Here is a 62,791-nt window from a genome sequence, read left to right as displayed (position 1 = left end):
GCACCGCTTGTCCAGCCATGCTGAGGCCACGTCCCACATACAGCAACCAGAAGGATGTGCAACTATGACATACAACTACCTACTGGGGCTTTGGGGAGAAAAAGGGAAAAAAGGAGGAGGATTGGCAATAGATGTTAGCTCAGGGCCGGTCTTCCTCAGCAAAAAGAGGAGGATTAGAATGGATGTTAGCTCAGGGCTGATATTCCTCACAAAAAAAAAAAGAAAAGAAAGAAAGAAAAGGAAGACAATTTCCCTAAAACAAGAGACATACAGAAGTTGCATAATTGTGTCCACTAATAACTTAGTTATGTACATTATCCAGGTGCAAATGGAGTCCACTATTGTGTGGTCATAGGATTAAGGACATTGTTTTTTCTACAAAACCAATACTATTATGCAATTAATAAAAAGTAACAATAATTCCCTAATGTCATCTAAAATGAAGTATATATTCACATTTTACCAAATTTCTTGTACAGCTGTTTATTTGCACCAAAATTTGTTTTAATTCATCCATAAATACTTGGTAGAATATTCCCGTGAAACCATCAGTGTCTCGAGAATTCTTTTTCATGAATTTTCAAATTATGAATTCATTTTCCTTAATAGTTTAGGGCTAGTCAAATTATTCATTTCATATTGAGGGAATTGTGGTAGGTTGTGCGTTTTGAGGAATTTGGTCCCTTTTCTCTAAGTTGTCCTATCTGCCTGTAGGGTTTTTCACAATCTCCCCTTATTACCCTTCTGAAATCTGCAGAGTCTGTAGTGATGTCCCCTCTTTCATTCCTGATATTGGAAATGTGTCATTTCACCTTTTTTCTTTATCAGTCTTGCTAGAAGTTTTTCATTGTTATTGATCTTTTCAAAGAAACTGCTTTTTGTTTTAGGGATTTTCTCTATTGTTTCTCTGTTTTCAATTTCATTGATTTTTCTGCTCTTTTCTTTACTATTTCCTTCCTTCTGCTGTGGGTTTATTTTGCTCCTCCTTTTCTCATTTCTTGAGGCAGGAAATTAGATGACTGATGTTACACTTCTCTTTTCTCTAATGCCATCCTGGTCTCCTCCTGTGCTGGGCAGTCAGGAGAGTGGAATCTTGACCCCTGGCCACTGTGTTCTCCCTCCAGTCCTCAGGGCCCAGCCAGTCTGCTTCCTCGTCCTCCTGTCAGAGTCTTCCTGTGCTTGTACCTTGTGTTGTTTCTAGACATCAGACTGTACTGAACAGAGAGAGCAGGGAGAGATGGGTCTATGCCAGCCTGTCTGGACCAGCCTGGGTTTGCTCCTTAGTCTCCATCTCCCACAGGGCTCAGACCAGGGCTGTTATTTCTGGGTGCTCTCAGTGTGCCTGATTGAGCAGGCTCACTAGTGTCCTGAGGCTGGAAATGGTTTTTGTGTTGTCCATGTTGGCGAGCTGGAGCAAACTGCAAGGTGCCTTTGAGACCTTGCTTCAGTGGGATGTCCAGCCTGACCCAGGCATCTGAGGGCTCCGGCCACTGCAGTCCTGGGTGCAATGGGTCTGGTGTGAGGATGCACATTTTGTGTTCATTTTTATGGTATTGGGATGTTTTACAATATTTCTAGCTTAATGGTCATTTCTTCTCTCAGTACAGCATAATCCAGGTATGTTAACAGAGGTTGCTTTTGACAGTAGGAGAAAGGTTCTGAGGCCTCTGAGTTTTTTGATTCTCTTTGTCTTTCTGGACCTTAAATTTCCCTCCCCCCAATTTCCTTTTTCTCTTTACCACGATATGACCAAACAGTGCTTCCTCCTTCTTTTTTGTCTTTTCGCCCCAGAAGTTATGCACTTTATTTTTTTTTATTTAATTTTATTTATTTTTCCCCCAAAGCCCCAGTAGATAGTTGTATGTCATAGTTGCACATCCTTCTAGTTGCTGTATGTGGGACGCGGCCCCAGCATGGCCGGAGAAGCGGTGCGTCGGTGCGCACCCGAGATCCGAACCGGGCCGCCAGCAGCGGAGCACGCGCACTTAACCGCTAAGCCACGGGGCTGGCCCGTGAAGTTATGCACTTTAATTGAGCCTTCCCTTTAATCATATCTGTCCTTTTAAATGTCCCAGCTGCCTAGGTTCCTATTGCCATTGTAAAAAATTACCACACTTTTAGTGGCTTTAAATAACACAAATTTATGATCTTACAGCTCTAGAGGTCAGAGGTCCACAGTGGGTGGCAGGGCTGCACTCCTTCTGGAGCCTCTAGGGGAGAATCCGAGTCCTTGCCTTTCCCAGCTCCTAGAGGCTAGCTACATTCCTTGGCTAAGGGCCCCACCTCACTCTGACCTCTGACCCTGTCATCACATCTCCTTCTTTGACTCTCCTGCCTCCCTCTTTCACTTATAAGGACCTTTGTGATTACACAGGCTCCACACAGATAACCCAAAATAATGTCCCCGTGTCGAGATCCTTAACTTCATCACCAAGGCAAGTGCCTTTTGCCATGTAAGTAACATGTTCACAGATTCTGAGGAGTCTGTGCCAACCCTTTTCAACCAGGCTTACTTTGAAACTCCTTCCTATGATCCGTGCTCTGCTCTGCAGGACACTTTTCCAACATTTTCAATTTAGTGTGGATTTACTATTGGTGGTGAGATTTCCAGATAACTCTCAGGCTCCTCTGATAGCTGCCCTCGTCACTTTTCATCACTTTTCTTGGTGGCTGGGCGAGGCTGGGATGGCAGCCTGGTGACAGATTGTGCATAGAGTTTGGTGATTTTACTCTTTAGACTCACAGTTATTTTGACGTTTTAGCATCTTCTCTCCTCACACAAAGATGCAGGTTTGTGTAGAATTTATTTTCCCCTCTTTGTGTTTTCTTATGGTTGGAGAGGCCATTTTTGGAGACAAGGAGTGTGCTGCTGCCATTGTCCTCGGCACCCAGAAGTCACTGAAGATTCTTGAGTGCTTTGGCCCTTGTGTCCCTGTCCCACATCTCAGGGCCCATACGTCCCCATCAGGGCCCTATTCTGGCAGACAGGCCCACTGAAGTTGAGAATTCAGCTCCTCTGTAGCTCTGCTAATATAATCGTGTGCTGGGCCCATCCTCAGTTCTTCTGCCCCTGGTTCTAGGAGATGAGACTGGGCAATGCTGCCTGGAAGTCCTCTGGCTCTCACAATTGACCTTTTACTTGTGATTAGTCTCTCTTACTTTTCATTGTCTTTCTCCAAAGGATTGATGCCCCAGCAATAGCCATCCAATTCTAGTCCTTAGAATTACTATTTTCCAACTCAATTTCAAATGCCTGATGCCAAAGTATTCTCTCCCTCTTGGTTCACCACTGGTGAAGTTTGAACACTTGCACCACTAGCGGGAGCCAGGGCCTCCCCTGCTCCACCTCCTGCCAGTGCTGGGGTCCTCTTGGTCAGCCAGCCCAGTGATCCAGTTCAAACTTGCATCTAGAGTTTGCTTTCCAGATCCCTCCCAGATGAACTTCCCAGTTATGCTGGGAAGCAGACTCTGAAATGGACATGAGAATGTGGAAGCGTATTGTGGAGTGTGGCCAGGGTCAACATGCCAGTGGGAGTGAAGGGACAGGACTGGGACAGGGAGCTGGTGACCTACAATCCAGGCACAACACAGACTCGTGCTCTCACAGAGCTGTGGAGCAGGGTGGTCTTTCAGAGCTGTTTTCAGTGGAGGGGAGAGGGCTGAGCCTCTATACTCCGGTTCACCTGGTCCTCAGACGTGAGCTGCCCTCCAAAAGAGGTGCAAGCTTGGGCAACACAGCTTCCTCACCTGACAGAAAGTCCCAGAGAGCTGCTCAGTGACTACTGTCATCTTCCAGCACCCCAGGAGCAAAAGAGGGTGAGGTGTCCTCTTCTACCTTAAGGATAATTTTATTTACAAAAAATTATTCTAATATTTTTATTTATTTAATTTTAAAAGCAATAACTGCTCATTGTAAAAATGCAAAGAACCCAAACATTGCTTCCGAAGATAAAACTTTCAGGCTCTAACAGAAAGATTTCAGCTGACATCGGCACTGGCATCAAGATGGGCTGCATGGTTTCGGGAACCCCTCCCAAGCATGAGACCCCATTTCCTAGACTCACCAGGCTGTTCTCCAGGCAGCAGGTCTCATGAGGTCAGGCCACCTGGAGGGCTCCCTCAGCTCCTGAGAACATGGGGTCATCCAGCCTCACTTCTGGTACAAATGAGGGCAGCCTTACAACTCTCTTACCTACCGTGAAACCTGTCCTCTCTCCACTCGCATGCTGTGTGGACGTTCATTCCTATGACCCTGAGAGACTAGACTTGGCTTAGTCCAAAAGGCAAGTTCTTTGGGTCATTCTACAGGACAACAATGATGGATTTCCCTAGGTTTGAATCCCACTAATCTTGTGACCCTCCCTAAACTCTCTGAGCCTCAGTTTCCCCATCAGAATGAGGATAACAATACCTGCACCATAGAGGTATGAGGATCAAGTAACTAAAGCAGGCACCACACTTACAGGTCGTTGAGGACACATTTTCCACCCTTCCCTCAAGGGGGACAACCCTAGCAGCCTGAGAAGGGGGTGAGGGAGAATGAGCAACCTCTGAATCCTGATTTCTCCCTTGAGCCTGAGCGCAGGGCAGGATGCAGGTTCAAAAGCTTCAGAATGTTGATGGGCCAGGTAGCCTCAGATGGGGTAAGTAGAGGCCCTGGGAATGGCTCCTGTGTGGCCCCTCTAATGGCTCCTCCTATCCCTTGATTTCCAGGCCCAAAGCTGTCTACTCCACATCTGCTAGCTGTCCTCCTAGGCCCAAAGCTGCTGCTGGCCATCAGTGTCTCTGCCATCTATGTCCTCAGGAAGTGGAGGGCCTGACTGTAAGTTGTGGGGCAGGGAGGGCAGGACAACATCTGTCCCATAAAGGGCAAATCAGCAAGAGGGGCCAACCCACAGGTCACACAGGTCAGGACCCGCATGGAGTAAGGAGAAGGGCACACATCTCTCTCAATACCCTCAAGAGTTTTGTGGATCCCTCTAAGATGTTTCAACTCCCAGGAACTGTGTGGGGTCCTGTAGGAGATGGGCTGGATTAAGGGTCTTCAAAGGGTGTCCACGGAGTCCCAGGGCTCCTATGGAGGAAGTGGGCAGAGGGAGGCTGAATGAGGGGCAGCTAAGCGGATGGTCCCTTGAAGAACATTTCTAGATTATTTGAACACTGGGGCTCCATGGGGCAAAAGGAATCCACATATTAGAGTAATGCTGAGAAGTCCTGGATCTGCTGCTAGATGGCTTTGGCCACTCTGAGTGACAGAGTGGAAGGGATGGGGAAGGGGAACCAGGACTTAGGGAGGAAGGCTGAGGTGGCAGAGTCCTGTCACATGGGCTGCCCATCCTCTCGCTACAGGCATCCCAGGAGGAGAACAGCACCAGGGACATAGGAGGCACGCAGGAAACATTTCTGTAATGATGAGCAGATAACTAAATGTGCACATGTTTCCCACAGCTCCTTCCTTCCTTCCCTGCTGTGTGCCACCCTCAATCTGTGTTGCCTCCTTCCTTCCCTGAGGGCAAAGCTCAGACAAGGATCCTATAGGAAGCCTTCACAACTCTGCTCCAAATGCCTCCCCTCCCTGAAGAACTGCCTGCTCACACACACCTGCTGCTCCTTCTCACAGTCCTTGATGCCCCCAGAGCTAGGTATTCATACATGGTCCTGAGCAGGGGCCATGGGAACTTGCTCTGGGGACTGACTCAAGACATCTCCCGGAATGTGAGAAACAAGTCAAATCTACACATATCAGGATATCTCTCATCCATCACCTGGTTACTTGGCCATGAACTACACACTCATCTTCATGCATCAAGAGTTATTCTGTCTTCTGGATTCCTGTCTACCCCCGACTCCCCAGCCCTGGTGAGTTGCTCTATTGCCTCTTGAGTACAAATGAGCCCCCATTCTGATTTTAAGAAGAAAAATTATTCTCCTTCCTCTTTGCCTAAATGTCCTACTCTTCCAACCCAGAAAGAAGTTTTCCCTCCTCTCTCTATGATGAAAACACTAATTCTTCTATCAGGTTCATGCTTCCCAACCCTGTTGCTCCTGGTACACATGCTGTCAGTCCAAAAGCCTTGGGTCATCTTTCTCTTATATCTCATAATCAGTTCTGCCTTCAACCTGCTTATGTCCAATGGTGAGATGGCAAGTGTTTAACAATTGATTCTCCAAAAGTAATTTTAAAAGACTGATTTGTAGTGCTTGCCAACTTCCATGGTATAAATTCTCCCAACGGGGCCAATTTCAAGCTACCAACATTTTAACAACCAGCTTGCAAAAATTCCTGAACACGTAACAATCAGCTCCCCCGAGCCTGTCCAAGCCTTCCCCAGCACAGCACTGAGTTATCTCCATAATCTGCACACTTCTCACCCCGACCACTACTCCCTGGTCCCAGCCACCATCGTCTCTCCCTGGACCATTGCTAGAGTCTCTAACTGGCTTTCCTGCTTCAACCACAGGTCTTTGGAAATGTGAGTCAAATCCTATCACTCCTCTGCTTCTTCCTCAACATATCTGCATGCTTCACTCTCTCCCTTCTTGCAAGTCTTTGCTGAAATGTCACTCTATTAAAGGCACCTTCCATAAACCACCTTATATGAAATATCAATTCCTCTCTCTGCTGGCATTCCAATTCCTCTTGACCTCATTAATTCATTTCATTAGCACTTATTAGCATCTAACATAAATATAGGAAGTGCTCACCTTGCATGGTAGTGCAGGACCGTAAAAGTGACCGTGCAAACTGAAACTGTGGCAAGTGATCTCAGTAATCAATGAGATTAATAATGATTGTGCTATGACCTTTAAAAATTTTTTTCAAAACATTAGAAACTCTCTTACTGTCAGTTTTAAATGTAGAGGGAAACGAAAAGATAGAAAAAGTAATATTTATTTAGTATACTGTCCTCTGAAACACAAGAAACATTGAGAATTAAAGTGTTTTATTACTTTGTAAAAACTTTTCAAGAGATGTTTGAACAGTGTGTGCCATCTTCTTGTATAATTTACGATATAGATCAAGCATCTTTTCTATGCCTTGGTGAATCATCATACTCCTTCCTAAGTTTGGGTCAGCTTCCAGCATTTTTATCCCTTGTGCTCTCAATGTTGTGAAATCTTTACAGAAGTTCCTTTAATTTGAAATGTTTGCTGGTGTCACTGCCTCTGTGACATTTTCACCCTTTTCCTCACCACCACTTTCTTCATTTATGTGGTAAGTTTGCCATCACCAAGTTCCTCTGGCTGCACATCTGGAATCTTTCTAACAGTATCAATGTCAACATTCCCACGGTCAGCTGTTTCTTCTATGACTCCACTTACATCTATTTGACTTTCACTTCCAGCTTTATCACTTTTCATTTCTCCATTGCACTTTCATCTTTATTGCCATTCCCTTTTCCAATAATTGGTTTTGTAAAATGACATGTAGCTTCATCACTGGGAGACCACGAAACAACACAACTTCATGCTTTGCTGTCTGTGCATAAACTGAGTAACAGAGTCACGGTGATTGATCACTACAGACTTTGAAAGAAGTCACATGATTGGTTACTGATCATGATGAGCATCTGTTAGTTACCTGGTGATTTGTGGACTGAAGCAGAGCTAGTAGCAAAGTTTGTACTTCTGCAATTTCTCACAGTAAATTTACTGTGGTAACTGAAATTTGAACCATGTAATGGGGACTAATGTTATTTAACTGAGCTGTGGTAACTGAAATTTATGCATATCAGCACCACGCAAAGTGAGACCTGCCTGTGTGTGTGTGCCTCTTCCTCAAATAGGATGTCAGTTCTATCAGAGAAGGGACTATCTGTATTCTCAGATGCCAGAACAGTGACTGCTGTATAGTAGATCATCACATTTTTAAAAAAATAAATGAATGAATACTTCATTGAGAACATTAGTTTCTAATAGATGATGGGTTTCAAAATAAAATTTTCCTTCATTCACTCACCTGACTCTTGTATTCTAAAGTCCTTTTATTAAAGACTACTCTCTCTTCTTTGCACTTATAAAATCCCATCTAAACTTCAACACCTCTAGAAAATAAGAGACAAAAAAAAAAAAACACAAGAAAAAACTCTGACATTGATTGGAGTACGTCAAAGGGATGCAGAAACCAACTGAAAGAGCTCCCGAAGGCCAAAGCTGGAACAATTTGAGAACAAAATAAAATTGGATTATGCTACCATCTGAATGTGTGTGTCCCCCTGAATTCACATGTTAGAATCCTAAAGCCCAATGTGATGGTGTTAAAAGGGATGAGGCCTTGGAAGGCGATTAGATCATGAGGGCTCCATCCTCATCAATGGGATTAGTGCTCTTATAAAAGAGACTCCACAGAAATTCCTAGCCCCTTCCTCATGTAAGGATACAATGAGAAGTCTGCGACCAGAGGAGGGCCCTCACTTAACAATGCTGGCAACTTGATCTCAGACTTCCAGCCTCCAGAACTGTGATAAATAAATTTCTGTTGTTTATAGCCACCCAGTCTACGGTATTTTGTTATAGCAGCCACAGCTAAGACAAAATCTAAATAAATTATGGGCTTTTGTTAATAATAGTGTACCAATGTCCGTTCATTAATTGTAACAAATATACCACACTAATATAAGATATTAATAATAGGGGAGGGGCTGGCCCAGTGGCGTAAGCAGTTAAGTGCGCACGCTCTGCTGCAGCGGCCCAGGGTTCCCGGTTCAGACCCAGTTCGGATCCCCGGTGAGCACCGACGCACCGCGTGGCAAGCCATGCTGTGGCGGCGTCTCATATAAAGTGGAGGAAGATGGGCACAGATGATAGCCCAGGGCCAGTCTTCCTCAGCAAACAAAAAGGATTGGCAGATGCTGGCACAGGGCTGATCTTCCTCACAAAAAAAAACAAAACAAAACAAAAAATAGGGGAAACTGTGTGCAGTGGTATATGGGAACTCTCTGTATTATTGTCTCATTTTTTCTGTAAATCTAAAACTGTTAAATAAACATATTAAAAAAAAAATTCAACATCTCCTCAGCTGGATCTCTGCTTCTTGCACCCTCTAGGGGAACAACACAAGCAAATGTGTGGCTAGGAAACTTCTGTGTTAATATACCTAAGTTTTATCTCACTTCCCAGGTCTGAGGTTTCCTTCTCTTCCTTCCTTTGTCCTCTGCTGGAGCTCACCCCAGACCCAGGCAATCAGAGATCCAAGAGGAAACTGCTTCTCAGTCCCCCATGATACTCATCCTAAACTTCTCCAATTAGTAAAGCCCAGGTCAGACCAAGTGCGGTCAGAGACCTTTGGGTTACCTGGGTGAGGTGAGGTAGTTTGAGGATCTAACTAGGGGGAGTTAATACCTGTCCTGAGTCCAAGGGTTCCCAGGTGGAAGACGTTCTGAAGAGCCTGGTGAATGCTGTGATGCACCAGGCTGGAGAAGATGGCCCTCAGCTGTCAGCCCTCTTTGGAATTGCCTCAGCTGAGGAGAGCCTCCTTGCCCAAGGTCATGCCTGGTAACACGCCACATCCAGTGACTCATCAACATGGTGATATAAAGGCCCAGTCCTCTCACTCCAGCTCAGGACACTCTGAAGGAACATCCTAGCACCAGAACTCCATGGGAGGTCGGCTGAGGTCTTCACTGAGACTTCTTTGCAGCTCAACTTCTCCTTCTATCCAATCCTGCTTCCTTCTCCTACCTCCCATAGATATTGATCCTAAATGACTCCCTGAAAAATGATATGCTTGTTTATCTTCATCTCAGAGTCTGTTTCCCAGGTAACCCAACCTCGGACAAAGAGGCTGTGTTGAGTACCAGAAAAAGTGGGTATTCCTTTGTCTCTAGGGGCCAAGCAGTCATGGAAGAATGGTTTGTTCAAACTACCATATATCACACACCATATAGTCTATACCAAGAGCAATGAGAATCCACAAAAGTGTTTATACATGAGAGCGGTGAAATCAGATCTGTGTTGTAAAAGAGCACTTGGGTGGAGTAGGAGGAAGAGATGACAGGGGGCAAAAGAAGATGGGGCTAGCTTAGTTAAGAGGGTATTTTTTTCATTCAGGCAAGATGTGATGACAGAGACGGAGAAATAGATTCAAGAGGTATTTGGAAGTTAAAACTAACAGGGTCTGGTAGGAGACAGATATGGGTGGAAGAGTGAGGGTGTAGAACATGGGTCCCTTCTTGGTTTCACCCAATGGGTACATGATGTGCCACATACTGAATAGGGTGGGGTGTGAGAAGAGAATGTCTGAGTGCAGATTATGAACTCAGTTTTGAATATTTGAGGCATCAAAATGAAGATTTCAAGGTCAAAGGATATGTTGGTCTGGATGACGGGCTCAAAGTTACTCAGCAAGTAGGAAGTGGATTCAGGATTTGAACCTAGATTGTTTCTGGTTCCAAAGCCAGTGCTCTTAAACATCAAGGCACTAAAAATCCTACCCTCTGAAGACGTTAGAGTCTGATGGAAGGTGTGAAGATTACCAAAGATTCCTGACTCTGAACATCAGTCACAGACCCTTGCAGCCACGTCTTAGTGTCTGGATTCGGGATGGAATCTCAACATGGGTGGAGTTTGCCCCTGAATGCCCAATATCTCCTGAGCCAAAACAAGGGATCCTCAGGCAGGCAGAATCTCTACTAGCCTGCATGATTTCACTCACTCATTTCCAACTGGCATGTGACTGGGGCCTGGTGGCAGGTACCTGAGGGGTCAGCATAATCCAGTCAGGGACATCATTCCCCACACAGGAAGTCAATGAGTGAGTTTGCTCTCCTACCATGGCCAGGAGTCGCTTCTGGGGAATCATGAGACCAGAAGGAGGGGTCCTGTGTGTCACTCACTCCCAAGTCTTGTTTGGAAAAGCCCTCTTGGAGGAAATGAGTCACTCTCCCGACACTTGAGCTTTTCCTGGTCTGCCCTGAGAGTTCTACTCCCAGCTCTGCTGTCTGTTATTCTCTGAGGACAACCAGTGTTTCCTTCTCCTTGCCACTCCCTGAATTAATTTCATGAAATACAGTGAGATTAGGGCATCCCTCTATTCTTCCAGAAAAACTAGTCTTCCCCAGAAATGTTTTCCTCAAGTCCAGCCACATTCCATGGCGTCCAACTGGCCATGGAGAATTCACACATTTCTCTGAAGCTGAAAAATGTGAGCGTAGGCAGCTTACCTGCCATTCTCTCCTGGCCTCACAAGCCAAGAGTTCCCTTGTCTCCTTAACCTGCATCTTAGGCCATCTGTGGTTTTTATGGTTTTCCAACCTGAAAGGAGAGATTGTTACACCTGACACAGTGTGCGGTAGTGATGTTGGTGGTAGTGGGGATTGGGGATCAATGGTGGACCTTCCAAAATGGATCAGTCCCTTGAAGCTCTACTCTCATTTTATTTAGAGAATAAACTGTCCCTCTCTTCCCTCTTGAAGAGATAAGCAGAGTAGTCATATCTGCCTTCATGGATATAGTAGTCCCATATGCACACTTGACTCTTTAGGTTTCCTATCTCTTGATTTCTCCTTTCTCCACATCTCTCAGCACTAATCTTTTCACAAATTCAGTAGCTGATCACCCTTCAGAGGAAAGACGAAGGCCAATCCCAAACTCCCTGGAGGTGTGGGGTGGGAAGAGGGGTTTGGGCCCATCTCCAAATGTATTGAGTTATTTTTGGCATTTAAATGAAAGAATGACTAGTCCCTTTTTATGAACACTGCCCATTCATAATTTCATCCCTCTCCCTCCGTGTCCTCTTTCCTTAGCTGGGTCTGAGAAGTAGAACTGGGGGGTGATGCATCCTCTGGACTGACTCCCCTCTGACAGCATTCAGAGTGGGAGTCGCCTCCACTTGCAGAGGCCTCTTGAAACTCAATGTGTGGGTGCTCATACATGTCATTAAAAGAATTAATGAATGAAGATCAACCATGATCTGGATCAAAGTTCCTCAGTCCTGCCAAGAGCATGGAAAATAGGAGATGATTTTGAGTTTCTTTCCAGGAACCACAGATGACATGTTCTACGTGCAATAAGCTAAGATGTCACAGACTGTGTCAACTGGGGAGACAATCACCTTGAGTTGCAGTGTACCAGATTCACTCCCAAGTGGGCCCACCTTATGGTTCAAGGGGACTGGGTCAAGCCAGGAATTAATCTACAATTTCAAAAGAGGTCTTTTTCCCAGAGTAAAAGAAATTGGATACAACACCAAATCGGACAACACAGACTTATTTCCATCAGCATCAGTGAAATCTGTCTTGCAGATGCCAGCACCTACTACTGCGTGAAGTTCGAGGAGGGGAAACCTGACAGGGAGTACCAGTCAGGTTAGGGCACCCAGGTCCCTGTTATTGGTGAGGATGTCTCATCTACCCCTCGGTGTATATCATCTCAGTAATAATAGCCTCCACTCATTGAACAATTGCAATATGCCAAATATTATTAAGACTACTATATACATTTGGTCTTGTTTCATTCTCTCAGCAACCTGTGAATTAAATATTTTACAGGAAGGGAAACTGAGACTCAGAAAAGTTAATGGAGTGAGGAAAAATATTTTTATCAAATTCTTAACATTCAACCTACCCCCAATAGCTAGACTAAACCAATTAAAGTAATTTCATGTCCCCTACCATTAGTTGACTCAAATATGGGACGAGCTTAAGCCAATTTGGTTCCAGAAAAGAAAAGGACAGCCCTGCAGAGAAATATGGGAAACTAATGAATTCTCTTTCCCATTGGATGGGAACAAGTAGTTGTGTTGCCCATATGTACTGGGTATGCCCAGATGATGCCCAGGCAGACAGCATCTCATCATGAAAGGAATCAGTTGAAAAATCTGCTCTAGATGAAAGCAGAGATGTAAAGAATGTGGGTTGACAACATGGTATGGCCATATTGCCCTGGTTCGAACTCCACCTCCAGACTCCCACTTATGGGAGACAAAACATTTTGTTAAGCCAGGTTGCTTAATGTCAGCACTGCCCCAAAGGATGCCAGGCAATAATGGTCCCACATTCACAGAGTGTTGAAATACAACTGCAAATTAACTTTTTTTGCTCCCAAAGCCTTAATTTTTCTTAGTTTTGCTACTTGTGATGCCCTCTGAATTCTGAGCAATACCAGCCTGAGAAATGATGAAATTGGTAATACTTAACACTGCCATTTATTGGGCATCTACTATATCCCAAACACTTTTCCCATATTATTGTATTTACTTGCCTAGCAAAGTGAGTTTAAGAATGTTTGTCCTCATTGTACAGATAGGGAAACTGAGACTCAAGGAGATTCAGGAATGCAGATAGTAGGGGAAAGAGGTGAGGTTGGTCTGGCCTCTGTCCAGTATGCTCCATGTTAGTGAAGAACCTTTTCTCACAAGGGATAAGAACCCAACACATTAGTTTAAACCAAAAATAGGAGTTGAGTGATCTTGTAGCTGAGGAGGATTCTAGCTTCCTCACAGCACCCTAGTCAGAGCTTTAGGAATCAAGGACTAAGGGTCTGGACTTAGGGCTCAGTGCCTCCAAGATTCTTATTCTTATTCTTATTCTCTTATTCTCTGAAATTCTCTCATCTCTATTCATCTCTGCCTGGCTTTATTTTCACCTGGTACTCATGGATCTTCTCCATATGATGGAGAAGATAAATGAAGAAAATGTTAACATTCATTCCCCCAGCTTAGCAACCAGGATAGAAAGAGCTTCTTCCTCCCAGCCTCCACAATTGAGTCCCAGGGAACTATTCAAATTAGCCTTTCCTGCGTCATTTGCCCAACATAGCGTTTAATCACTATTGCCAGAGAGGAAGTCCCATGGTAAGGAACCCACCAACCCAAAGAAACAAACACTAAAGAGACTGAAAACAACATATGTCCACTGCAAATTCCAAACCCTTCATTTAACATATGAGGAAGTTGAGAATCAGAGATTGGACTTGCCTAAAGTTACACAGGCTATGAATACTAGACCCAGATTTCCTGCTCTCAGAATCCTTTGGGTTTATGGCTTTGTTTCCTTCCTAATAACATTCTAGTTAGAGTGGAAGGTGAAAGTTTATGAAAGTTGTTTAGAGTGGGAATATTATGAGTGAATTCAATGCCATTTCTATATAACAAATAAAAAAATACATATTTTTTTTTAAGATACTGAGCTATGTATTAGTATATCCAGTGGTTGGCATAACTAACTGACAAAAAACAAAGTTGGAGGACTGATACTATCCAACTTCAAGACTTGCTATAAAGCACAATAATTAAGACAGTGTGGTATTGGCAAAAGAATAAACAGATCAATGGAACAGAATAGAGAGCTCAGAAATAGACCCTCATAAATATAGTCAACTGATCTTTGACAAGGGAGCGAAGGAAATAAAATGGAGCAAATATAGTCTCTTCAACAAATGGTGCTGGAACAACTGGACATCCACAGGCGAAAAAAAAACGAATCTAGATACATATCTTACACTCTTCACAAAAATTAACTCAAAATGAGTTATAAACCTAAATGTAAGACACAAAACTATAAAACTCCTAGAAGATAATACATAGGAGAAAACCTAGATGACCTTGGGTATAGTGATGCCTTTTTGGATACAATACCAAAGGCATGATCTATGAAAAAATAAGCTGGACTTCATTAAAATTTAAAAATTCTGCTCTGTGAAACAAAATGTCAAGACATTGAGAAGACAAGCCACAGACTAGGAGAAATATTTGTAAAAGACATATCTGATAAAGGTTTTTTAGGATGAAAAAAGTGCAATAACAAAAATTAAGAACTTAATCAGGGCTGGCCCCGTGGCTTAGCGGTTAAGTGCGTGCGCTCCGCTACTGTTGGCCCGGGTTTGGATCCTGGCTGTGCACTGATGCACCGCTTCTCCAGCCATGCTGAGGCTGCGTCCCACATCCAGCAACTAGAAGGATGTGCAACTATGACATACAACTATCTACTGGGGCTTTGGGGAAAAAAAGGAGGAAGATTGGCAATAGATGTTAGCTCAGAGCCAGTCTTCCTCAGCAAAAAGAGGAGGATTAGCATGGATGTAAGCTCAGGGCTCATCTTCCTCACAAAAAAAAAAAAAAGAACTTAATCAATGTGTTTAAAAGCAGATTGGAAACAGCTAAAAAGAGCATTAATGAACTGGGTGAGAGATCAGAAGAAGATACTAAACTGAAGCACAGACAGAGAAAAGGATAGATACTAGAGAAAAAAAATGTAAGACATTTAGGACATAATAAAAGTGTAACAAAATGGAACTCAAGTCCCCAAATAGTAGGAGAAAAAAAAGAAAGCAGAAGCAATAACTTAAAAAAGAATGGCTGAGTTTTCCAAAACTGAACAAAACTGTGGAAACCAAAGATAAACAGAAAATTCTCAAAAACTGTTAAAGGATAAAGATACTACTTAAAAAATAGCAACAATAAACCCTGATGTTTGGCTCTTCAACAGAAAAATGAAAGCCAGAAAACAATGAAATGGTATTTTTCAAGTGCAGAAAGGAGATGCCTCTATGATTCCATAAACAACATAAATAACTTTCAAAAATAAAGATGAAATTACAGTGTTTTCATTCAGCAAAAAAAAAAAAAACAGATAATTTAGGTTTGATGACTTTCAATAAAAGAAATATTCAAGAAAGCTCTTCAGACAAAAGAAAAATAATCCCAAGCAGAAATACAGAAATGTGAAAAGGAACAAAGAACAAGTAAAAGAGTAAATATTGGGTAAATATAAATAATTATTATAACAAATAACTATAAAAAAATGATAATATCATTTGTGAGGATTAAAATATTTATAGAATTAAAGTACACAACAATAGTAGTATGTAATTGAGGGAGATAAATGGAGCCAAAGTATCCTATGATCCTTGTCTTGTCTAGAAACATACAGATACTAATTTAAATTATTCTTTAATAAGTTAAAGTTCATTTTGTAATCACTAGGTAATCACTAAATAAATGCATAACTACAAGCCAATAGAGAGAGAAAGAAATGAAGTACTACCATATGATCCAGCTATTCCACTGCTGGGTGTTTATCCAAAGAACTTGAAAACAACAATGCATAAAGATACATGCACCCCTGTGTTCACTGCAGCGTTATTCACAATAGCCAAGACTTGGAAGCAACCTAAGTGCCCATCAAGGGACAAATGGATAAAGAAGATGTGGTATATATACACAATGGAATACTACTCAGCCACAAGAAACGATGAAATCCAGCCATTTGTGACAACATGGATGGACATTGAGGGTATTATGCAAAATGAAATAAGTCAGAGGGAGAAGGTCAAATACCGTATGATTTCCTTCATTAAGTAGTAGATAATAACAACAATGAACAAACACATAGAGACAGAGATTGGATTGGTGGTTACCAGAGGGGAAGGGGGGAGGGAGAAGGGCGAAAGGGATAATTCGGCACATGTATGTGGTGATGGGTTGTAATTGGTATTTGAGTGGTGAACATGATGTAATCTATGCAGAAATAGAAGTATAACGATGTACCCCTGAAATGTATACAATGTTATAAACCAATGTTACTGCAATAAACAAACAAACAAAAAAGAACGCAAAAAATAAAAAATAAAAATAATCAGATGGCAAGAAAGGAGAGAAAGAGAGACAAAGAATAGTCTGTATAAATAGAAACCAAATACAAATATAACAGGCTTAAACCTAAATGTCTTTGTATTTATATTAAATATAAGTGAGAAGAATGCTCTAATTAAAAGATGCCAACTGTCAGGTGAGATAAAATGAAAACACAATCCAACTATGCACAATCCAACTACTTCCAAGAAATATATTAATACAGTAATACAGACAGACTGACCAGAAAATAATGGGGAAAAGTATATCCCACAAATCAAAAGAAACCTCATTTGTTATATTAACACCAGACAACATGGACTTTAAGGCAAAAATTATTATACAAATTTAAAATGTGACATTTCATAATGATAAAAGATTCAACTCACCAGGAAGCTGTCACCACCCTAAATGTGTATCCATTTAATAAGGTAGCCTCAAAATAGGGAAAATGACAAGAATAAAAGAATAAAGAAATCCACAATCATAGTAGGAGGATTTTAACAAATCTGTGTTAGTATCTATGCTGCATAACAAATTACCCCAAAACTTAGTGGTTTAAAGCAACACACAGTTACTGTCTCACAGTATCTGTGGGTCAGGAATCTGGGCACTGCTTAGTGGGGTGACTTTGGCATAGGGTCTCTCACAAGGCTGCAGTCAAGGTGTTAGCCAAGAATGCAGTCATCCAAGGGCTCAACTAGAAAAGAATTCATTTCTGAGCAAACTCCCACAGCTGTTGTCAGGCCTCAGGCCTTTGCTGGATATTGACTGAAGACATCAGTTACCTTCCATGTGGCCACAGGGCAGCTCACAACATGGCAGCTAGGTTTTCTCAAGGAGCAAGAGAGAGAGGGTGAGAAAGAGAGAAGTCACAGTCTCTTTATAACCTAATCTCAGAAGTGGCATCCCGTTATTTCTCCTGTTCTATTCATTAAAAACGAGTCACCAGATTCGGGGAGGGGATTACACGATGGTGTGATGACAAGGAGGTGTGGATCTTCAGGGACCATCTTAAAGGCTGCCTACCACAATAGCTTTCTCAGTAACTATAGCCACTGTAGCTGAGCCCAAACATGAGTGAAAGGGCTACCACCTAGCTGAGGCTGGCAAAGCATTTGGGTCAGATCAGTCAGGCACATAAGAAGAATCTTTTAACTCAAGAGCAGTGAAGAGCCACTTAAAGAGAGTGACATGATCAGATTTCTCCTGTAAAAGTACCACTCTGGTTATAGCGTGAGGAAAAGACTGAAATAGGGAGAGTGAGTGAGGCAAATTGACAGGCTGTCCCAGCCAGAGATGCGAGTGGAGAGAGAGACAAAGGAGGATTAAGATGTATTTAGATGAAAGGATGTGGGGGAGTGAAGGGAGCGATCAAAAATGACAACAAGGTTTTCCGGCTTGACTAACTGGGTAGATGCAGGTGTCAGACGCTGAGATGGGGACACAGGACCAAGAGCTCGATGGGGCAGGTGAGTGATGAGAAGAGTTTGTAGATGCTAAGTAGACAGTAAGATTAGACATGTAGGTGACTTGCCCACGGTCATGCACAGACCAGGCAGGTCCAGTTCCAACCAAGGCCCTCTGGGCCGCAAAGCCTGTCTCCTAAGGCCATGTTCAGTGGTCCCTGCCAGTGAGGAGAACCAAGCCCAGTGAAGGAGAGAGACTCTAGTGAGTGGGGATAGGGAACAAAGTTACCAAGGGTGGTGTTCTAGTTACGACTGCTGCGTAAAAAAACACCCCAAAAATTAGGGGCAATCAACAACCATTTTATTATGATCAGTGATGCTGTGGATCAGGAATGCAGACAGGTCACAAGAATGGCTTGTCTGTGCTGTATGTTGTCTGGGCCCTCAGCTGGGAAGACTCAGGCAGAGGTGACAACTTCTGGGGGCTGGAATCATCTAGAAGCTTCTTCATTTATATGTCTAATGATTGATGCTATTAGCTGACATCTTAGTTGGACTTTCAGCTAGAACTCCTATATATGTCCTTGCCGTACAGTGTCTGTGTGTGTGCTAGCGTGGGCTTCCTCATAGCATGGTGGAAAGATTCCAAAAATGAGCATCCCAAGAGAGCAAAGAGGAAGTACAGAGAATTTTTATGGTCTAGCCTCAGAAGTCACATCACATCACCTGTGTTGTACTCATAAGCCTGCCCAGATTCAGGGAAGAGGGAAGATCTACCCATTTCTCCACGAGAGGAGTGTCAAAGAGCATAAGGGAATGTTGCTGCACTCAGGTCTGGAAAATACAATCTGTCACCGTTGAAAAAGGGAGTGGGTTGGGATGATGGAAGCTAAAGGGAGCACTGTGGCCAGTTCCTCCTTAAGGGCCCCAGGTGGAATCACAAGGAAAGAGAGAACTTGTCATATGACAGAACAATCTAATCCTGTCTCTCACTTCCTTTGTGGTTCTGCCCCTTCTCATCACCAACATACAGTCAGCAGCTGGGAATGAGGCAAGAGTCAGGAGCACAAGGGAAACCGAGTCACAGAAGACAGTGTCTGGCATGGGGCCCACAGAAGGAAAGAGCTCACAGCTGAGACGCTCTGGACACAATCTTGTGTGCTGGCTGTTGCTGCTCAGAAGAAAAGAGGAGGAGAATTCTTGATGTGGGAGTTTCTCCTGCTCATCCACTCCCCTCTGCCCAGAGGTGGACCCAGACTGGGGTACACAGAAGAAACCACCCCTCCTTCCGGCTATGACTCAGGGTGTGTTACTCTCCCTGCAGGATGAACATGCTAAGGCCCCCCAACACACACACACAGGCCTCCTCCATTGTCTAAAGCAGAAACTACCCTCCCCCACCAAAGACCTAACTCCTTGCTCACCCAAAGCCACTTCCCCCACAGGTGTACTCTCAAAGCCAGGGGCGAATATCAGTCACAGCTCATTTTACCAGTGACACGTCTGGAGTGGGGAGAACAGGACCCCATTCCCCTGAGGCCCCATTCACAGGAGCCCTCCTCCTGAACAGCTGTGCAGTTCATCAGAGCCCAGTTGTTGGACAGTTACAGAAGACTGAACATGCCCTCCAGCATGGCAAACTATGTCCCTGGGGCTCCTGGATGAGGCAGGGCCACCAACGCCCTTGAGATGGAGTGGGGGGCCCAGAGGACAGACCCTAGGCAGTAAGAGAGTCTGCCAGGGCCTCTCCAAGAATTTTGGAACCTTCTATCAGTAATTTCTTAGCTTGTGTCTTATTCCTATTTCATAATCTAGAAGCAGAAACTGTCAAAATCCCACAGCCATTTCCTCCCATCATAGTCACTTCCTCTTACATCAGGGAGAAAGGCTTCCCCTCTCATCACAGAGCACAGAGTCCCAGGACTCTCCAGAACAACATTCAGACAGAGCAGCCTCCAGGGGCCACCACGATGCCCATCCGTGCCTCCTCGTGCCCCCTGCCTCTGCCATCCCTGCTGCTGCCTCTCCTGCTGGGACTCACAGGTGAGCACCATGTCCTCGGGTACCACTGTGCATGGATGCTCACCTGAGTTTGGCTGTGGTACCATTTCTCCACTGGCAGTGAGGTGGGTGGATCTCTGTTCCAGGGCCTCTTTCTTCACTGCCTTTCCCCTTTAAGACATTTCTCTGAATGGTTTCTTTTACAACAAGGATCTCCCAAAAAAATCCCCCCAGAATTCTTATTATTTGGAGGGGTCCTTTCCTCTCCCATCCAGTTCTAGATAGGATTTACCCCATCCAAGCATTTCTCAGTGACAGGGGTTCCCAGCCTCTCCTCACCCCCACACCCCTGACACCCTGTGAAGACCCCAGGACCTAGGGCTTGACCTGCAGGACCTGGTGCCATCCTGAGGGAGGAGGTGGAGGTGCAGCATCTGACCCCTTCCTCCTACTGAAGACCACAGACCAGGGAGGCAGGGCCGCCTTAATCAAATGGAGATGAATAGATAGATAAATCACAAGTACTACACATGCAATATAGCACTAGTAGAAAAAAAATTTTAACTGGTGCTTTTTAGGCAATTAAGTCTCCAGAATCTCAGCATCCTAGGATTATATTCTTGATGTGGGAGTTTCTCCTGCCTGTCCGCTCTCCTCCCCCAGAACTGACTTCAGACTCAGGCAGACAGGTGAGGTACCCCTCCTCCTCCTCCTCACAGAATTGTTAAGATCTCAGCTGAGAGGTCATCTAGTGAAGTGGATAAAAGCACAGGCATTTCTAGAAACAAACCTGCCAGGGTTCACATCCAAATTTCATCACAAACAGCCTGTTTGACTTTGGACAAGATACTAAACTTCTCTGTGCCTCCATTTTCTTGTCTGTAAAATGGGGATAAATAATAATGCCTTCTAATAGGATTGTAGTGAAATTTAATTGAGTTGTTAATATATTTAACTGTTTAGAGTGTTGTGTGTTACACAGAAGCATCTATGGAAACTCTGCCTGTTGAATCCTTCCAGGGTTTATTAGATGCAAATATGAATATATAAAATGGTCTCACTGATTCTGGCCATTACAGTACTCACTCTGTGGCTTTAAAAAGCCCGTGCATTCATTTAAAACTTACAGCACTCATGGAAAAAGGGGAATGATCCATCATGCCTGACAAAAGAGGAAACTGAAAGCAGAGGAAGGGACGGCCTTCCCAGAATCACCAGGTTTGTCAGTGCTGGAGCTGGGCCTGACCCCACGTCAGCCTGATGCCCAGGACAGCATGATTCCACTGGACTTAGAAGGAAGGAGGTCCTTCAGGCACAGTTCTAGATGTTTTTCAAAGGTTTTTCAGCTTCAATCTCACAACAAAACCGTAAGAGAAGTCCCCTGGGCCAGGCAGGAGACTTGGAGCTGACTTGTATTTCCCTCCAGGAGTCGCACGTGAGGAGGAGCTGCGGGTGATTCAGCCTATGAAATCAGTGACCACCTCAGACAGGGGAACGGTCACTCTGCGCTGCACCCTGACCTCCCTGCTCCCCGTGGGGAACGTCCAGTGGTTCAGGGGGACAGGGCCAGGCCGTGAGTTAATCTACAATTTCAAAGGAGGCCACTTCCCCCGAGTAACAAATGTAGGAGACGCCACAAAGAGAAACAACACGGACTTTTCCATCCGCATCAGTAATACCACCCCAGCAGACGCCGATATCTACTACTGTGTGAAGTTCCAGAAAGGGAGCCCTGATGACGTGGAGTTTAAGTCTGGACCAGGCACCAAGTTGTTTGTGCGTGGTAAGTCCAGATCCCTGAAAATCCAGCTCTCTTTTCTAAGACAAATCACAAGCCTCAAGCCCTCAGCTCAAGGTTCCCCCTTTGTTAGCTCTTGTGTCAAGAGTGAGAATAGAAGGTGTGGGTAGTGAGAAGTCATAGTGAAGGAGCAGAGTGAAATGTAACCCCAGGGCCATATATCAATAGAATCCTAACCCTCTAGAATTTTACAATTTTCAAAGACTGCCAAATGGGCTGGACAGCAGAATGGGTGAAAGTACAGACTCCAGGGCCAAAAGGCCTGAGTTCAACTTCTAACTCTGCCATTTACAAGCTGTGTGACATTAGGGAGTTTCTTAAGCTCTCTTGGCTCAGTTTCCTCTTCTATAAGATAGGGATAATACTGGTACTCACATCATGGATTTATTCTGTGGATTAAAAATGTAAATAAATTTAAAATGTAAAACATTTAGAAGAGTGCCTGGAACATAATTATTATTATTATAATTGTGCATATTGTCAGTATTCAGGATATTAAAACCAATCAGAATTAAAAACATAATCCAAAAAGCATGTAACCATGGATTCACAGAAAAAAATAATGATAGAATTATTGAGGCAGAAAATCAGAAAAATCACATTTTTGATGTGCAATATGTAATCCTTATATTTCCTAAATTTTGTCCATGATTTCTTTAAGTACTTTGTATTCTTGGATGTGGTCCTGGCTGATAGAATAATAGCTGAAGACAAAGCCTGCAAGACTCCATAAACAGCATCTATAAAGGAAGGCCTGGGAAGCAGAGCAGTTAGCTCAGGACTGTTTTTATTGATGAAGTAATGATTATAATGTTTTTTCTGTAAAAAATGAGCATGATAATTTACTCTAAGAGAACCATTGAAACATACATAAATAGTATTTTTGAATCTTTTCAAAAATTTTAGAATTTCAGGGCAGTGGAGAAACAAAGAGAATGACAGGCAGTTAGTGGGGACAAAGAGAAGGTCATATGATTATCAAGAACTGAAAATAAAAGACAAGTTGTATGTGAACCATTTGAATGTGATCAGTATGAGATGACTAAGGGCAACACTGGGCTCTAGAAGGCAAGTAGTGCCTTCAAAATTCTTAGAGAAAATGATGTACAACCTAAAATTCTATACTCAGACAATTTGCCAAGTTTGCAAGATCACCAAGAACTACCTTTCACGCACACTTTTTGCTTTACCAAAATAGGGGTTAAACAAAGAAAAAGTAAGACTGGGAACCAGGAATAGGGGATTGGAGACCCCAAGATAACAGCTATGCAGAAAGCATCAGAATGGCCACTTGGCCATTCCAGAATAGGAGGACTGAGCACTTTCAGAGGGACGTCTCAAAAGGATAGAATTGCTAGAATATTAAACAGTCTTCAAACTCATGCTCACCATTTCTAACACTATTTAACATTCTATTGAAGTATTAGCCAATGCTTTTAGAAAGGAGAAAGCAATAAAAAGCATAAGAATTACAAAGGAGATGGGAAAACTACTTCTCTTTTGTAGATTATATGGCATCTAGAAAACTTAATATAATCAACATTAACCTTTACAAACAATAAGATAATTTAGCAATGTAGCATGTTATAAAATCAGCAAACAGAAATCGATAATCTTCATATATACAAACAAAAATCAGTTAGAAGATATAACAGAAAGGATGAGCACATTACAATAGAAAATTTAAATTAAATTAAATATTTAGGCCAATTTCTACCAAAACAGTGATAGGGACTGGATTTACTTGCCCACTAAAAGTCTGGGCAAACTATACAAAACGATGGTTGACAAGACATTGTATATGAGGCAACAAATGACAGTGACCTCTGAGAGATGAGAAACAAGTGAGGTGAGACTCAAGATTGCCTCCAGCTTACTCTCTGAGAAAGATTCCAGGCCACCATGCAGGAAGAGTGAACTCAGGTGGAGACTGGAGGTCTCTCTCAGTTGATAAGAAGGAGCTAGATGTCTAAGGAGGGCATGATGGCTACAGTTTTCCAAGAAGGATTCCAAAGAGGACAGAGCTTCACAGAGAGAGAACTCCAAAGATCCTGAGTATTTACCTGAGTACTGAATAGTGTATGTACGTATGGAAATACATATACATGAGTGTATGTACATGTGGAAATACATAGACATGAGTGTATGTACATGTGGAAATAGATACACATGAGTGTCTTTATATGTGGAAATACATACAAATGAGTGTAGGTACATGGTCCCAGGGGAAGAATCCCTGGAGCTCACACAAGGCCAAGAAGACAGCCTGCTCCCACCAACCTAGGTGAAAACCTCATAACTCATGGTGTATCTGGTAGAGTATGCAGAAGGGTTCTGCCGCAGTAAAGATGAAATAACTAGTCCTAGGCCAAGTGATGCTGTGGACCTGCCTCACAAAGCGTAAATACAACACATGAAAACATCAGACTGCTTGGTAATTTAACCATGTCCCAAAAAGAGCTCAAGCATATTCACAGGAATACAAACTATCCAACACCCAACAAAGTGAAATTCACAACATCTGACATGCAATATAAAATTACCAAGCATGAAGGAAACAGAAAAATACAATTTATAATGAGAAAAATCAATCATCTGAAATCTAACCAGAAAAGACAGATGATAGAATTAGTACACAAGAACACTTAAGTTACTATAAATACACTCTATATGTTCAAGAAGCTACAGGGAAGATAGAATATGTGAAGTAGAGGCATGGAAAATATTTTTTAAAGATTCATATTGAACTTTTAGAGATCAAACTGCCATGTCTAGGATGAAAAACAGACTGGATAGGATCAATGGCAGATAAGACATTAAAGAAAAAAGATTAGTGAACTTAAAGACACAGCAACAAAAACTATCCAAGATTACACAGAAAGATAAAAGACTGAGAAGAGATAAACAGAGCATCAGTCAGCTATGAAAAAACCTCAAGTCGCCTAATAAATATGTACTGAAGACTCCAAAGGAAGAAAGGGACAGAAAGAATATTTGAAGAAGTAACGTTGTATATAACCCGATACGATGAAAACTGTGAACACCTGGATCCAAAAAGCTCAATGAACCCCAGCACAAGAAACATGAAGAAAACTACACAAAGGTGCATTGTAATCAAATTGCATAAAATCAATAACAAAGAAAAGATCTTTAAAGCAGACAGGGGAAAAAGTAAATATTAGATGCAAAGGAACTAAGATAAATATGAGAGCAGATTTCTCACTGAAAATGATACAAGACAGTAGATAGTGGAGAAACATCTTTAAAGCACTAAAAAAATAAGAAAGTAAAACTATCCTAAATATTTATGTACCTAATAAAAGATCTTTGAAATACATGACACAAAAACTCATACAAATGCAAGGATAAATAGATAAATCCACAATTATAGTCTGAGATTTCAACATTCCTCTTTCAATAATTGGCAAAACACATAGGCAGAAAATCAAAAAGGATCTAGAAGACCTGATCAGCACTATCAACATATTTGAGCTAACTGACATTTATAGCACACTCCACTCCTAAACAGCTGAATATACATACTTTTCAAGTGCAAAGGGAACTTTTACCAAGATGCATCGTATTACGGGGCATAAATTAAGTCTCAGTAAGTTTAAAATGAGTCAAGTCATACAAAATGTGTTCTTTGACCCCTGGAATTGGATTAATAATAATAAAAAGATTTCTGGAAAATCCTGAAACATTTAGAAATGAAATTATACACTTCTGAATAACATGTTATCAAAAAAGAAAATTAGTGAGTATTTTAAACTGAAAGCACATGAAAGCACAACATACCAAATTTGTGGGATGCAGCCAAAACTATACTTAGTGGGAATTTATAGCACTAAATGCCTACATTAGCACAGAAGAAAAGGTTCAACTCAGTGATATTAAAAATTAGAAAAAGAAGAACGAGTAAAACCCAAAGTAAGCAGAAGAAAGGAAATAATAAAGAAAAGAACAGAAATAGAAAATAGGAAATGGAAAAGTACAGAGAAAAATCAATGAAAACTGTTTCTTTGAGAAAATTAGTAAAATCTATAAACTCCTAGCCTCACAGTCAATCAGGAAAATAGAGAGAGGGTACCCAATTACCAATATCCGAAGGAAAGAGGTGACATCACTGCAGGCTCCACAAACATTAAAAAGATTATATTCATACGGTATTTGACCTTCTCCCTCTGACTTATTTCACTTTGCATAATATCCTCAATTAAGTAGTAGATAATAACAACAAACAAACACATAGAGACAGAGATTGGATTGGTGGTTACCAGAAGGGAAGGGGGGAGGGAGGAGGGTGAAAGGGATAATTTGGCACATGTGTGTGGTGATGGGTTGTAATTAGTATTTGGGTGGCGAACATGATGTAATCTGTGCAGAAATAGAAGTATAATGATGTACACCTGAAATTTATACAATGTTATAAACCAGTTACTGCAATAAACAAAAAATTTTTTAAAAAATTATATTCAAACTCTTTGAAAGACACAGACTACCAAAGCTCACTCCAGAAGAAATAAATAGCCTGATTATCTCTATGTTTATTAAAGAAATGGAATTCATGGTTTTAAAAGCCCCCACAAACAATAGTCCAGGCCCAGATGACTTCACTGAGGAATTCTACCAAACATTTAAGGAAGAAATAATAACAATTCTACACAAACTCTACCAGAAAATTGAAGCGGAGGTAATGTTTCCAAACACTCTTTAAGGCCAGCACTACTCTGATAATAAAACCAGATGAAGAAAACTGGAGACCAATATCCTTCATGAACAGAGAATTAAGATGCAATAATCATACAGCATTTAGAGAAGTAGATCAATGGAACAGAAGAGAGATCCCAGAAATCAACCCATATGTACGGTCAATTGATTTCTAAAAAGAAAAAAAAAAGTGTAAAGATAATTCGGTTGAGAAAGGAGAGTCTTTTCAATGGTGATGCCAGATCAACCGGCGCATTAATAGGCAGACCAATGGAACAGAATAAAAATTCTGGAAATGTATGCAGTTCCTCCTACCATACACCAAAATAAATTCCACATGCATCAGAGATTTAAATAAAATCTATAAAGAGTGAAACTGTGAAAGTAGTATAAGAAACTATGTGTGACTGTTCTTATAATCTCAAAATGAGGAAAACCTTCCCAAGTATAATTCATGATGCAGAAACAAAAAGAGAAAAAAATGATAATTTGGCCACATTGTACAAAAAGAAACTAGTGTACAGATATGTGTGTATAATATTTTTCAAAATATAATACAAAGAATCACCCCTTATATATAGAGAGCTTCTAAATTTTTAGAAGAAAAAGATAAGCAACTTTATAGAATTATGGGCAATAAATAGGAAAAGACAATTCATAGAAAATGAAATACAAATGTCTCAAACATATAAAAATATGTTCAACCACCTTCATATAAAAAGAAATGCAAATTAAAATTACATTGGGACTACAATTTCTCGCCTATCTGCTTGGCCAAAAATCCACAAGGTTAACAGCATAGTCTTTTGGGGCAGCTATGGGGAAACTGACACTTCCTATTTTGTAGGTAGAAATGCAAAATCATATAACTCATAAGGTAGAAAATTTGGCAATATCTAGCAAAATTACATAGTACATATACATATTACATAATTACACCTTCCCTCGTAACCCAACAATCCCACTTCTTGAAATTTACCCCAAAGATATACTAACAAGTGCAAGATGACTTATGCTTAGGCTCTTCATTACAACACCACTTGTAAGAACAAAAGATGAGCTGCTAAATAAATTATGGTATAGTGACATGATGGTGTACTATGTAACTTTAAAAGGAAGTTTAAGGGGAGAACTTAGCACACTGCTTTAGAGAGACCCATGGATATTATCAAACAAGAAAGCAACACACAGAATGGTGCGTGGTGCTCCCTAGCTTTTGTTGTAAGAAGAGTGCGAACAAGTATATTCATATTTGCTTATATTTTTTAAAAAAGAGGAATAAACCAAAATCTAATTTTAAACATTGACCTACAGGGGAGAGAAGAAAGAAAATACAAGAGACAGAAATGAGACCTAGACTTTTCTGACTGTACTTTTACTTAGGTTTTGACTTTGTAAACACATGATCATTTTAAATAATCAATAAACAAAATTCAAAATGAAAAAAAATTCCTAAATATCTAAATTACTAAATCAACAATGAAACTAATTAAGCTACCTATAAATTGATGGCTTCACTGGACAAAGATAAATTATTTCAAGGGACTTTAAAAAAAAAGAGCTTTAACTTGGATTCACCAAGAAACAGACCCCAAGACAAGGATTTGAGTGAAGGACCACCAATAGGAAAGTAGTGAAGTCAGACAGTCAACAGAGGGTGTCATCAAGCCCACTACTGCTCTGGGTGACTGGAGCTTAATCCAGTTGGGAAACCATGGGAATGATACAGATACGGAACACAAGTCTCAGATTTATCCCTCTCGAGAGGAAAGGAGTTTGGGATAACTATATACCGACTCCCTCTCGCTCACTGATTGACAGCTGCTCCCAGAGTGTGTTAGATGCCCTACGCATCCAGTGTTCCATGTGCACAAGCAACCTTCCATAAAAGTAACCTTCTGAAAAGCTTGCAGGTAAAAACATGTATATACCGGCATTTGGAAGTAGTCCTGAGTGCACTGGAGTTGTAAAACTCAAGGAATTTGAGTGGGCCTTGGAGATTGTATGCTACACATAATAATGTGCGTCTATATGGCCAGTGAAACAAACCTAAGTAACAAAAGACCACAAAGAAACTCCAAACTGTATTCAATATTTATACTGTTTGGAAATAATTTTGCCATGGTGTTTATAAGTACTATATATGTATTGTAGTATAAAGCAAATAAGTTATTGTCCTTGGGAACTGGAATATTCAGTATGAGAGACAGATAAAGAACAGAATCAAAGAGGTTAGGTCAAACAGCTGCATTAAATTTGAATTTGAGCTATCAGTATTGACCCACTTAATTGTTTTCTCCTTAAAAAATACTTACTTCATAGCCCTGTCCACCAAAAACACCTGGAAGCAATGACAACCCAGTAGTAATCAGCACTGCCATGACACAGATTATGGTCTCTAAATAGCAGGTCTCTAAAAAGAACCAGAGCTCCTTAGGGAAATGACTCATTTCAGATCTTGAAGAGGAAATGTGCAAAATGAGCTTACAATATCTTGTTGCACCAGAAAGCAAGGAAGCTACCAATGTCTACTGAAGTTACATCAAAAAGACTCAGGGAGTAATTTACAGGAGAATCCCACCAAGACGGGTCAAGGCGAGCATTAAAAAGGATAAAGATTACAGTAGATTGACATTCACCAAATATGTTAAAATCCATGATTTCATAATAATATGAAAACAGAAGCAATTTCATTGGTCACATTAGGAGGTACTGAAGTACCAACTCATTGTTCTGAAACCCAAAAGACAGTAAGCAGAGGCATTTTCCTGCCTTTCCCCTATGAACTGTATGTCAGAGTAACTAAAAATAGTTGATGAGGGAAAGAATAATCCCAACTAACGAAGACAGAAGGAACAGTAGCATTAGGCTATCACCAGTGTGAAACCCCTAATGAAATGATGGATCGAAACAATAATTATTTACACTTGTAAAAGACATTGAGCTAAAGACTGAATGGGGAACTTTATAACACATGGATCAAGCTGACTGCACCCAAAGTCACTAATCAATCTGAACAGCATAAAAAGAGAGACACCCAGATATTAGTCTCCTGATGTATGCAATAAAAAGTTGTCAGCACCACCTATGAAGTATTCTTTTTTTTTTTTTTTTGGAAGATCGGCCCTGAGTTAACATCTGCCAATCCTCCTCTTTTTGCTGAGGAAGACTGGCCGTGGGCTAACATCCATGCCCATCTTCCTCCACTTTATATGGGACGCCACCACAGCGTGGCCTGCCAAGCGGTGCATCGGTGCGCGCCCGGGATCCGAACTGGCGAACCCCGGGCCACGGCAGCGGAGCGCATGCACTTAACTGATTGTGCCACCGGGCCAGCCATGAAGTATTGTCTTTTTTTTATTTTTTTTTAATTTTTTGTTTATTGCAGTAAAATTGGTTTATAACATTATATAAATTTCAGGTGTACATCATTATACTTCTATTCCTGCATAGATTACATCATGTTCACCACCCAGATACTAATTACAACCCATCACCACACACGTGCCGAATTATCCCTTTCGCCCTCCTCCCTCCCCACTTCCCCTCTGGTAACCACCATTCCAATCTCTGTCTCTATGTGTTTGTTTGTTGTTGTTATTATCTACTACTTAATGAGGGAAATCATAAAGTATTTGACCTTCTCCCTCTGACTTATTTCACTTTACATAATACCCTCAATGTCCATCCATGTTGTCACAAATGGCTGGATTTCATCGTTTCGTATGACTGAGTAGTATTCCATTGTGTATATATACCACATCTTCTTTATCCATTCGTCCCTTGATGGGCACTTAGGTTGCTTCCAAGTCTTGGCTATTGTGAATAAGGCTGCAATGAACACAGGGATGCATGTATCTTCCATGGTGTTTTCAAGTTCTTTGGATAAATACCCAACAGTGGAATAGCTGGATCATATGGTAGTTCTATCCTTAATTTTTTGAGGAATCTCCATACTGTTTTCCATAGTGGCTGCACCAGTTTGCACTCCCAGCATACACAGCATACACATACACAGCAGTGTATGAGAGTTCCCTTCTCTCCACACCCTCTCCAACACTTGAGGTTTCCTGTCTTGTTAATTATAGCCATTCTGACGGGCGTGAGGTGATATTTCATTGTAGTTTTGATTTGCATTTCCCTGATAGTTAATGATTTTGAACATCTTTTCATGTGTCTGTTGGCCATCTGTATATCTTCTTTGGAGAAATGTCTGTTCAGGTCTTTTGCCCATTTTTTAATTGGGTTGGTAGTTTTTTTGTTGTTGAGATGCATGTGTTCTTTATATATTTTAGAGATTAACCCCTTATCAGATATATGGTTTGCAAATATCTTCTCTCAATTGTTAGGTTGTCTTTTCATTTTGTTGATGGTTTCCTTTGCTGTGCAGAAGCTTTTTAGTTTGATGTAGTCCCATTTGTTTATTTTTTCTATTGTTTCTCTTGCCTGGTCAGACATTGTGCTTGAAAATATGTTGCTGAGACCAATGTCGAATAGCGTACTGCCTATGTTTCCTTCTAGAAGTTTCATAGTTTCAGATCTTACATTCAAGTCTTTAATCCATTTGGAGTTAATTTTTGTGTATGGTGTAAGGTAAGGGTCTACTTTCATTTTTTTGCATGTGGCTGTCCAGTTTTCCCAACACCATTTGTTGAAGAGACTTTCTTTTCTCCATTGTATGTTCTTGGCTCCTTTGTCGAAGATTAGCTGTCCATAGATGTGTGGGTTTATTTCTGGGCTTTCGATTCTATTCTCTTGATCTGTTTGCCTGTTTTTGTGCCAGTACCATGCTGTTTTGGTTACTATAGCTTTGTAGTATATTTTGAAATCAGGGAGTGTGATACCTCCAGCTTTGTTCTTTTTTCTCAGGATTCCTTTAGCTATTCGGGGTCTTTTGTTGTTCCATACAAATTTTAGGATTCTTTGTTCTATTTCTGTGAAAAATGTTGTTGGAACCTTGATAGGGATTGAATTGAATCTATAGATTGTTTTAGGAAGTGTGGACATCTTAACTATGTTAATTCTTCCAATCCAAGAGCATGGAGTATCTTTCCATTTCTTTGTGTCTTCTTCAATTTCTTTCAGCAATGTTTTATAGTTTTCCATGTACAGTTATTTCACTTCTTGGGTTAAGTTTATTCCTAGGTATTTTATTCTTTTTGTTGCAATTGTAAATGGGATTGTATTCTTAATTTCTCTTTCTTCTCCTTCGTTGTTAGTGTATAGAAATGTAACTGATTTTTGTACGTTGATTTTGTATCCTGCAACTTTACCGTATTCATTTATTACTTCTAAAAGTTTTTTGGTGGATTCTTTAGGGTTTTCTATATATAAAATCATGTCATCTGCAAAGAGTGACAGTTTCACTTCTTCCTTTCCAATTTGGATTCCTTTTATTTCTTTTTCTTGCCTGATTGCTCTGGCTAGGACTTCCAGTACTATGTTAAATAGGAGTGGTGAGAGTGGGCATCCTTGTCTGGTTCCTGTTCTTAGAGGGATAGCTTTCAGTTTTTCACCATTGAGGATGATATTAGCTGTGGGTTTGTCATATATGGCCTTTATTATGTTGAGGTACTTTCCTTCTATACCCATTTTATTCAGAGTTTTTATCATAAATGGATGCTGTATCTTGTCAAATACTTTCTCTGCATCTATTGAGATGATCATGTGACTTTTTTTTTTTTGAGGAAGATCAGCCCTGAGCTAACATCCGTGCTAATCCTCCTCTTTTTGCTGAGGAAGATGGGCTCTGAGCTAACATCCATTGCCTAATCCTCCTCCTTTTTTTCCCCCAAAGCCCCCCAGTAGATAGTTGAACGTCATAGTTGCACATCCTTCTAGTTGCTGTATGTGGGACAGGGCCTCAGGATGGCCAGAGAAGCAGTGCGTTGGTGCGCACCTGGGACCCAAACCCGGGCCGCCAGTAGCCGAGCACACGCACTTAACCGCCAAGCCACGGGGCCGGCCCCCATCACGTGATTTTTATTCTTCATTTTATTAATGTGGTGATCAAAATTGATTGATTTGCGAATGTTGAACCATCCCCGCATACCTGGAATAAATCCCACTTGATCATGGTGTATAATCTTTTTAACATATCGTTGTAGGCAATTTACTAGTATTTTGTTGAGGATTTTTGCATCAATGTTCATCAGTGATATTGGCCTGTAATTTTCTTTTTTTGTGTTGGTCTTGTCTGGTTTTGGTATCAGGGTAACGTCGGCTTCATAGAATGAGTTAGGGAGTTTCCCCCCTCCTCAATTTTTTGGAAGAGTTTGAGAAGGATAGGTATTAAGTCTTCTTTGAATGTTTGGTAGAATTCACCAGGGAAGCCATCTGGTCCTGGACTTTTATTTTTGGGGAGGTATTTGATTACTGTTTCCATCTCTTTACTGGTGACTGGTCTATTCAAATTCTCTACTTCTTCTTGATCCAGTTTTGAAAGGTTGTATGATTCTAAGAATTTATCCATTTCTTCCAGATTGTCAAATTGGTTGGCATATATCTTTTCATAGTATTCTCTTATAATCTTTTGTATTTCTGAGGTGTCTGTTGTAATTTCTCCTCTTTCATTTCTGATTTGACTTATTTGTGCCCTCTCTCTTTTTTTCTTGGTGAGTCTAGCTAAAGGTTTGTCAATTTTGTTTATCTTTTCAAAGAACCAGCTCTTGGTTTTATTAATTTTTTCTATTGTTTTTTTAGTCTCTATTTCATTTCTTTCTGCTCTGAATTTTATTATTTCCCTTCTTCTACTGATTTTGGGCTTTGTTTGTTCTTCTTTTTCCAGTTCCTTTAGGTGCATTGTTAGATTGTTTATTTGAGATTTTTCTTGTTTGTTGAGATAGGCCTGTATTGCTATAAACGTCCCTCTTAGAACCGCTTTTGCTGTATCCCATAAATCCTGGCATGTCGTATTTTCATTTTCCTTTGTCTCCAGGTATGTTTTGATTTCTCCTTTGATTTCTTCATTGACCCAATCGTTGTTCAGTAGCATTTTGTTTAATGTCCACGTATTTGTGGCTTTTCTGATTTTCTTCCTATAGTTGATTTCTAGTTTCATACGGTTGTGGTCAGAAAAGATGCTTGGTATTATTTCAATCTTCTTAATTTTATGGAGACTTGTTTTGTGGCCTAATATGTGATCAATCCTGGAGAATGTTCCATGTGCATTTGAAAAGAATGTGTATTCTTCGGTTTTTGGATGGAATGCTCTGTATATATCTACTAGGTCCATCTGTTCTAGTGTGTCATTTAAGGCCAATGTTTCCTTATTGATCTTCTGTTTGGATGATCTATCCGTTGTTGTAAGTGGAGTGTTAAAGTCCCCTACTATTATTGTGTTACTGTCTATTTCTCTTTTTACGTCTGTTAATAATTGCTTTATATATTTGGGTGCACCTACATTGGGTGCGTAGATATTTACAAGTGTTATATCCTCTTGTTGGATTGTTCCCTTGATCATTATGTAATGCCCTTATTTGTCTCTTTTTACAGTTTTTGTTTAAAGTCTATTTTGTGCGATATGAGTACTGCTACCCCAGCTTTCTTTTCATTGCCATTTGCGTGGAGTATCTTTTTCCATCCCTTCACTTTCAGTTTGTGAATGTCTTTAGGTCTGAAGTGTGTCTCTTGTATGCAGCATATATATGGGTCTTGTTGTTTTATCCAATCAGCCACCCTATGCCTTTTTTTTTTTTTTTTTTTTTAAAGATTTTATTTATTTATTTATTTTCCCCCAAAGCCCCAGTAGATTGTTGTACGTCATAGTTGCACATCCTTCTAGTTGCTGTATGTGGGACGCGGCCTCAGCATGGCCGGAGAAGCGGTGCATCGGTGCACACCCGGGATCCGAACCCAGGCCGCCAGCAGCGGAGCACGCACACTTAACCACTAAGCCACAGGGCCGGCCCACCCTATGCCTTTTAATTGGAGCATTTAGTCCATTGATGTTTAAAGTAGCTATTGAGGGCTGGCCCCGTGGCTTAGCGGTTAAGTGCGCGCTCCGCTGCTGGCAGCCTGGGTTCGGATCTTGGGCGCGCACCGACGCACTGCTTCTCCAGCCATGCTGAGGCCGCGTCCCACATACAGCAACTAGAAGGATGTGCAGCTATGACATACAACTATCTACTGGGGCTTTGGGGGAAAAATAAATAAATAAAACAATAAAAAAAAAGAGAGAGAAGTGTTAGTTACAAAAAAAAAGTAGCTATTGATAAGTATGCACTTACTGCCATTTTTTAACTTTTTTTCTCAGTGTTTTAGTAGTCCTTCTCTGTTCCTTTCTCCTTCTATACAGAATTGATGGTCTCTTTAGTTTGACCTCTGTCTGAAAGCTCTACTCTTTAACTCACCTCCTCCCTCCTTTTATGTTTTTGATATCATATCTAACCTCTTTTTTGTGCATTTGTATCCACTACCCTCTTACCATGGAAATAGATAATTTTTCCTAGTTGTGGTCTTCTTTTTTCCCCTTAAATCAGTCCCTTTAACATTTCTTGTAGCACTGGTTTCTTGGTGACAAACTCTTAATTTTTGCTTGTCTGGGAAATTTTTAATCTCCCCTTCCATTTTGAATGATAACCTTGCTGGGTAGAGTATTCTTCGCTGTAAGTTTTTTCCTTTTAGCACTTTAAATATATCATGCCATTTTCTTGTAGCCTGTAAGGATTCTGTTGAGAAGTCAGCTGATAGCCTTATGGAGTCTCCTTTGTATGCAACTTGTCTTTCTCTTGCAGCTTTTAGCATTCTCTCTTTATCTTTAATTCTGGACATTTTGATTATGATGTGTCTTGGTGTGGGCCTCTTTGGGTTTATCTTGTTTGTGGCTCTCTGTGATTCCTGTACCTGGATGTCTGTTTCCTTCCTTAGGTTAGGGAAGTTTTCATCTATTGTTTCTTGAAATAGATTCTCTGCCCCTTTGTCTCGCTCTTCTCCTTCCGGGACACCTATACACGGATGTTAGTGTGCTTGATATTGTCCCAGAGGTCCCTTAGACTGTCCTCACTCTTTTTAATTCTTTTCTCTTTTACCTGTTCAGCTTGGGTAATTTCTTCTAGTCTTTCGTCCAGATCGCAGATCTGTTCTTCTGTATCTTCTCCTCTGCTTTTGAGTCCCTCTAGTGAATTTTTCATTTCCAGTATTGTATTCTTCATTTCTGATTGGTTCTTTTTTATATCTTCCATTTCTTTGTTGACAGTCTCACTGAGTTCATCTATTCTTCTCCCCACATCAGTGAGCATCCTTAACACTCTTTGTTTGAACTCTCTGTCAGGTAGGTTGCTCATTTCTGTTTCACTTTGTTCCTTTTCTGGAGTTTTGTCCTCTTCCCTTACTTGGTATGTATTCCTTTGCCTCCTCATTTTGCCTCTTTCCCTGTGCTTGTGTCTACGTATTAAGTAGGTCAGCTATGTCTCCTGCTCTTGGATAGGTGACCTTATACAAGTGATGCCTTAGGAGTCCTGCAGTGTGCTTCCCTCAGTTCTCAATGTTCCAGGGGTGACCCCTATGTGGGCTACATATGTCCTTCTGTTGTGGCCTGTTTGCTCTCCCAGGTAGGCCGACTTATGCTCCTGGTCAGCTGTTGCAATGCTCAGCTGCTTGTAGTTGTTGTGGGCCCTTCAGTCTCTTTATCAGGTGTGGGGAGCCCCAGCTCAGTTGACTGCAAGTTCTAATACTACATTTATGTTGCAGTATTTCTTTTAAGTGAGTAGGCCCCCAGCGTGGCAGGTTGTTAGGCTCAGGGCCTTACAATTGCTATACGCCTCCAGCCTTTAGGTGTCTTGTCAGCTCTCTGAGGATTGCAGCTGGGTGGGGCTGGCCTCAGGCACAGGAGCACCCAATTGTTTCAAACTTTGGAAGGTGGGACAAACCCCTTATGTGGGTCTTTGAGAAGCACAAGTCTTCTGCAGCTGACAAGCCCTGCTGCCCACAGGTCCACACACACAGTCAACACAGTCCTGCCCCGTGTGTGTGCCCTGACCTCCCGAAGTGGACCCAGTCTCTCCACGGCGGGAGCCCCACACACTCCACCACTGTCCCCCACTCTCCACCCACTCCTTGTGCACGCCCTGCCCCTCTGAAGTGGGCCAGGCTGCAGAGAATCCAGTCACCAATCTATGCAGGCCCACAAGTTGCCTGAGGGCTTGTTGTTGGGTGGGGCCACTCTCTAGGGTGAGCTGCCTGCCCTGGCTGAGCTGGATTAAATCAGTGCTCTAATGGGTTGGGCAGACCTGGGCTAGCAGGCCCTAGGGAGAACTCCAATGGCATCTGAGTCAGCACGCCCACACCAGGCCACAACAATGGCTGCTGCCAATGTCCCAGTCCCTGGAGATGTCTCACCTCTCACCAAGATGCACTCAGGGCCTATCGGGTGAGTCTCTTTTCACCAAAGCACTATGCACCTTTCTTTCTGGTGATTTTAGGATGCTTTCTGAAATGAGTGAGTTTGTGCGTGGGCCCTTTAAGAGCCGGTTTTAATTTCTTTGTGAACCAGCTTTTCTGGGGGTACTCCCCAATGTTTTAGTAGCAGGCAAAGTCAGATATTATGCCACTGGTCTCGATTGTGCTGGATCCACAAAATGCCTACACCGGGGGCGCTCCCCGGCTCAGTGCCCCGCACCTCCAGGGAGGCTGCGTACATTTGGGCTGCTCCCGGGCGGCTGTGAAGCTGGCGGCTTGTGAAGGCAGCGTTTTTTTCTCTCCAGAAGGGAGTTTCTGCCTCTTCCACCTCAATTGGGATTGTCCTTTGTTGCAGGAGTTCCTCTTATCCAGTTTTCAGTTCAGTCTCAGGGGTAATTTTTCCACGAGTAGTTGTAAATTGGCTGTGTCCACGGGAGGAGGTGAGTTCAGAGTCTGCTTACACTGCCATCTTTTTTTTTTTTTTAATTTAAATGAATTTAATTTAGTGAGTTGTAAAAATTGTACAAATAAGCATTTACCAAGAATTTATTAAGCATAATGCATTGTATTTCTCTTTAGAATAAGCGTGAAATGTGTGCATCGTTTTAAATGTTTACAGTATGAAATTTTATCATTTACTCAAGATTTCTTCTATCCATCTTGACTAGAGAAAAAACCCGGCCCTGAAGTATTCTTGACAAAATTACGAACCTGGTTCTAATCAACTAGATCCTCTATATCCAACTACAGGCAATACATATAATAATATTCAATTAGGAATTATTATTAAATATTATTAATTTTTTTTTTTGGTGATGAAGATTGGCCCTGAGCTAACTTCTGTTGCCAATCTTCCCCTTTTGCTTGAGGAAGATTGGCCCTGAGCCAACATCTGTGCCAATCTTCCTCAAATTTGTATGTGGGTTGCTGCCACAGCATGACTTGATGGGTGGTGTAGATCCACACCTGGGATCCAAACCCGTGAATCCTGGGCTGCCAAAGCAGAGCGCATGGAACTTAACCAGTAAGACACCAGGCTGGCCCCTATTATTAAATTTTTAAGTGTAGTAATGGCATTTTGATTATGTTTAAAAAAATTCTTAACTCTTAGATATACAGGTAGAGGTAGTTGTGAGCGAAATGATAGAGTGTCTGGTGTTTGCTTTAAAATAATCCAGGGATGGTGGGAGAGGTAGAGATGAAACAAGACTGGCTATATGTTGATGATTGTTAAAGTCCATGATGAGTACTTTCTATTTTTATGTGTTTACCAATTACCGTAAAAAAAAAAGGCTTTTTACTTAATTCCAAGCCTGTATACCCCCTGAGAAGTCTTTGCGCACTCACAGGTATACATGTACCCTAAACTGAAGTCCACTACAATACTTAGCAGTTTCATACATACTGGGAGGAGTTATACAATCTGGCAGAAAGTTTGGGGATGAATTTATCACAGCTCTTAGAAAACTAAGCAAATAAAAAGACTGAGACCATGCAACTAAATGAACTAGAAAAAGAAAAACAAACAAATCCCAAAGTCAATAGAAGAAAGGAAATAATAAAGATTAGAGTGGAAATAAATGAAATAGAGACTGAATGAACAATCGAAAAGATCAACAAAACTAAGAGGTGGTCCTTTGAAAAGATAAACAAAATTGACAAATCTCTGTCTAGACTCACCAAGACAAAAAGAAAGAGGACTCAAATAAATAAAATCAGAAATGAAAGAGAAGAAGTTCCACCTGATAGCACAGAAATACAAAAGATCATAAGACACTGCTGGGAACAATTATATGCCAACAAATGGAGAACCTAGAAGAAATGGATAAATTCCTAGAAATATACAGTCTTCTAAGACTGAACCACGAAGAAATAGAAAATCTGAATAGACCAATTACCATAAGGTGATGGAATTAGTAATAAAAAAAAAATCCCAACAAACAAAAGAGCAGGACCAGACGACTGCACTAGTGAATTCTACCAAATATTCAAAGAAAGTTTAATATCTATCCTTCTCAAACTCTTCCAAAAATTGAAGAAGAGAAAACACTTCCAAACTCATTTTAGGAAGCCAGCATTACCCTGATACCAAAACCAGACAAGGATACCACAAAAAAAGAAAATCACAGGCCAATATTCCTGATGAACATAGATGCAAAAATCCTCAACAAGATGTTAGCAAACAGAATTCAACAATACATTAAAAGGATCATACACCATGATCAAGTGGGATTTATTCCAGGGATGCAAGCTTGGTTCAACATCCAGAAAACAATCAATGTGATACACCACATTAACAAAACTGTTAGCACTAATAAATGAATTCAGTAAAGTTTGAGGATACAAAATCAATATACAGAAATCTGTCACCTTTCTCTACACTAATAAACCATCAGAAAAATCAATTAAGAAAACAATTCCATTTACAATTGCGTCAAAAAAAAATAAAACACCTAGGAATAAATTTAACAAAATTGGTGAATGATTCGTACACTGAAAACTATAAGACACTGATGAAAGAAATGGAAGAAGACAAATAAATGGAAAGATGTTCCATGTTCATTGATTGTAAGAATTAATATTGTTAAAATGTCCACACTATCAAAGCAATCCACAGATTCAGTGGAATCTCTACCAAGATTCCAATGTCTTTTCACAGAACTAGAATAAACAATTCTAAAGTTTGTATGGAACCACAAAAGATCCCACATAGCCAAATCAATCTTGACAAAGAAGAATAAAAGAGGTATCAGGAGCTCCTCCAGGAGCCTGGAGGTATCAGGCTCCCAGATTTCAAATTAAACTACTAAGCTATAGTAATCAAAACAGTAAGATATTGGCATAAAAACAGACACACGGATCAGTGGAACAGAAAAAAGAGCCCAGAAATAAATTGTCATATACACCTACATGGATGATTAATTTACTATGAAGGAGCCAAGAATACACAATGGGGAAAGGACACACCTTCAATAAATGGTGCTGGGAAAACTGGGCAGCCACATGTAAAAGAATAAAACTAGACCACTAGTTTACACCATACACCAAAATTAACTCAAAATGGATTAAAGACTTGAATGTAAGTCCTGAAACCACAAAATTCCTAGAAGAAAACTTGAATGATAAGCTCCCAGTTATCAGTTTTAGCAATATTTTTTTGGATCTGACTCCAAAAGCAAGGGAAACAAAAGCAAAAATAAACAAATGGGACTACATCAAACTGAAAAGCTCCTGAACAGTGAAGGAAACCATCAACAAAATGAAAAGTCAACCTACTGAATGGGAGAAGATATTTGCAAATCATACATCCAATAAGGGGCTAACATCCAAAATTTATGAAGAATTCATACAACTCAACAACAGAAAAACAAACCACCTGATTAAAAATTGAGCAGAGGATCTGAATAGAATTTTTTCCAAAGAAGACATAAGTTGGCCAATAGACACATGAAAAGATGCTGAGCATTACCCATCACCAGAGAAATGCAAGTCAAAACCACAATGAGATAGCACCTCACACCCGTCAGAATGGCTATTATCAAAAAGACAAAAAATAAGCCTTGGTGAGAATGTGGAGAAAAGGGAACCCTTGTACACTGTTGGTGGGAATGTAAATTAGTGCAGCCACTATGGAAAACAGTAAGGAGATTCCTCAAAAAAATAAAAATACAACCACCATATGGTCCAGCTATTCCACTTCTGGGTATTTATATGAAGATTATGAAAATACTAATTTGAAAAGATGTGCATCCCTATGTTCATTGCAGCCTTATTTACAATAGCCAAGACATTTGAACAACCCATGTGCCCATTGATGGATGAATGGATAAAGATGTGGCATATATATATATATACAATGCAATATTACTCAGTCATAAAAAAACGTGAAATCTTGGGGCCAGCCCAGTGGCATAGTGGTTAAGTTTGCACGCTCCGCTTCGGCAGCCAGAGTTTGCAGGTTCGGATCCTGGGCGCAGACCTATGCACCACTTACCAAGCAATGCTGTGGCAGGCGTCCCACATATAAAGTAGAGGAAGATAGGCATGGATGTTAGCCCAGGGCCAATCTTCCTCAGCAAAAAGAGAAGGATTGGCAACAGATTGTTAGCTCAGGGCTAATCTTCCTCACACACACAAAAAGAATGAAATCTTGTCATTTGTGACTACATGGATGGGTCTTGAGTGTATTATGCTAAGCAAAATAAATCAGACAAAAAAACACAAATACTGAATGATTTCACTTATATGTGTAATCTAAAAAACAAAACAAATGAACAAATAAAACAAAAACAAACTCATAGATACAAAGTACAGATTGGTGGTTACCAGAAGGAAAGGAGGTTGAAGGGTGAGTGAAATGAGTGCAGGTGGTCAATTACGTGGTGAAGGACAGTAACTAGACTTAAGGTGGTAATCACTTTGTAGAGTATATAAATATCAAATTATAAGGTTGTACACATGAGATTTATATGTTATATACCACTTTTACTTCAAAAGAAAGAAAAAAAGATGAGACCATTAAAAACTCTCCTGGGAACACAGAAAGCTATACAAGAAAGGAAATGTAATCATGATGTATTACATGGCCAAGTTGTGAACAATGCTCCTTTGGTCATCATAATATAAATGTTGAATTCTGATAAAATAAAAGATTTGGATGAGTCTATGACAGGAGGATGTGAAGAGGGGAAGTGTGAATGGCAGGTAGAGGCAGATGTAAGAGAGCTAAATCAACATCTTCCCTAGTAGTAGATCTATCCATAATACATAAAACTGAAAAACAGAGAAAAAATAGTATAAGCATGTTATTTAGAAACACAAAGAGAAAAGTCCAAAGAATCAGGTAAAATACTTAAGTGGTGGTGTGTCATTTTTGCAAGGACAGAAAGCTAGGGGTATGATGTTCTTCATTATTTACCTTACATGACTTATTAAACAATGTACTTTGGGAAGGAGGTGAAGGAGGAAGGAAGGGAAGAAGAATCAGATCTGGGGGCATTTCAGCACGATATCCATGGTCTGGTTTCTGAGTGTGGGTTTGAAGGATTGAGAAGTAAAGTCAGTGAGGCCAGTTGGCAAGCTGTTATCATAAGAAAAGTCATAATAAAAATTAAGAAGAGGAGAAAACCAGAAATGGGAGATTGGGGTCATACGTCTAGCTAGGTGAAAGATAAGGGCAGATACTATACTAGAGAGTAACTTACCATCTTCATTTCTTTCTCTTCCCTCTCCATCAAAGCTAAGCCCTCTCTTCCAGAGGTTTCTGGCCCCTCCAACAGGGCCATCCCAGGCCAAGCAGTGACTCTCACCTGCACAGCAACTGGCTTCTTTCCCAAAAACATACATCTCAAATGGTTTGAAGATGGAGTGGAGCTTCCAGCCCTTCAAACCTTTGTCCTCCCACCTGGAGAGGCTTTCTCCTACACCGTTGTCAGCACCACCCTGGTGACCCTGGCCTTCTCCTCACTCCACTCCCAGGTCACCTGCCAAGTGGATCATAGTGAATTGCAGAGTCCCCTCAGTAACCACATGAACATCTCCAAATTCCTCCAAGGTAAGGGCCCCCACCCCCCCTACCCAGATGGCCAACCCTAGTTGACCACCACAGGATCCTGTTTCGAGCACTTCCCCTGTGTGCTCCTCTTCACTCTTCACTAAACTCCACATGATGTGGGTATGAAGTTCTCCATCTTATACGACCATTCCCTGCCCACGTAATCCTATGATTGAGTCCTTCTTTTTCAGAGCTCCCTTCTCTCTAGTATATGTTGGAGGTGGAAGTTCAATCATTCACACAACAAGTGTTTACTTAACACCTGCTGTGTGGCAGCTTTATTCTAGGTATTGGGGATTCCATGATAAACAGAACATACGTGGTTCTGCCTCACTGAGTTCACAGTCACATGAACCCCTTCCGCCAAGATGCAAACAACTATACGGTTATGACTTCTAACATTTGCTATGAGAGAAAAGAATAGAGTACTGAACAAACAGATGATAACAGGAGAAATCTAGTTAACTCAGGAAATGACTCTTTGACAAAGTGATGTTTGAGCCAAGACATGAAAGATAAAAAGGAGTCAGCCAAGCAAAAGGTAGAATGTTGCAGGCAGAAGATGGGGAGTGGTGGAGAGCAAGGCATGTTTGAGGAGCAGGAATAAGGCTCATGTGGGTTACTGAGAAGAAGTGTGTGTGGAAAAGAGAGAGGCTGGAGAGAAAGGAGCAGGGACCAGATCAGATAGCCCTTCTAGGTCATGGTAAGGTCATTTCACCCACTTGGACTCCTAACCCCATTGTCCAAAGAACAATGCCACCACTGCTTTGCTGCCAGTCACTGCCTTTGAAACAAACTTCTTAAACCCACTCTGGCATCAGGGGAGGTAACAATGCAGACAAAGCTAAGCCTCTACCTTTCTTGCTCTGACCTCATATAGCCAAAGCCCTTTACTATTGTGTTGAATCAGACTTAGCAGAAATATGGAAGGACAGGCAAAGGAAATCAACCTCACTCCTGGGGAAGTCCATCTGCCTGGGCCTTCACAAGGAATTTCCCAAGGAGTCTGCACTCTCCTTAGTTGCAACCCATCCACCACCCCCCAACAACCTCAACATGACAGAGTCCCACTTACCTCCTGCAAATGGGTGAATTCCTTCCAGGAGTCCAGAGCCCCAACTCACATTCTCTCCAGCTGCTGCCAGAGAAAATCAAAGAGTACCCGTTAACAGCATTATAGTCTCCACAGTAATCCCCCCTTCCCATTGCAGACAATATGTGGTATCATTGTAAAGAAGAGTTTAGATCCTCCTTACCTGAATGCCTCCAACCCAAAGTAGAAGTCGGCCTTTGCTTAACCTAAAGACACCAAGAGAGAGCTCCAGCCTGGAAATGGAATTCTAGCCTCCACCTCGAGCATCCCAAAAAAGCTGTGAGTCCCTGCTTCATGCAAATGATGAAATCAAGGCCCAGAAAAGTGAAGTGACTCATCCAAGGTCACATGGCTCTTAAGTCAGTGAGCTGGAATTTGAATCCAATAATACACCTCTTCAGATGACCATCTCTGACCTCCCTCCTATAAGAACTCCTCACGCAGAGATACCAGAAAAGGGCAGGGCCCCGGTCCCCAAGAGAGATGGTTCAGTCATGGTCAGCCTAGAGATGGGCATGGTGCTGCTCTCCCCACTTTTTCCAAACCCTTGGCTCCTCCTCCTTCCCCATATCAATGAAAAGATTCCATCAACCCAGTCAGCCTGGCAGATACCTGTTCTCACTCAATCCATCACCAAGTTCTATCAAATTTCCTTCCGAAATCTCTTCTCAACCCATACGTTTCTCTCTACTGTCACTACCCAAGTTAATACCCAAGTTCACGCCAACATCATCTCTTATCTGGATGCAACAGCCCTCTCTCTCATATTCAACAAGACCCTCTACAGTCCATCCTCCAACACCCCAGTAACCAAGGGCATTTTATCAAGGAAGCCAGGTCATATGCATCCTTTGTTTAAAACCCTTCAGTGTCTCCCCACTACTCTTACAAAAAAGAAACAAAATCTTTACCAGAATGTTCAACAGCGATCTGTAAGCATTTTTGTTCATATACCCCTAAAACAATTGTGAAGAACTGTGTAGTTCATCATATATTTTAAGGTTAACATCTAAAATTGTTCATCATAAGCTTAAACAGTTGCACAGGACATAACTCCTGGGATATTACAAATGTTACATCATTCTGGAAATACTCAAGTGAAAAATAACATCATACTGATTTGACTTCCACCATCACCCATTTCAACATACATAAACAAGCTCTTTTTTATAAATCAGAAATTTTGTGTCATTCCATTTTCTTCTTAATTTGTATTTCCATTCTAATTCCTGGGGATAACTTTATCCCAGTGTAGTATATTTTATATTTGAAAGTCTTTTATTAACCACAACATCATACACATCACAGAAGACTAAGAGAACACAGAGAACTAGCACAAAAAATATATACATATAAAGTGAATTTTTTAAAGCTTCTTCTTATGACCATAAGGCTCTAAGTGTTAAAATTTTTGGATTGAATTACACAATTGATCAAAACAATCTAAATATATGACAAATTTTGATAAATCATTATTAAAATAACCATTAAAATGTTAACAGAAATGCAATGAGATAGATGGGGGGTTTTATGATGCTTTGATTAAAGGCGGCTTTCTGGCCAGTAGTATGTTGAACTGTCCTTTTATCTTTTGTCCCAAAGTCTTCACACCAAGGGCAATGCACCATAGCTAGATTCGAGATGTTTGTAGGAACGCCTTTCTTTTATAACACAGGAGAAGAAGAATTGAGAAACAGCAAGCTGGAGAGGGATCCGACCTTAGTGCTCATTCCCAAGCAGATCAATTTCAGGAAAGAGTCATATGAGGGTTTGGCATCTGGAAATTAATTGTATTAAACTGTCAATATACGTCTCCCTAGGATGTCCTTATGTCCCCCCAGGGGAAAGTGCCGCACCAGTAACTGTAGACAGACTGCAAATTGGCTATGAATGTGGCTTCGTCTCATCCACATTCCCCCTCACTCACTTTGGTCATCTTTCTGTCTTTGGAACATGCTAGGCTCCACCTCAGGGCCTCTGCCCAGGCCCTTCCCTCTGCCTGAGATGCACTTCCCCAGACCCAGCGTCTCCCAGTCCCCTCCCTCCTCTGACCCTCCCCCAGCCCCTTTGCTTTATGTTCCAGTTACCAGGACTGCATAGCAAATTATCCCAAACTTATTCCAATATTCTAAACGTCCTCCAAATCCCCAAAATTATTATCCTCACATATTCTACAGGTCTGGAATTTGAACAGGGCCAGCAGGGATGGCTTGTCTCTGCTCCCTGACTCTGGGATCTCAGCTGGATGATTCACAGGCTGGGATCATCTGAAGGCCCCTTTACTAACATGTCTGGCCATTAATGCTGGCTGTCAGCATGGGACTTTGGTTCTTCTTTACATGGGTCTACCTTATCATCCACACTCCACCTTATCATCTGTCCACATGGGCTAGTTTGGGCTTCCTTGTAGCTTGGTGGCTGGGTTCCAAAAGTGAGTGTCCCAAGTGTCCCAGGTGCAAGCTACATCAACGTTAATGACCCAGCCTCGTAAATCACGTAGTGTTTGCTACACTCTGTTCATCAGGAAGTCACAAAGTCCCACCCAGGTTCCAGGGGAACAGAAGTAGACTCCCCCTCTTCTTGGGAGTGGCAAGGTTCTGAAAGATTCTATGGGATTGCTGTGGCCATTTTTGGAAAACGCGATTTGCCATATTCATTTTTCATATGTGTGCTTGATGGTCACTTCTTCCATAAACTCTTCTCTTAACCTGCCCCACCTCCAAACAAGATCAGGTGCCCCTGTGTATGCTCCCAGAACCCCTGCAGGGTCATGGAACTGCCTTTTTCCTCACTATCCACCCCACCAGAGCAGGAGCTCCATGAGGCAGGGCCCACGTCTTGCTCACTGTGGTATCCCGAGAACCAAGTATAATGCCCAGAAATGCGAGGATGCTCCTTGAGCATCTTTTGCATGAAGGAAGGAATTGACAAAGAAAGGGCTGTTGTTTCAGTTGTGCCCACAGTGAATGTATCAATACACCGTGTCCCAAGTCTCCAGGCGGCCATCCTCACCTGCCATGTGCAAAGGTTTTACCCCGAAGGCATACAAATCACCTGGATGCAGAAGAACGGATGTTTCCAGACCTGTGAGGCCATCGCCCCCACCAAGAACCCAGATGGCACATTCAGCCAAGACAGTCATCTCCTGGTCAACGCCTCAGAGGACAAAACGCCATTCACCTGCCAAGCAGGTCAAGAGGCTCAGACACGGGTCCAGGCCAGTGTGCAGCTGAGCGAGTTTAGAGAAGAGCAAGCGAGTTGGGGTGAGTAGGACTGGAAAAACCAAGCAAGTCAAGGCTCGAACGTGGAGACACACAGGCCGGGTTCAAACACTGGCTCTGCATGTTCCTCATGTGTGACCTTGGGAAAGTCACTTCACCTTTCTGAAACTCAGTTTCTTCAAATATAAAATGGGACAGCAACTGTAGGAACCTCTCAGAATGTGATGCCTTAGGTACCAATAGCAGGAAGCATTGCTCTCATCACACAGCTGCATCCTGACCATGCACCCATTCTACCAAATATTGCTGTGAATAATTAAGATAATGTGAGACATCTTTCCCCAATTTCCACCCATCCTCCCAAGGCCATTCAGATTCAACAATCACTGACCACCTAGGAGGTACTTTCCTTTGGTGCTCTCATTCGATACAAAAACATTCTAAAGTACATATTATAATTCCCATTTTAAACATTAGGAAACTGAGGCTCAGAGAGGTGAGGAGACTTCCTCCAAGACCAAGGTGTGTCTTGGTACCTGAGTCTAGGGTGGGGCTGAGCGTGCCTGGGGCTTGAGTGATAGAAGCAGGAAGCCAGGCTCATCCTGATATCTGCTGTCCCAGGTGCCATAGCATCCAGCTCCCTCTTTGGGACCCTCCTCCTGCTTGGCTGGAAGCTGATTCCCCTGATTGCACTTTCCATCATCTACGTCCTCAGGAGGAGCCTCCCTTCCAGGTAAGGGGGACGCTAAGTAGGGGTTGGGCTCCCAAGGGTAGGACTCCAGGCCAGCAGGGGGCACTGTAGGGAGAAGCAACAAGGTGCTCCAATTTCATCTCTACCTGAAGGCATGTTGAATCCAGAGGGTTCCTGAGAGTTGCCGCCCAAAACCTTCACCCTTCCCCTCTGCCTCTCACAGCTCCAGTCTGAGGATCCACAAAGATGCAGGCTCCCTGGTCCAGGCAGGGGGAGCATTTAAGGAGGGAGACAGAGAGGAAGCTAGTGCAGAGAGAGCACTCTTGAGGTGGTCTCTGAGGAGAGGTCTGAGAAAAGCAAGGCTTTGCCCCAGCTCCCTGCTTCCTCTGCAGGTCACAGCCACTGCAAGGTCCTCTTCAGTGACACAGGACCCTCAATCCCCTCCTGTCTTTTTCAGGAGGACTGACCCAGGAGGGACACTTGCCGTGATGCCTGCAGCTGCTACCGCAGCTTCTCCCGCCTCATCCGCCCTCTGAGACCTGTCCAGTGGTGGCTGCCCCTCCCTGTCTCCTGCAGCCCCCTGAGTGGGTGGCAGGCTGGACTGGAAGATCAGTAGTGAGAGGTGGGCTCTCACATCCTATGCAGGAAGAATCTTCTCTCAAGATTCAGGGCACGAAGTCCATGATCCTGAGCAAGAAACCAGGAGAGGCAGGACAGGCTCCTGCCCAGGGGGAGACTCATACTTGCAGTTCTGAAAGCCCCTTCCTGGCTCCTCAAGGAAAGCCCGTTGTGGGCACACAAGCTCTGCCACAAAACCTTTACATCCCCATCATTAAAATAGGGTTAAAGGAACACTCATGGCCAATAAAAATGTAAAGAGACGTCCAATCTCATGAGTAAGCAGAAAGAGCCAAGCCAACCCACAGTGAGGTGTCATTTTGTCCCTAATCAAACAGCAATAAGGAAGAAGCAACTGCCTCTTTCTTATGCTGCTGATGGGCATGTAAAGGGGCACAGCCACTTTGGAAAAAAGTCTGGAAAACTGTAAGTTGAACATTCACATACACCATAACCTGGCATTTCCACTCTTGAGTTATACTCAGAGAAACTCTTGCACATGTGCACAGGAGATATACACAAATATATACATGGTAGCATGGTTTGAAATTAGCAAAACCTGAGAACAATCCAAATGTCCATCTACAGGATGATGGGCAAACAATTTAGTACAATCACAGGACGGAATGTTATACAGCAGTAAAAATCAAAAACTACAGCTACACACAATAACATGGTTAACTCTGAGAAAAAAAATATTAGGGTGAGTAAGTCCCAAAGGATTTCATGCAGCATGATATTCTTTTTATAAAGCTAAAAAAAAGCTACCAAGTGGCTTTTAGGAATACCTATAAATACGGCAAACCGTATTTCTCAAAAAGGAACAATGAGCCCATTCTACTGCTTCCTGATGTCTCAGGCCTGCTGTTCTACACTAAAGCCCACTCCGTGCCTCTCAGTGGGGAGGAGAAGGGAAGAACACATACACCTTTCCAGGTGTGAAAGGTGGTCCTGGAGTAGATTCAGGGTTGGTCCTGAGGCCCAATTGGCCCTGGTGAAGATCTGGGGGAGGCAGTATAGTCCAAGTTCTGGAGATAGGCTCTCTGTAAAAGGATAAATATGCCCAGGGAAATAGGCATCCTACTCTATTTGTTTCACTGTGGCTTGAACCTCTGTAGTCAGAGAGATGGAGGGCCAGAGCCCACCTCCGTTACCCCTCAGACATGAATCTCCTCTTCAACATTCTCTACTCACAATAGAGCTGCTTCAGCCTCAACATCCCCAAACTTGGCCTCCAATACTGGAAGCCTTAGGGATGTCATGGCCTCCTTCCCCCTCACCTCCATCCTAGAAGCAGGGCCAGGACTAAGATGAGGCAAGCAAAGTGTCCAGGGACCAAAGTTAAAGAAACTCTTTCTCAGGGTTGAGCAAGGACAGTGTCGGCACCTATACAAACCTGCCACCTCACATTTTGAGTCCTAGATGCCCTAGGTCTCCAAGTCCCATGAATTCTGTTCCCTCCTGTTCATTTTTTTGGTTTCTCAGACACTCACTGGCACTTACCTAGATCACGCCAACATCCTCCTCCCAAGTCTCGCTCTGGAGTCTCCAATCCGTACACTACACAGACATTAGAATGGTTTTTTTTTTTAATTTACCTCAAAAGCTTTAGATAGTTCCTCATTCTCTAAATCATACCTCACGAAAGTGATAGGGAATGTCCCAGGTGTCCCATACCTTGAAAAATGAAGCAGTCAGAAAAGTCCCACTTGGACGTGAAGATGCCTCATCCCCTTAAGGAATAACTCGTGTCCCAAGCAAGCCCAGTCCAGAACTTGCACAAAAATAATTGCTCATCTCAAAGGACGTTTTGCCTTCATTTGTTCCACAAATGTTACTGAGCTTATACTATGTAACAGGCACTGTGTTAGACACAGAGAAAATACTGGTGACCATTGGTACAGGCGATCTCTACTCTTGTGGAATTTACAGTCTGATGAGGACAGACGGACAAGAAAGGATGGAGAGAGAGAGGGAGATATGGAGAGAGATAGGAGAAAGAAATAGAACGTGATCAGTGTCCTGAGGAAAATAAAAAGGTGTACAAAATAATGTGGATTGCAATGACAAGATCTCCACAAGAATCAGGAATTAAGTGGCTGCTATCTAGAAAGAATAGTAAACAAAGCCTTTCTGAAAAGGGAATATTTTAGCTGACATCTGAATGTCACAGGAGCCTGGGGAAACACACTCTTGTCACAGGGAACCTATTGTGCCAAGACCTAAAGTATGAAGTAATTTGGAACATTCAAGGAAGAGAAAGGGGGCCACTTTCTGAAATTTCTGATTGAAAGGACTTTGAGAGTAATGGGACATGGAATTATGCTGAAAAGGTGGTCGGGAGACAAATCACACAGGGCTGTCAGCCACGGGAGGGAGCTGGGATTTTAATCAGAGAAGAATGGAAAGACATTAGAGAGTTTCTTCCATTCATTCTCCCTTTCCTTGCTGCCTTTGGCTTCCCCAAAATTGGGAGAGTGGGGGCGGGGGTGGAGAAGTCCAAATATACTTCAAGCCGCACTTTTATGAGTTCCTCCGAGATGTCTCCCAGGAAACTCCAGGCTGCCATTCCAAGCAGCTGGTCAGCCCCTCACCTTACATTTGTCTGAGTGGAAGACAGTGAAAATTCCAGGGCACACATGTCAAGCTTGTTGAGGGTCCTCTTAAAGCCTTCAGTCTGCCTGTGGTGGGGTGAAGCTCTCTTCTCTCCCCTAAGCATGTCCACAATCCATGCTCTAAAGAAATCTCACTCTAATGTCTCGCATGATTCATCACCCGGTCACCCCTTGTATACCGTCAGGGTAGGTGTCGGGTATCACTGGCAGAAGTAGTCTTTGGCAGTCCCTTTTCCTCCTCCTGTGTAGATGGTCCAGCTCCTCCATTTGCAGAGATGCCTGATATCACTTGTTCTCAGCTTTGAGGCCTCAGTAATAGAGTCTCATTACCTCCTTTGTAAAACTTCATATTCAGTATTGAGGACGTGCCAGGCACTTTATTATGTCATTTAATCCTCACAAGCAGACAGTGGATCAATATTATTATCCTATTTTAGAGAGTGGGGAAACTAAGCAAAACCGGGGTCAACTTGTTTAACTATACTCAGTTAGTTGTCTGTTTTCGAAAGTAGTTACATAATGCATTACTAAAGCCCATCCAAAGATAACATCTCTGATGCTTGAGTCCCCATGGTAACAAGTGCTTAAGTTTTTCAGGAAATGAGAGTCAATTCCTTGTCCAGTTCAGGCTAGTTAAGGCCACCAACTCTTCAACTGGGCCTGAGCAGATACCGATCAGTAACTTCCTGACAGCAGGAAGCCAAAAACTCCACCCTCAGATCATGCTAATGCCACCATTTGTGAACATGCATCCTATGAAAAGCCATGAAGCTTGACTACACTCACACAGGTCATCAATTCCCTCACTTCTCCTCACCTACAATCATCCATTCCCACACTTCAGGCCACCCAATCCCTTTATCTCATAAATATCTCTTATCCTCATTTTTGGAGAGGTGGATTTGAGATTTGTTCTCCTGTCTCCTCACTTGGCTTCCTTATGAATCAACCCATTCTCTGCTGCAAACTCGTGATCTTGGTGATTGGCATATTATGCAATGGGCATAAGTAGCCTGGTTCAGTAACAATTTGGTGAGCCAGCCATGTGGAAAGTCTATAAGGACCTTTTGCCTATAGTTCATTGGCCCCTTGTTAGTATCAAGAGCCTGTGGATGGGTCCAAGCAGCTGTTGGGACCACTTGTCCCAGGGACCATTCTGGGATTTTCCCTGGCTTAGTGCTGTGGAATCCCAGCACAAAATTTCTTTTTTTTTGCAATAGAGAAACAGTTTCTGGGTTTGGAAGACATCTTTTTGAGGAGTAACTTCGGTACAAGTGACCAGATTCTTATTTCTTCTTCCTTCTGGTTTGACTTCCAAAAAGGAAGCCTTGGTTTAGCCATCATTGTGAGGGTCTTGGTTTCAGGGATACCTGATATTAAGGAAGAATTAGGGAATCCACTCACAGAAGTTCTCTTGGTTTTGTTTGTTTTCTCAAGATCTGGTTCTAGCTGCAGCAAAAATATACTTTTGACCAGCTGTATCTAAATTCTGAAACAATGGGAAATGCCAGTTTAGTCCCCACATGTAGCCCCCTGGGTTACATTCTCCAGAATTGGGTGACTTGTAGTTACAAGCCGATGAAAAAGATGATATTCTTTCGTAACACTGCATGGCCACAATATTCTTTAGACTCCAGAGAGAAATGGCCAGATGATGGATCCTTAAATTGGAGAAACTTCTAAATTGGAAAAATTTTTAGAGAGTTCCTGTCATAAACAGCTGTTTTATTGGCACCTATGGAAAGACCAAATTAAAAGGGAAATACAAAGAAATTATGACTAGTCTTAAGAACTTAATCAAATTTGGGGTCTCAGCTTCCTCTTATGGTCTTACAGGTGCCAATGAAAGCATTAAGTTAATTAACAAAAGAATGAAAAGAAGCCAAGAGGAAAGTCGAGAGACTCTACTCAACAAGGTGTAAATTTTTAAAATGGTTTTTTTAGGAAATAAGGTAAGCAAAGCAAATATTAAAAGGGGGAGGAAATGTTTAGAAATTTGACATAAAAAGTATCTTAAATGTCCTCTGTACAAATATTAGTAAAAAGATTTAGCAAGTGAACTTAACTCTTTCTAATTGCTGAAACTAAATTTGGATCCAACCGTTTTTAGTGAGTTTTGTATTGTACCTGATTCATAGCAAAAATTTAACAGAAGCTATAAGGTCTTTGTCTATGTCTGCCTGTGTGTTCATGTATGTCTACATGTATATGTTGTAAATGTGAAATTTTTCTGGATGGTATAATTTCTAAGAGCTTTATTTAACTGGCTTAAAGTAAGCACATATATAAATGTAACAGAAACTAAGCCAAATGTTTTTCAAGTTGACATGATATAAAATAATCTTTGGTAAATGAAAGCTATTTAAGTTTGTTAGTTTGTTTAAAATAGAAATGTGAGTTATCAACATTGGATATAATGCAAACATGCAGCCTGTATTCTACCTGGGTTTATTGGTCAAATAAGCCCATGTTATCTCTCTTACAAAACTTGTTAGCAAATTAATAACTTAGAATGATAGCTAATTTTGCCTAATGTCTCATGAAGTCTTATAAGCAATCTAAATAATTATTGGAAACCAGTAGACTAAATAGATACAAAAAGATAAAAATGTTGGGTCAACTTTTTAATATAATTATGTGTTATGGTGTATGTACCTAAAATAACTCCAAAACCTTTTCAGTAACTTAAAACCTTAGAGTTCTGCTAAATTAAGTTAAATGATAAAATTTACTGAGTATCTAAGTCATTTCCACATAAGATATAACATTAGATATTAATTATTAAACATATATTTATCTACCTTTGGCTTCATATTACAGAGAAACTAGAAAAATACTTGGGTTTATTGATAAACACGTTTTGTGCCACACAGAGAAATTTTCTATGAGAAAGCACATGTTTATAGACACTATTTGTGGATCTGCCAACTCACAGGATGCCAATAAACCATTAAGGAAAGCAAGATGTATGTTTTCAGTAGGGAAGATTTAAGGAATGGAGATATTTTTGTTTGCTTTGTTAAAAAAGATAAATTCGTACTAGGATAAAGTACTAGGAAGGAAAGAAGGCATGGGACAAATTCTGAATGTAAAAAGAAAGTTAGAAAAAGTTTGTGGAAGAGGAACCCTGAGGAAAGAATTTTGTGCATTGTCAAGTTGGCTAAGATTAAAATAAATTTAATTAAGTAAATAAGTTTTAATATCAAAAATAAGCTGGTGAGAAATTAGAATTTGGTTTTTTTCTTTCTCTTAATGGTAAAATTTTCTTGAACTTTTAGTCTGCTCTTGATAAAGCAATTATAAAAGGCTTGTCGTTACCTTTGAGTAACTTTACATGAAAGACAGAAAATCTATGTTTTGTCAAAAGAATTTCCTATGTTCAAAAAAGCTGATGTCTCTCTATGAAGGTATTTTTTTAACTGTTTAACTCTGTATATTTGCCTTTAACATCTGTTGTCACTTTGGATAAATGGATAACTAAGCATTGTTTCACAATGAGCATTGTTTCCTATTTGACCAAGTGTTTTAAAACCTTTTGATATATTTGACAAACTTCTCCAAAAATTCAAATCCTAAATAAAGTCTTTCTTTTGACCTGAAAGTAACTTTGAGAATTTCCAATGGGCCCTGGGACTTCTCAAAGAAATGTTCTCTCTATAAAGAGGGAGATATTAAACTAATTAGGCTTATTTGGTATGTTAAATTACACGGAGAGCATTGTCAAATAAATGATGATAAACCCTCTTAGGTTATTTGTGTGAGCGAATGTTATTAATATGAGTGTTTAAAAATTATATAGCATTCCTAAAATTCTGATCTGTTCTGGTTTTCAGTCATAATTCTAGTTATTATCTGAAAATATTATGTCACAGAAATAACCAAGTTTCTTTGTCAATTGCCATTGTTAAGTCTCTTGTCATTAACAGACCGTTATTGTTTTACTCTGATGTTTTTGCAAATATGTTTCATCTTCAGAGAGATTCATGGAAAGGACTCTGACACTTACTCTAGAACGCAGGTTTCTGGTAAACTTTCAGATTATAAAACTGAACTAGTAATAAATTACAGAACACTAATGGAGAAAATGATGACTTCATAAAACTGCTAACAGAAGGTCAAGATCAATAACTGATTACAAGGGACTGAATGAACTAATGAGGATGATTATAATTTTTATGACTTTTCATTTGAAATATTGCTGATTTTTTTAATGTTTTTTTTCCAGATTTAAGGAAACCTTTTTCTCTTTTCCCCTAAGCTAACTATGACTAATAACAATTTGATAAATTATACCTTTGTGAGCAAAATTGAAACATTTATCTTTTTCTTCCTAGAATCTGGAAATTCTTGATGAATGAGTATTCTTTATTTTCATGGCAATATATTTATTTGCATAAGTTCAATGAGAATTTGTTCTTCTTATAACAAGACACAATTGGAAACTGGTTAAATTGCCAAGGCTTTAACTGGAATGTCCTATTTGAGAGAGACATACATAGACTCAGATATGACCAAACAGCTTTAAGGAACAAAGATTGACTTTGTGGAATAAAACCACTTGGAAATATTGTCCTGGTACCTTGCTTACAGGGCTCCCAGCAACCTTACTAGGTTATTAAAGAATGTCACTCCCTGGAAGGTGCAAGAACCTCAGAATATTTTGGGGAACCTCAAGAAGAGGGGAATCCACCCAAATCTATAGGTATTGCAGGTGGAGTCTGATGACAAAGTCCTTGGCTTGGCGTTCCTGGCCTCATGAGGCCTTTAAAGTTCAATCTGAGATTCCTTATAAAAAGTTCCAGCAAAACAGATTTAAAAGAGCCTATATGATCAATTGCTATTCTTTCAGTACTTATAAATTATTGGGCCAAGTTTATCAAAATTAGACTAATTTTGCAAGCCAATGAGTCTTAATTTGGCTACCTTTGGTAAAAATGAGTGTGATTTTAGAGAGAAAAATTATGTTTCAGTAGAAACTATAATACACATTCTAGTTCTGTGAATTGTCTTTGAGGTTTCTGTTTTCCACCTGTAAACTGGACTGGATCTTGAATTCTTCTAGTTTTCTCAAATATCTTACTACAAATCTCCAAACTAACGTTTTTAATTTTTTCCATCCTTTTCATTTGGAATCATTGAGAACTGAAACCACTATCTTTCCTGAAGCCCTGCAAGCTGAAGCAGACAACTTGATACAAACTTAAGAGAGATCACCATGATAGCATGCCTGTTGCTGGGTAAGCCACTCAAAAAGATACCTGAACACCTGACGACATTATCAGAGACATTTCAAACTGCAAAAGATGCTTCTACCCTAACATCTGGAAATCTTGGCTGCCTCTCCCTTGGGCTCAGTAATTGGTTTATAATTTTCCCCAAGTATTAACCTTGTTTTTCTTTTTGTTTCTCTAGAAATGCTTCTTATTAAATACCTGGTTACTTGCATACACAATATAGACCTAACTTTAGGACACTCTTCCTATGTCCTAGAGATGATCCAGGAGACCCAGAGGGAACTCAAAATAATGAACTATACATGGCCAGGTATTCCTCTGTACCATCTTTGTCATGGAGACTGGGTCCTATTGAAACTCTGGAAGTATAAGTACCCAGAAGATCAACTTCACCTCTACTGGATGGGACCATACAAGGTGCTGCTAAAGACCCATTCCTCAGTGAAATTAAAAGGAGTCAAGCAACGGATTCATCACACTCAAGCTAAGTTGGTCCCACTAGAGTCATCAGGGTCACTGTGTCTTATCTACAGAAACACCACAGGAAAAGGGAACCAAACTGTAGAATTACATCACAACTGGAGTCACTCAAACCTTGTCTGGCTTCACACTCAAGACACTTACTTCTCTGAATGTACAAGTGAACCCCTGACAGACCTCAAATTGCTGTTCAGAAAATGGTCTCCTAAAGATAAGTAATGAATGACTCCCAGGATCTTACCTTACTTCTTGGACTATTTGCTTGTCTTTTCCTAATATTCTACTTGCTTATAATTTATTGTGTACTACCCGAAGGGCTAAATCACTTCCTTTGTAAACCTAAGCATAGATTCTATTATAGCTTCGGTGAGATAAAGACTATAAAGATGATTGTCCTTTTCCTTTTCCGTTATGCTTCCTTGTTGACTTTGACCCCCCCCCCCACGACAGGAAGGACAATTCAATAATTAGAATTTCTCAGACATTGGCAAAGGCAGGTAGTCTTCTAGATGTTAGATATGTAATCTCAAGCCTTATGCAGTGCATGACTCATGGGGACCCCTTGATAATTCCAGTTTATAATGTCACCAGACTCTCCCCTTAGAAATTAAAACTCAACCTATAAACATGTCCCATACGGAGTCTGGCTGAGCCAGATGTCCAATCAGACAACAAGCTACCTAGCTACAGCAGGTATCCCCAGAGGTGTTGGGTCTAGACTGGTTTTCAGGACTGTTCTCTTGGATTCCTCAAGGTATTAGATCTATTCTTCAGGGACAATTAAAATTTGAGCTGTCTATACTTCTTATCCTTCTGGTTGGATATCTGATTATAAAATGTGCTATTAGATTTTGTACTAAAACTGTTGAACAAGGTGCAAAAATTCTAATAATGCAAAATGTCAACCAAAACTGGAAACAAGGGAGTATTTCCAAATGAGTGCTAAACAATTTGATTCCTCTAACACAGATCTATGCCCCAACTCAGCAGAAAGTAGCTAGAATGGTGGTTGCCCCAAATCCTTCAAGATTGAGGAATGAAACAAGACAAGGGGAGACTGAAACTGGGGGTAAATTTGCTTTAACTATACTTGGTTAGTTGTCTGTTTGCAAGAATAGTTAGATAATGCATTACTAAAGCCCATCCTATAGATAACACCTCTCATGCTGGGATCATCATGGTAACAGGTGCTTAAGTTTTTCAGGTACTGACAGTCAATTCCTTGTTCAGTTCAGGCTGGTTAAGGCCACCAACTCTTCAACTGGTCAGGTGCAGATGACCAATAGGTGACCTCCTGATGTCAGGGAGCCAAAAACTCCACCCTCAGATCATCATAATGCCACCACTTTATGAACATGTGTCCTATGAAGACACATGAAGCTTGACTACACCTGCACAGATCATCAATTACCTCACTTCTCCTTACCTTCTATCGTCTATTCCCACACTTCAGACCACCCTGCCCCATTATCCCATAAATATCCCTAATCCCCATGTTTGGAGCGGTGGATTTGAAGTTTGTTATCCCTTCTCCTCACTTGGCTGCCTTGTGATAAACACTTTCTCTGCTGCAAACTTGTAGTCTCAGTGATTGGCATATCGTGGGACAGGCAAAATGAGCCTGCTTCAGTAACATAAGGCTCAGAGAGAGTCATGACTTGCCCACATTCATGCCACCTCATAAGGCCAGGGCCAGAATCAGAGTTCTTTGTGCCCCACATCAGCTGTCTTACCATAACACTTGCCATAACCTCTCTCTCTCCCTCCCTCCCTCTCTGTCTCGCACACACACAGGGACATATAAACAATCCAAACTTGTATAAATATATATTAGAAACTAAATATCTATTAGAAATCAAGTACACTCAATCCAACTCCCCAGAGAGATCTCCTATTTCTGATTTGCTGCACATCCTTTTAGGTCTCATCTATCCACAAAGTGGATTTCAGGTACTGGGTGGTGGGAGGATCAGAAAATGTCTGAGATCCCTCCCAAGCCCAGGAAGTCAATATTCCCTTGAATGACCTTAATGGTTTCTTGCCAGGAGGAATTAAGTATTTCCTCAGTTCCTGTTGAGCCCAAGTTCTATGCTGAGGAGGGAAGCCTTGAAACTTTTCCGACAGGAACACATTTATATTTCCCTTGATGCCAGTGTAGACAAACACTCCTGTGCCCTAATGAGTTGTTGTTCTCCTAGTTCCCCTCTGGATGCCTGGATATCCTGTTCTTTCTGGATTTAGAGGAGGAGCGATGAGGAGCATAGTTTTTCACACAAGTGGGTTTGACTCTCACCACTTTGTGACTCTGAAAAGATTCCTAAAATCTCTGAGCCTCAATTTTCTCAGCAACTTAAAGGAAATAATACCCATCTCATAGGACTACGCTGAGGAGCAAACAACATAGTGCAAGATGATTAAATGATTGAGGCTGCCCCTCCTGTTTTCGAGATAAAGCTCACCCAGCAGTATCATATGGATGTGTGTTTAACTGGGCTCCTGACTTACATTTGGGCAGGACACAGTGCAGCAGTAACAGTTGTCACCAAAGATGAAGAAGTTAAGACCCTCAAGTGTGGACTCCCAAGCCCTCAGAAGACTCTTGTCTCAACCCTCCATTCTGCAGGAAGCAGAGGGCCTGCCTAAAAATTGAGAGGAGGCTCAAGGAGGTAGGACAGTGTGGTGGCCACAGCCTGGCCTGGGAGCAGGCTAAGATTAAGAAAAGGAGTCAGTCCAAGAAGGGCCCACCAGGTCACATGTTGCCAAGGTTCATCTGGAGGTAAGAGAGGGACACACACTCTTAATTCCCAGGAACTCCCGGAATCCTTGGTTGTGATAATGGGGGAACTGGGGCTTGATCAAGGGTTTGCAAAAGATGTCCATAGACAATAGAAGGGGTGTCCATGGAAAATAGAAGGACTGAGGGAGGGGGCAGTGTCTGATGTCACAGGACTGAATATTGACTCCCCACACTGTCCCAAGCTGAGCACAGATGCTGGCATGAATCGACACACAGGAAACCTGCATGACTGACTGAGTAGTCAGATGGACATGTTTCCCCACAGCTGCTCCCTTCCCTTCACAGTGGAAACTTCTGTCTGCTGCCTCCATCCTTCCTGAGGAGCTCAGCCTGAGAGAAGGAACCTTTGAGGTCTGGGGAGCTCCACATGCCTCCACTCACTGGCCACCTGCCTCCCACACACCTTTCCGCAACACAGAGACCCCAGGGAGGGGTCTCAAGACAAGACCTGGAGCAGTTGAACAAGAAACCTTGGTGAGCTCATTCCACCTCCCAAGGATGGAGAAGAAAAGGTCCTGACTCCCACCATCATGTATAAGTTCTCTAGAGCACTACATGTCTCCCACATGAAGCTCAAACTTCTCCAGCTTAGGTTTGTTTTTTGAATCTGTATAATGGGAAGAGACATTTTGTAGCATCTTACATTCTTCCCAACCCTGCTTTTAAAGCACAAATGCTCTAGCATGCTGTATTAGTTTTCTATTGCTGCATTAAAAACTTACCACACAACTTAGTGGATTAAATAACAAATGTTTTCTCTCAGTATTTCTAGGTCAGGAATATGACTGTGGCTTAACCTGGTTCTCTGACTCAGAGGCTCATAAAGGCTGTAGTCAGGGTGTCAGCCAGGGACACCGTCAACTCAAAGCTTCGCTGGGGGATGTGGATCTGCTTCCAAGCTCACTTCCAGTTGACAGGACTCAGACCCTTGCTGGCCACTGACCAAAGACATCAGTTCCCTGCCTCATGGATCTCTCCATAGGGCAGTTCACAATGTTGCAGCTGATTTTTCTCAGAATAAACAAGAGAGTGATAAAGGATGAGCAGGACAGGAGTCACAGACTTTTAGAGACCTAATTTTGGAAGTGACGTCCCATCACTGTTGCAATTTTCTATTCGTTTAGAACTGAGTCACTAGGTGCAGCCACACTCAAGGGAAAGAGATTGTACAAGGATGTGAATTCCAGGAGGCAGGATCATTGGGAGCCATCTTAAAGACAGTCTACTACATATGCCAAAAATCTTGGAATGATCCTTGATCCTCTTTTCCCTCATACCCCACATCCAACTCACACCCCACATCTTATCATCTCTATATTCTAAATAGACCCAGATTCCAATCACTTCCCACCAGCTCCATGGATACCACCTTGGTCTAAGTCATTGTTATCACTCTCGTGGATTATTGCCATAGTCTCCTAACTCTGGGCTCCCTGCTTCCACCTGTAGACACCTCAGGTTATTCTCCTCAGAGCAACCAGAGGGATCCCATCACTCTTCAAACCCAACAGCCTATTCATATCTCAGAGTAAAGCCAAGGGCATCAGCGATGACCTATGATGGCAACCTGAGTTGCCCCCACCTCTCTGACTCCATCTCCTACCACTTTCTCACTTGCACACTGGGCTCCGGCCACAATGGGCCCTTGACCTTCACAGTCCTCTCTCAGAGACTTGCCTTTGTTTTCCTCTCTTCCTGGAATGCTCTTCTCCAGATGTCTTCACAGCTCACTCCTTCACTGCTTTCAAGTCTCTACCCAAATATCACATCATTTTTGAAAGACTCTCCAACTGCCCTATATAAAAGAGTCCCTGCAAGCCTAGCATTCCTATCCCCTTTACACTGCCATATGCTTCTTGAAGCAATCTCACCATCTGACATTCTATGTATTTACTTGGTTGTTTATTACATGGCCCCACTCACACACATATCAGCTCTTTGGGGACATTGGGGTTGCCTGTTTTTTTTCATCTTCACTGTTATAACCCCAGTATCTAGAACAACCAGCTGGGAACAACCAGATACATAATAAAGACTTGCTGAGTGAATAACTGGATGCTTCCTTCTGGCCTTTGGTTACTTTTTTCAACATAAACTAGTTGGAATTCAAAAACTTTTCTCCACAAGACACCTGGCTCTTGCATTCAAAATCCTTAGCTCTACAATGTACTGCATTGCCTTTGAGCTTAAAAGACCCACTCAGGAGCTCAGCCACCTCTTTGCTCTCAGCTGTGTCCACCTTCACCCTTCATGCCTGAGTCTCAGATTGTAATTCTAATGGAAGCTCGGGGGAATGGTCTGTATAGACAACGCATGGAAATGTATGGTGGGAGTCTGCTGTGTTAATATCCCCAAATCTTATCCCATCCCACAGGCATGAGGCTTCCTCCCCTTTCCTTTCTGTTATATCTACCAGAGCTCACCCAAGAGCCAGGCACCAGGAACAGAGACATCCAAGAAGTGTGCCTTTTTGTCCCCCAAAAACATTCACCCAGGGGAGCGTCCGATACTAAGAGTAGAGGCCAGCCCTGACCAAGTGAGTTCAGGGATGAGGGTGCTGTGAAGCCACCACAGTGGTTTCGTTAATAAGTGTCAGGCTCCCAGGGCTTGCAGAGATGGAGGAGCCTCAAGAGAGAATAAAAAGAGGAGAGGGCAGCTGTAGGATGCCAGAAAATGTAGGGATCCTGTGGCTCTAATACTTCTGGAGAGAGCCAGATCAGAGGCTGACACCTGGGGTCACTACACACCCACTTACCATGAATCCACTAGCCATCTCCCCTGGGTTCAAAAACATCTGTTAAACATTCTCAGTAGGAACAGTGCAGACCCAACCTGTTCTCTCATTGAGGCATATACTCTGGTAGTCAATGTAAAGATGGAATATACATCCATGATTACAAACTCTCGTAGGTAATTAAGGGTGCTGTAGGTGTATCTATAACAAGGAGGAGAAAGGGGGTGGACATCCCCAGTACAAGAAGAAAGGGAGGATTAGGGGGAGTTTGAGTCACTGCATAAAGGCCAGTGTAGCCGAGCTCAAACATGAATGAACAAGCTGGGAGTTGAGGCTGGCAAGGTATTTGGCGGACACGTGAGAAGAATCTTATTTTACCTTAACCAGTGAGAAGCCACATAAAGAGAATGACATGATCAGATTTCTCTTTTAAAAGCAGCACTCTGGCTACAGCATAAGGAAAAGACTGAAATAGGGAGAGAGTGAGTGAGGCAAATTGATAGGCTGTCCAAGCCAGAGATGAGAGTGGAGAGAGAGACACAGGAGGATTAAGACATATTTAGATGAAAGGATGTGGAGAAGGAAGGGGAGTTCTCAAACTGACACCAAGGCTTTCCAGCTTGACTAACTGAGTCGATGTGGGTGTCAGACACTGAGATGGGGACACAGGACCAAGAGTCTGATGGATGAGGTGAGTGATGAGAGCGGTTTGTAGATGCTAAGCAGACAGTAGGATTAGGCATGTAGGTGTCTTGTCCACTGTCATGCACATATGGGGTGGGTCCAGGATTCCAACCAAGGCCCTTTTGGCCCCAAAACCTGTCTTCTAATGACATGATCAATGGCCTCTGCCAGCAAGGAGCACTAA

The 62,791-nt window shown here is 41.7% G+C and overlaps 1 protein-coding gene across 3 annotated transcripts; it reads left to right on the top strand.

Annotated features, from left to right (window-relative positions):
- The first annotated feature begins 19,879 nt into the window (after positions 1-19,879).
- Positions 19,880-57,200, top strand: LOC101406909 (signal-regulatory protein beta-1-like). 3 transcript variants are annotated; one of them, XR_015555613.1, is made up of 9 exons: positions 19,880-20,022; positions 21,407-21,763; positions 42,126-42,440; positions 46,485-46,796; positions 47,376-47,487; positions 47,903-48,067; positions 52,515-52,630; positions 55,819-55,915; positions 56,169-57,200. XR_015555613.1 is itself a non-coding variant. In XM_014790133.2 (6 exons), the coding sequence occupies exons 1-6, from the start codon at positions 19,950-19,952 to the stop codon at positions 47,979-47,981; spliced, it is 1,248 nt and encodes a 415-aa protein (XP_014645619.2). In that variant the 5' UTR covers positions 19,880-19,949; the 3' UTR covers positions 47,982-48,326. The 3 variants fall into 3 exon arrangements, 1 of the variants encoding a protein (XP_014645619.2); XR_015555612.1 differs by having other exon boundaries at positions 56,091-57,200; XM_014790133.2 differs by lacking the exons at positions 52,515-52,630; positions 55,819-55,915; positions 56,169-57,200 and having other exon boundaries at positions 47,903-48,326.
- Positions 57,201-62,791: the final 5,591 nt, after the last annotated feature.

This window comes from Ceratotherium simum, chromosome 21 (assembly GCF_057802395.1).
Source record: "Ceratotherium simum simum isolate JZ-2026a chromosome 21, ASM5780239v1, whole genome shotgun sequence".
NCBI lineage: Eukaryota > Metazoa > Chordata > Mammalia > Perissodactyla > Rhinocerotidae > Ceratotherium > Ceratotherium simum.
The sequence above is the reverse complement of the archived record's forward strand: the minus strand, read 5'-3'. Positions and strand labels throughout refer to the sequence as shown.

Coding starts and splice junctions, on each gene's coding strand:
- LOC101406909 (XM_014790133.2), top strand. CDS start 19,950: ATGCCCATCCGTGCCTCCTCGTGCCCCCTGCCTCTGCCATCCCTGCTG. Junction 20,023..21,406: donor TCTCCTGCTGGGACTCACAG/GTGAGCACCATG, acceptor ATTTCCCTCCAG/GAGTCGCACGTGAGGAGGAG. Junction 42,441..46,484: donor CATCTCCAAATTCCTCCAAG/GTAAGGGCCCCC, acceptor CTGTTGTTTCAG/TTGTGCCCACAGTGAATGTA.